This window comes from Meriones unguiculatus, chromosome 7 (assembly GCF_030254825.1).
Source record: "Meriones unguiculatus strain TT.TT164.6M chromosome 7, Bangor_MerUng_6.1, whole genome shotgun sequence".
Lineage (NCBI taxonomy): Eukaryota > Metazoa > Chordata > Mammalia > Rodentia > Muridae > Meriones > Meriones unguiculatus.
In genome coordinates, this window is record NC_083355.1 from 118,916,257 (window position 1) to 118,977,878 (window position 61,622).

The following is a 61,622-nucleotide window of genomic DNA, read 5'->3' on the forward strand; positions in this document are numbered from 1 at the left end:
TTACTGGAAATTTTAAAAACTCCTCAGTTGTGAGAATTTACAATCTTCTTTCATATACACAAAATTAATGTTTGCATTTTTAGTCAGGGGCATACCAAACTTACCCAAAGGACCACAAGTGAAATGCCTAAGAAACATTTGTACATAAATGGATATTTATACAGCATTTCCTACAAAAACTATAGACATAAACTCCATGTCTGCCAATAAATGACTGAGGAAAGAAAACATGATATATGAACACTATCCCAAAATTTTTTCATTTGCATGAAATAAGGAATTCTCATCAATGTGAGGAAATCAGACATAATTGGTGGTAACTTTATTGAGTGAAGTAAGAATTTCTCAGAAAGAGAGATACTGTATGAGTCTCATTAGTAGGCCTTAGATACTGAATAGTTAGAAATTATTATCTTTGCAAATACGAAATGAAACTGTCAACTGGGAAGAAATGGAAAGAGGAAGTGGCAGGTCAAGAAAACAGTATTAGCTAATAATGGGGAAATGCACACAGTGCATAATGAACTCATATATAAAACAGTAATCATACATAAAATGTTAGTTTTATTATTAAATAACATTTTTGCTTATTCCTTTTAACTTTCATTCATGACTTCAACATATTATAATCATCTCTACCCCCACTACCTTCCTCTGGCTCCCCTTTGGATCTACCAAAAGAACAAGCCTCTCAACATTTTGATCTCTTTTGATCCATTCACTGAGTCTAGTTATTGCTATCTATATGCATATGGGTGGGCGTCTTCCACTAGCTCACAGGCAAACTCCAAGTGGCCAAACCACAAACAGTAATTACCCTAACTTCCTCAGCAGTCATTCAGTCCTGAAAACACCTCGGATTGCCATGGACCTTGGGGAGTTCCTCCCCCGTCCATGTCACAGTCTTTCTTTTAAAAATACACTTTCTTCAGTGGTACAGACAGAGCACACATGTGCCAATGCCTGTGGGTAAGCCTTAGAGGACAACCTTTGTAGCTCAGTTATTTTCCTCCAACATGTGGCTCTCAGAAATTAAACTGATATTGTCAAGCTTTCCAGGAGACATCTTACCTGGCTCAGCCATTTCACAGGCTCTCCTGATATAGTTTTCACGGGTTTGATTTCCGTGGGCCTTGTGCAGGAGGAACAGTTCGCTCCCTGGAGACAGAATCTTATGTCATTCAAGTCCATTCCCTGTATCTTGCATTCTTTCTTTCCTTGTTTTGTGATGGTTCTTGATTTTTGTGAGGGAGAAGTTGATATCATTAAATCCTATGTGTCTGACTATTCGGTCAATCATTCTCAGTGCTTGACCAGCCATGATGTCTGCATCAGTTATGATCCACTGCACACAGAAGCCTCTGATCACGGCTGAGAATAGCACTAATCTACTGTATAAACATAAATATTTATAAGGCAGTTTGACAACATGACCATTAGCAATACAATTAGAGTCTACCAAGGTCCTTTGACTAACCCAGCCATGAACATGTTTACCTGGGATGAAGACTTTCCTATGGACCAGGCCACAGATGCAATTAGAAAGTAGTTAGTCATTAAACAACAATCAGGTCTACAGGGTCCATCTGGCCTAGATGGCTGAGATTATAGGCTGCAAGTTCTATGTGTGTGTGTGTGTGTGTGTGTGTGTGTGTGTAAGTTCAGTGAAGACTTTGCTCTCCCTGCAGGTTGACTAACAGTTCTTGCACTAGCAAACCTAGCAAACATGAAGAATTTCCTGTTATGGTCAAGGTCAGATTCTCCATGCTCTGCAACCAAATTTAGCTATGAAGAAAATGCAGATTAAAATGGCTTTAACCTTAGATTTCACTCCACTTAAAAGAACCACAATCCAGGAAATAAACAATAAACATCCAGGAAATAACAAAGGTGGGTGTGGATAAGGAGAAAGTGCAGTCTTTATTCTCTGTTGGTGGGTGTGTAAACTAGTGTAGTGACGTGGTAAATCAGTTTGGAGAAGACTTCAGGAAACGAGAAGCAGAATAAATCCCAGGTGTTTCACTTCCAAGCACATACTAAGTGATTCTACGTCTAATTACACAGACACTTGCACTTCTATGTTTATTTCTGCTTCATTCACAACAGCTGGTAAAATGGAATCAACCTAGATGTCCAACAACAGACAAACAGGTACTGAAAATGTGGGACGTGTAGACAATGGAATTTCACTCAGTGGAAAATTGTGAATTACAGAACGTACAGCTAAGTGGATGGAGCTGGAAAAGCTATGCTGAGGGAAGCCACCCAGATCTAGGAAGACAAAGGTCTCATGTTCTCTCTCTCATATGTGGTTCCAGCTACCAGAGGAAAAACAATTATTTGTCTTTACTGGACAGGAGGGAAGGAATAATGAGATTTTACAGAAAAATTCAGCAGCATCTCTGCCTCTGGGACTTCCTGTTGCACTACCCCAACATTCAGGACCCTCTGTAGAAGTCTCTCCCGCATGTAGTAAAAGGCTTCTGGCACTTCAAAACGACGTCTGCAGCAGGGGCCAGACAAGGCCTGAAACCAAGCTCTGATGGACACTCGGAAGATGTATTCCCAGTAACCTACATTATCCCATTCATTCCAGAGTCTGAAGTGGAAGATTCCCCCACCTTCTGCTCAGTCCCTGCTCTCCAGTTGGAGGAGACAGGATGGTGGTTTATGGTCACTGGTATTTGGAGTGATGTTTAAAATAGAAGACTACGTGCCTAATTTATAACAGAGAATTGCCCTAGGGTACTGATGACTGACACAGTGCGTTTCTCACGTGCTTGCACCTATTTGAAGCACATGACACTCATCTTCACACAGAGGGATGTCTAACAGAGGAATGCGCAGTATTAATGCTCTGAGACAAAGAGCCTTTTTACTAAATCAAACTCCTGAGATTACCAACTACCACAGGTTTCTCTGCTGGTTGTGATTCACCCTTATCCAAATGCAGACACTCTGCGGGACACAAGCGGCCACCAAGAAACAGATTGACAAAAAGAGCTGATGTTGTATAAGGCTAGGTGCATGTTCTGTAAGGCTCGAGACAGTAGGACGTGGTACTGAGATTGGGAAGGAGTAAATACGGGACCAGAGATTAAAACACGATCTCAGGACCTACCTCAACACACATGTACATACACTGAGTTGATAAATGAGTTCTGTGAAAACTAATGTGGTAATACGTCAATGTACAGGAATTACACGTATGTGAAAATACAATTCAATAAAAATATCGCACATTCGTAGAGGCAAGACCTGGGGTATCCAGATCGGGGCATGAGGAGAGACTCTAGGAACCCCGCTGAGAAAAGGGAGTCCACCATGATTGACAGCCCAGTCTGGCTATGCTGAGGTCAGACTTCACCTTATTCAGCAGAGTGCCACAAGCTCATTGCGCCCCCTGCTGGCGCTGGGCTCCCCTGCAGGTGGCTTGTCAGGGTTTACTCTGAAGTTGCAGTGTCTGGCTTACACTGTAACAAATCCCTGCACCTCCAGGTTCATAATATTCAGCGGCATAGATAAATGTTCCTCTTTTCTGAGGAGAATGGGGCCAGGGAGAGAGTGTGAGGGTGGGACCGGGAGGAGAGGAGGGAGGGACTGTGATCAGAATGTAAAATGAGTACATGAATAAACTTATTTAAAAATTTATTTTCAATAAAAGAATACTTCCAGGTAAGTATTCCCTCCTGTCTCATGACTCAAATTCAGTTTTTTAATGTATTTGGTTACCCCAAAATCAGTTTGTGTCTAGCAACCTGTTATCTTGAATGTTTGGTCCTGTTAACCTAGCCCAAAGCTCATGGCTGCAGGCCATAGGCCCTAGTTTAGTATGTACTGCTGAGATTCTGTTAAGCACATCTGTTAAATTCCCTTCTAAGCATTTACTTTTATATTCACAGCTTATCCCAGTTTATGTCACAGCAGCTTCTTCTCTCTAGAGGGCGACACTGCATGGAGAGATGCCCCACCAGCCAATGCACTGAGAATAGGTTACTCAGCAGTACTAAGTACTAAATGCAACGTCGACAGAACTTCAGGATTAAGGAACCTCATAGGTGATGAGGAGGAGGAGAGGTTGTAAGAGCCAGAATATGGAGATGAGTTATGTGAGGTGCTGCCTTTGGATATGACAAGGCCGCCCCAACCATGATTACACAGACACTGACTACTGCACATAAGAACGACATGAGGATAGGAATTGCACTGATTTAGAATGAGAGGGATCATCAGGAAAAAAGAGTGCAAGGACGGATGGATATGTTCACAATTCCAGTCACAGACAGATTTCTTGAAACTATAATAAGAGATATCCCAGTGTGTTCTGTGCCATTGTTCTGGTAACCTTTCCCTTGCAGCACACACATGAACTCCTTGACATGTTATTTGTACATGTCACCATGTGAGAGGATTTTAGCTCTTATCACCACAGACAGTACTCAATTTTGTAATATCTGTGTTCTCTATAAAGGGTACTTGCTCTCATCCTGCAGCTCTATTTAATATAAATATCCACAAACGAGAACACTACCACACATCTCTCCAGGAGTAAGGGTGCTGCCTGTTGTTCAGGGACCCTCTTGACCCACAGACCGTTAAGCACCATGGCTTTCCCACTGGTGTGACTGAAGCAGAACTGTCTGCAGGACAGGTCACATAGAGCAGAGCCACACAGGTCCAGTGTTTTCCTATTGAGAATGGCGTCAGCTGCTCTTTCCACGTGGAGCAAGGGGTTAATTACACTAGATGTGTACAGCTGAATGAAGTTTTCATTGTTCACATGGTCATGAATAAAACAAGTAACAGCACAGGAGCCCACCATAGAGGGCCTCTGAAAGACTCTACCTAGCAGCTTATAAAAGCAGATGCTGAGATTCATAATCAAACCTTCGGCAGAGTTCAGGGAATCATGTGAAAGAAGGGGGAGTTAGTATGAACTGGAGTGGACAGGAGCTCCACAAGGACTAAATATATCTGAGCACAGGGGTCTTTTATGTGACTGTATCTCCAACCAAGGACCATGTATGGATATAACCTAGAACCTCTGCTTGGCTGTAGCCAATGGTAGCTCAGTATCCAAGTGTGCACCCTAGTAAGGGGAACAAGGACTATTTCTGACATGAACTCAATGGCTGGCTCTTTGACCAACCCCCACCCCCGAGGGAGGAGCAGCCCTAATAGGCCACAGAGAAGGACTTTATATCCAGGCCTGTAGATACCTGATAAGATAGGGTCAGATGAAAGGGAAGGAGGTCCTCCCCTATCTGTGGACTTGGAAAGGGGCAGGGAGGAGATGAGGGAAAGAGAATGGGATTGGGAGGGAATGAGGGAGCAGGATACAGCTGGGATACAAAGTTAATAAAGTGTAACTAATATTTAAAAAAATAAATAAGTATAAAAAGACAAAAGAATGTAAATTTCTATTAATTATTTATTGACTTTCCATTCCTATCACAGCTTCTCCTCCCTATTCTCCTTGTTTCTCCCACCCCTTCCCTTCCCCTTCATCCACTCTTCTTCCCATTCTCCTGAGAGAAGGGGAGACCTCCATGGATATCAACCAACCCTGACATATCAAGTTGTGTAAGACAAGTCACATCTTCTCCTAATGAGGCTGGACAAAGCATCCCAGTTAGGGGAAAGGGTCCCAAAGGCAGGCAACAGAGTCAGAGAATGCACTGCTCTCATTGTTAGGAGTCCTATGAAGACCAAGCTACATATGTGCAGGAGGCCTAGGGCATTCCCATGCATGATTTCTGGTTGGTATTTCAGTTTCTGTAAGGCCCTATTGGCCCAGCTAAATTGTTTCTGTAGATTTTCTTGTGGTGAGCGTGAATTTTAAACATACATTTTGTGAGCTAAATTTGTCCTCACACAAAGCTTTGTTAAATGAAAATGCCTGTTTTCTACTGATAATGAAATGATGGATGGAAACAAAAAATTGCTTTCTCCGTTGCTAGGAGAATGTGGTGGGCTCTAGATAGAGAGCCACCCAGGGCAGGACATTCCTGAAGCAAGATTCAGTGCAGACAGGTAGTAATCAGGAAGAGGGACATCCTGGCTCATGGAGACCTGGGCACTGAGCCCTAGAGCTCACTGCTCAGCAGGGGGCCCATCTCTCAGTCTCCTCCACATGGCACCAGATGGTGTAACAGAACATGGTGAGTTCCTCACCCGCAGAATATTTTGATTTGCACACTGATGCCTTGATTAACTATGTCTTATTTCATGTTTCAAGAGTCCCTGACATGAGACCACTAAGCAATCAGGGAAATGCTGGGTGAACATTTGCCAACGATTTTCCCTAAATACCCCCAGAGTTACAGCCTTGGCATGATCTGCGTTTAAGGTAAGTGTCTCAAGCCTGTGTTTAAAACAAAAATCAGAAGTTTTTCTAGATGAACAAAGCGTAATGGGAAACATAATGTTGAAGAATGGAGTAACGGAATCAAGTGAAAGTGCAAATGGCTCAGATCTGGGCCTGTTATGCAGAGTCCTCAGGAATCCGAAAGAACAGTGGTCTGCTAGGGTGTATGGGTCACTGGGGGTGGTCCACACCTTTGTGGTCCCCCTAATCTCAAACACACTGTCCTAATCAGACTACCCCTGAGCCTGTCAGGAGAATCTCATGAGGGAGAAGCCGCACCAAGTCAGAGAACCTTCCATAGCATTTGAAAATGGTGACCTCAGCAGAGTCATTTCTGCAATAAGAGGTGGTTAATGCCTTATTCGTTATTCTCAAAGAAGCTTATTCTTAACTCTAGTGTAGGATTTTGTATATTGATGCAAAAATAAGTCTATTTTTCATACATTGTTAAATTTTAGTATAGTGATACAAATTCAAGGTTACGTCCAATACTTTTAAACTGCTGTAACAAAATGTTTAGGGTATTAGGTAATGCAAGTTAATTTCTAGTTATTTAACTCATAGTCATGTCAGACACTAATTTATCACAGATGTATACTATGTTATTATACTATATTATTCCTATATTGAAAATTCTGTGTTTAGTTTGTACTCCATTTTTAATTGAATAATTTGAGCTGTTGCTGTTTAAATTCCTGTGTTCCTTATATATTCTGGATATTAGTCCTCTGTCATACATATGATTGGGGAAGAACTTTCACAATCTGTAGGTGTTGTTTTGTTCAGACAACACTGTCCTTTGCTTAACAGAATCTTTTTAGTTTCATGAGGCCCCATTTATTGATTGTTGATCTTAGAGTCTGTGCTGTTGGTGTTCTGTTCAGATAGTTGTCTCCTGTGCCAATGAGCCAGCAGCTGGAAACAACAAGATGACCCTCAATTGAGGAATTGATACAAAAAAAGTAGTATATTTATACAATGGAATACTACTCAGCAATTAAAAAAAAGAAAGACATGAAATTTGCATGTAAATAGTAGAAACTAGAAAACATCATCCTGAGTGAGGTATCTCAGAAGCAGAAAGACACACATGGTATATATTCACTTATAAGTGGACATTAGACATATAATATAGGATCTCTACATATAAAGAAGCTAGTCAAGAAGGAGGAACCTTGGTAAGATGATCAATCTTCATTCAGAAAGGATAGACAAACAGGATGGACATCGGAAGAGGGAGAAAACAGGGAACAGGACAGGAGCCTACACAGAGAGACTGTGAAAGAATCTACTCTGCAGGATATCAAAGCAGAGGCTGAGACTCATAACCACAGTTTGGGCAGAGTGCAGGGAATCTTATGAAAGAAGGGGAATATAGAAAGGGCAGGAGGGGGCAGGAGCTCCACAAGGCAAGGAACTGAACCTGAAATTCTGGGTCCAGGGGTCTTTTCTGTGACTGATACTTTAACCCAGGACTATGCATGGAAATAACCTAGAACTTCTGCACAGATGTTGCCCATGGCAGTTGAGTCATCAAGTGTCCCTAGTAAGGGGAACAGGGACTGTCCCTGACATGAACTCAGTGGCTGGCTCTTTGTTCACCTCTCACTGAGGAGGGAACAGCATTATCAGTCCACAGAGGAAGACAATGAAGCCACTCCTGATGAGACTTGATAGCCTAGTGTCAGAGGGAGTGGGAGTAGGACCTCCCCTATCAGTGGACTTGGAGAGGGGCATCAGAAGAGATGAGGATGGGAGTGAGGGATTGGATGGGAATGAGAGAGGAGGCTACATCTGGGATACAGAGTGAATAAAGTGTAATAAATAAAAATATTTAAAATGTTTTTAAAAAGCTGAACAGGATAGATATCAGAAGTATGAAAAGACAATGAACAGGACTGGAGCCTTCCACAGAACACCTCTGAAAGATTCTACCCACCAGGGTATATCAGAAGACACTGAGACTCAAAGTGTAACTTTGGGCAGAGGGTAGGAAACCTTAAGGAAAAGAGGGAGATAGAAAAACCTGTAGGGCACAGGAGCTCCACAAGGGCACAGGGATCTTTTCTGAGACTGATACTCCAACCAAGGATTATACATGGAGATAAGCTAGAACTCCTGCGCAGATGTAGGCAATGGCAGCTCAGTGTCCAAGTGCTTTCCCTAGTAAAGGAAACAAGGAATGTCTCTGACATAAACTCAGTGACCTGCTCTTCAATCAGTTCCCACTGAGGGGGGTGCAGCTTTACCAGGCCACAGAGGAAAGCAATGTGACCACTCCTGATTAGACCTGATAGATTGGATCAGATGGAAGGGGAGGAGGACCTGCCCTATCAGTGGACTGGGGTAGGGGCATGGGTGGAGAAGTGGAAGAGAGGGTAGGATTTTGAGGGGATGAGGGAGGGGGATACGGTTGGGATACAAATAAACACAGCCTTTACTGTCTTTCCTGTCGTGTGACACAACGTTAAAGCCACAAAGCAAAGGAAGTATGGTCTCTAGGGAACAGCTGAAATGTTGCTGGAAAACACTCCTCGGCTACAGGAAGTGGGTGGTTCTTTCTATGTTTCTGGGCTGAGACCTAGGTTGAAAGACTAAGGGCACCACTGTGCTCTGAGGGAAGGTTTTTGTCTGGACTCCCAGACGAAAACACTCCTTGGCCACAGGAAGTGGGTGGTTCTGCCTATGTTTCTGGGCTGAGACCTAGGTTGAAAGACTAAGGGCACCACTGTGCTCTGAGGGAAGGTTTTTGTCTGGACTCCCACTGATGTCCCATCACTGTGTCTTTTGCACAGTAATACACAACCCCGTCCTCAGTGGTCACAGAGCTCAGCCTCAGGGAAAACTGGTTCTTTGCTGTCTCTACTGTTATAGTTATTCAGCTCTTGAGGGATGGGTTGTAGTTGGTATCTCCATCACTATAAATATCCCCCATCTACTCCAGCCCTTTCCCTGGCCGCTGACGAATCCAGCTCCACCAGTAACCACTGCTAATGGAGTAACCAGTGACAGCACAGGTGAGGGACAGTGGCTGGGAGGGCTTCAGCAGAGCAGGCCCTGATTCCTTCAGCTGCACCTGGGACAGGACACCTGAGGACAAAGAACAGCAGTGAGTCAGAAGCTCAGAAAGAGGGGATCCAGGTTGTCCTCTTCAGTCCTATGGAACGCACAGCTGGGAACCATCTGCAGAAAAGTGAAGACCCACAAGTGTGTCATGTTCTTCAGGAATTCAGTGCCTCCACAGAATGTTCTCCAGGGGATAGAAGGCTCTGAACTTGAGCAGGTGCTTGGCTTCTGGTAGCACTGCTATGAATTTGCATGTGGGATGTTCCTATAAGTGAATATATACTGGTGAGTTGTAGATCCCACTTTGACTTGTCGTGGGAGGAGACTGCAAGGCAGTTTCTCCAGGAGCTCAGTTCTCTATGATCAGTTAGTCTTCCAGGCTCTTGACATTCAAGGGTGTGATGAGCAAACTGGTTTGATCTGGAGCCAGAGGAAATATCTATACACTCAATAATAAATGTATCAAATTTTGCCCTTCACATAAGGTCTTCCAGACTGCCAGTGAGTGGCCATATTGGAAGCACCAGCTGAACTTTTAATATCATTATATCTCCTGGAACATGGAAACGAATGGAGGACTCAGCTCTGTGTATTCTACACGGGCAAAGATGTCACAGTTCTGCTCAGGACACAACTTACTCTCAGGCTACTGACATGAGCTGCCATTATACCCAGAGTCCTCCCTACAGCACTGACTGTTTATGCACAGTCCTCTAAGGCCCATGTTCTCCTGGCTACTACATGATCATACTGCAGCCTGGCTATCATTACTATACACTGAGCTGTAATAAAGGAGAGAGACAGCAGCAGTGAGTGCAGAATTATCAGATCAGCAATAGTAGAATGAAGTAGATCCACAACACAATTGAGAACAATAAAGTACTCACATATGAAAATGCTCAAAATTAAATGTGAATAAATAGATTTATGCTGATTAAAGCCAAGGAAGTAGCAGAGAAGGTGTTGGAAGAGGAGGGTAGGAGGAAGTGGATGAGGGGGATGATGGTAGAGAGGGGTTAGTGTTGTGAGGAGTAGGATGAGGAGGGTGGAAAGAGAGGAGATGGGGGGGGAGGATGAATGAGACACATTTGTAGTACAACATTCACAGCTAAGTACTGGGCATCCTAGTGAAAGTGTGCGTGGAGAGATTATGACACCCAGAGTAACAAGACGTTTTCTGTGAGATTATTCTTTCCTGGGAATACAGACCCTACACCCATAGGGTCTCACCAACAGGAATGTCTAATCAGGAGCTGAAGAAGCTTTATAGCTTCATAGCCATGGTATTGTACCTCAGCCATGCTGAAATTTGGACCCAGATAATTGCTTGTTGGGGCACCGTGCTGCACACTGAGGGGTGCTAGGAAGCATCAGAGGTCTCTACCAAACAAGAACCAACAGAACCCCACCGTGATGCCAAACATCCTAATCTACTTTTTACAGTGACTCATGTCCTTGTGAGCAGGGGCATGGCCTTGCTGCCCTAAGTGAAACCCCCTAACTGACAATTAGGTTCATCACCTACCCAGGGAGTATTTACAGATGAGGTTAAACCATGCTTACCAGGATGCCAGGAGAGTGAGACACATCTAAAGGTGGAAGGAGAGTGCAGTTAAGACTGAATTGTTTAGTATCACAGGCTGCCAGTTTGTAATAACCTCAACAGAAAACCAATTTTATTTAAAAACTTTTACACTGAAGTCTGTCTTGGGACCCTTAGGTAGAGGCAGAGAAAAGTGATGCTATGACCAGAGAGAGAACTGAGTTGCCAATCTCTATTCCTGAGGTCAGCAGGGAGAGGACAGCCAGGGGAGCAGAAAGTCCTCTATAGACTTTTATTAGTTTCCTTTCTGAGAATTGCATACAACAGCACTGCCTCAGCAGCGCTTCTGCCCCCTCTTCCTTCCTCCACCCCAATATTCATGATCGTTTAAAAATTATGTTGTATGTGCATATGTGCTTGTGCACACATGATCATATAACCCACTGAGCTTATTCAGCTTTTTCAGCGTTTGTCTGTCTGAGATTGGAGGGCTGACTACTTGAGATTGGAAACCCCATGAGGGAGTTTCTCCATGAGAGCAACTGATTCTCCAACCCTTGGGAAGGTTTCTACTGCACCAGTACTGGGGTTTCTGTTAGATGATTCATGACTCCTGCTGTGAACATTATCCCCAAAGACTGTAGCATCTTTAAAGTGTGTTTCTAGCGAATAGAGAAGCAATGAGCATGGCGGAGGAAGGGTCTATGAAGTCACATGTGGGAGTGCTTTGTGCCTATTCCAAGGAATGTTATGGCTGAGTCATACAATCCCTTTACTTGTAGCTTTGTCAGGCTTCTCCAGGCGAATTTCTAGAGAATCAATGATTTCCATTGCCTCAATCTTGAAACCTTTTGTCTTCAGATGTTTTCTAGATCTCACTCATTTGAACTTGGATAATATGAAATCCCAAATGATTCTTTTTTTAATTCTTAATTAATTAAACTTTATTCCCTTTGTATCCCCTCTGTGGTTCCCTCCCTCCTCCTGTCCAAATTCCTCCCTTCCTCCACCCTCTGCATGCATGCCCCTCCCCAAGTCCACTGATAGGGGAGGTCTACTTTTCCTTCCTTCTGATCCTAGTCAATTAGGTCTCATCAGGAGTGGCTGCATTGTCTTCCTCTGTGGCCTGGTAATGCTGCTTCCCCCTCAGGGGGAAGTAATTAAAGAGCAGGCCAATCAGTTCATGTCAGAGACAGTCCCTGTTCCTATTACAATGGGACACACTTGGATACCAAACTGCCATGGGCTACATCTGTGCAGGGGTCTTAGGTTATCTCCATGCATAGTCCTTGGTAGGAGTATCACTCTCAGGAAGGACCCTTGTGCTCAGATTTTTTGGTTCTATTGCTCTCCTTGTGGAGTTCCTGTCCTCTCCATATCTTACTGTTTCCCACTTCTTTGATAAGATTCCCTGCATTCTGCCCAAAGGTTGCCCATAAGTCTCATCATCTGCTTTGATAGTCGGCAGGGCAGAGCCTTTCAGAGGTCCTGTTTCAGGCTCCTGACTTGTTCCCTCTTTTCTCCTTCTTCTGATGTCCAGCCTCTTTGCCTTTCTGGATAAGAATTGAGCATTTTAGCAAGAGTCCTCCCTCTTGATTAGTTTCTTTAGGTGTACAGATTTTAGTAGGTTTATCCTATATTATATGTTTATATGAGTGAGTATATACAGTGTGTGTCGTTTCTAGGCATATACCCAAAAGAGGCTCAAGAACACAATAAGGACATTTACTCAACCATGTTTGTATCAGGCTTTTTTGTAATAGCCAGAAACTGGAAACATCCCAGATGCCCCTCAACTGAAGAATGGATGCAGAAATTGTGGTACATCTACACAATGGAATATTACTCAGCAATAAAAAACAAGGAAATCATGAAATTTGCAGGTGAATGGTGGGATCTGGAAAAGATCATCCTGAGTGAGCTATTCCAGAAGCAGAAAGTCTCAAATGATTCTTTCATCACACATACTCTGAAAATGACTTCCTATCCTTGATGTGTCCTGAGCGCCCCCTGATGGTCCTGAGTTGCCGTGCAGGGAGGTTCCCTTGAAGCCTGAGCTGCCTGTTGGCTACATCTGTGTAGGGGGTATAGGTACAGTCCGTGAATGATCCTCCATTAGAGTCTCCACAAGCCCCTCTGCACAAAGGTTAGTTGGCTCTGTTGGTCTTGTGGATCTCCAGTCCCCTCCAGTTTTTTTTTTTTTTAATCCTTCTCCGCATTCTTCCACAAGACTCCCTACGCTTAGCTCAGTATTTGGCTCTGAGTCTCAGCATCTGTTTCGATCCTTTGCTGAGTGTGGCCTCTCAGAGGACAGCTGTTCTAGGCTCCCGTCTGCAAGCATAGCAGAGTATCATTAAGAGTATCAGGGTTTGCCTAAATTTCTGGGGTGGGTCTCAGGTGCGCCAGGCAAGCTTAGACATTCCCCCAATCTCTGCTTTATTTTTGTCTCTGCACATCTTATAGGCAGGGTAAATTTGTAATCGAAATTTTTGTGGGTGGATTGGTGCCTCCCTTCCTTCCTTTGGAATCCTGTGTGTTTAGAGAGTGTCTTCTTCAGTCTCCACTAGCAGACTCAGGTAGAGTCACCCATTTCCTCCCAGAATCATACCCTGTCTCAGCTCTCCAGCTTGTCACAGAGATGCCCCCACCCATGGTTTCTCTTCTCTCTCTGGATCCTATGTCCTCCTGTCCCCTGCTCTCCCCAGGGCTGATCGCCACCCTCATTTCTCTCAGCACTGTCTCCTACCTCGTTCCTTCTCTTCAACTGCTTCTGCTGTCTGTTCTAGTTCCCCCTCTGAGTGAGATTTAATCATCGTCCCTTGGGTCCTCCTTGTTGTTTATCTTCTTTGTGTCTGTGAGTTAGAGTATGGTTATCCTGTACTGTATGGCTAAAATCTGCTTATAAGTGTGTACATACCTTCTACATCTTTCAGGGTCTGCAGTAGCTCACTTAGGGTAATCTTCTCTGGTTCCTTCCATTGTCTGCAAATTTCATGATTTCCTTCTTTTTAATAGCTAAGTAGCATTCTGTTGTATAAGTGTACCATAGTTTTATTATCCATTCTTTGACTGGGGGACATCTAGGTTATTTCCAGATTCTGGCTACTATGAATAAAGCTGCTATAAAGTAGTTGAGCAAGTGTCTTTGTTCTACTACGGCAGAGAACCTTTTGGGTGTATGCAAATTTTTATGGGAGGACAGTGGGTCAGAGAGAAGATCGTGTGGACACAATGATCACAGACCTGTCAGTTTTCCGTGTATTCCCAGATGAAGCACTAACACTGCTCTGGCCTAAGAAAGTCAGGGAAGTTCTTCAGTCGGTATGAGGTAACGTCCTTTGTACACTGGGAGCATCCTCAGGAACTGACCCTGGTTACTTCCACCTTCACAGGATTTCCTCAATAGTCCAACAGTCTGCACACTGGAAAGAAAGAGAATGTAGAAGGGGTGTGGGCCATGAAATTGGATCTCAACAGGCTCAGAGCAGCGCTGGAGGCCTGGAGCCTCCTGGAATGTCATGGTTCAGTCTTGTTGGAATGCTGGAGAAGGTGAAGTCGGACATCAAGGGTGGATGGGAGCATCAGGAGCAACAATAGATGGAGGAAACAAGGGCAGGCAGGTCACTCAGACAGCGACTCAGTTCACACATCTGATCGCCTGTGGGAAGGCCACCTTAAGGGCGGGTCTTCTCCTCTCAGCTAATTCTCTGGGGAAATATCTTTGTAGATGTTCCTTAGAGTGCCTTTCCTGTGTTGATATAAAATGTTTTCAATTGCAAATTGAAACCAACCATCACAAATCCAGGCCTTATTAATTCGACACAAACCATTCCCTCCTGTCACACTTACATTAGACTCTGACAGTGGAAAGTTCATGATTCTCCTCACATGACAGCCCTACACACACAGAAGTAAATTGCTCGAATGAATTCTTCCAAAATAATAGGAATGTTACCTGAAGTACACTTACTCTTTTTAGGTTCCACAAACTAATAAAATACTACAAATTTAAAACACTTAAGTATCAATATTAACTTGATTTTATAACACAGGATAAAGGACCAGAAGAGAAAAATGTATACAGAGATATCTGCCTAATAAGTGTGTATCCAAAGTGTAATCATTAATACAAAAAGCAAAAGATCATTATTGTCAGTTAGAATACTAGTTTCTATAAGGTACGATGTGACTATAGTTATGTTTATGAATACCTTCTTCTACTACCCATTCTCTATGTTTTTGACCAAAAGCAATCACCTCAGGTGTTCTTGAATCTTATCAGGAAGAGTAACCATAAATTCATTGTTACAGATTCTGAGCCATTTGCCTCCCTACCTAGATTAGGTTTATTGTAGTTTTACACTGACCTACTCAGAGAATCCCACTTAGGTCATGTTCTGAGTCTCAAGATGGAAAGGGGTACCCAGGTTTAGGAGATTCTTTGGCCTTTTAGCTTCCAGACAGAGTAATTTCTGCCCTCACCAGTGACTTCTGCATTTTTTGTGAATTGTATCATATTATTAAAAATACTTAACATCCATGATTATTCACTTTCATGATAACACAGGTTCCTACAACATTAAATATGAATCTGATCCCTAAGAAATCATCAGAAACAGAGGCATCCCAGAGAAACAGCTCAGTTCTGTATATACATGTTTTTGGGTTGATCTAGATGAAAAACGGTTCAACTTGTGTGCTGAGACATACCTACTGATCCTGAGTATCTTTCATCAAAGCTTGTGTCCTGGCCCCCATGATGTCCCATCACCATGCCTGAAATAGGACAATATGTCCTCAGATCTCGTGGTGTTCAGGATGAGGTAGGCACTGCTTTGGGATCATCTTTAGAAATGGGGAATCTTCCTTTCCCAGAGGAAGCATATTCTGAAGTGACACCACTAACTGGGTTTTTAATAAAGTCAAACAACTGATGATCCTTTCCTGAGGTGTCAAGACTCAGTTTATACAGTAATCACTGAAGGCAAGTCCAGAGGATGCAGGGGGAGAGTCTCAGGGAATTCAAGGCTGCACCAAGCATCAGTCAGACTCCACAAGCTGCACCTCACACCATACACTTCCAGTCCCAGAGAATCATGTTCAGAGTCAGTCACATGTGTCCACCCTCCCTCTTACTGATGTCCACTGTCAGTGCTGACCACTGACTGGGAAGACCTGGGGATCTAGGCCTGGGGTCCTCTGCCACAGCTGTGGCTCATGCCTGGGCTGCTTTTCATGAACACAGTGCAGCTTTCTCTGTGTGTCCTTCTGTCATGAGCAGGGAAGTAGATGCCTTGGAGAAAGTAATACCTAGGATAAGAAAGGTTTTGTTTTGTTTTGTTTTTTATTTCTGTAACATTATAAAAAATATGTTAATTAAGAGAGTAAATTACACATATTAGTCATGGTTGGGGGCAAATTCCGGCATTTTTACTTAAGAGAAAATGGGTTAAGTGTCAGCAATCAAATTTAATATATGAAAGTAGCAAATATAATTCTCAAAAATCTGAAAATTGATTTTCACATGAACCACACATACCACTCCTTGGCATACAGACAAATGACCACATATTGTACTTTATAACAAGGTAATTAGACATGTTTGATTCTGCATGGTGTTATGCACAACAGCTAAGAAATGGAACAAACTGCATGTACTCTGATGAATGATAATGAAGATACGGCACATGCACAGAATGAAATTATATTCATCTGTAAAGAAAGATAAAATAATGAAATTTGTAGTTAAATTGATGAAATTGGGAAATATCTTAGTGAATGGGGTAATCCAGGCCCAGAAATAAAACACCATAAATTCCTTCTTGTTTGTATATTTCATCTCCATTTTTTTTAACCTATAGGTTTCTGTCTGTAGCCTTGGATTTCCTGGACTCACATTATAGACCAGGCTGCCCTAGAACTCATGGATATCTGCCTGCCTCTGATTCTGCTAGTGCAGGGATTAAAGGCATGTGCCATTACACCCAGATCCATCTCCAAATCTTTATATTCCTATATATAACCTGAAGTAATCAAGGAAGACAAGAAATCTAAAATGGATTGTGATCTTTGCTGTCTTCCAGAACCTGAAGGTAAATTCTTATTTTTGAAGACACCAGGCACTGTGGACAAAGGACTTGGAAGAACATAGCTGGGACAGTCCTGGAATCCTCTTGCCGCGAGGACAAGCTCTCCTACCACCAGAAGATCTGTACAGACGGTTAGGGGAGAAAAGCGATCAATAGACACACGAAGCCCTGAAGCCTAGAAGCAAAACAGGATCTGGCCCTAAATCCAAAGTAACAGCACTTTTGTATTTGGAGTATCAAGAGTATCAGGAGTATCATGCCAAAGTCTAATTTCATTTCAGACCCATTAAATAGGAGGGAGATAGTGCTTGTTACAGTAAGACTAACCAAGTACTTGTAAGTGAAGAGTTACAGAACTCATTATTACAGTTATTCTGGGCAAAGATAATGTCTTTTTCTATTTTTAATGAAGATAGATTTATTCACGCCATATATTCTGGTTATGCAGAGAACAAGAGTGACCCTGGGATGTCCAAATACAGCTAAACCTGCTTCAGTGCAAGCCTACAGTTACGGCTCACAGAATTTCCTGGAAGAGGGGGCAGAGAGATCCCAAGATCCAGAGGACTAAGAAAGCACTGTGAGAAGGCATCTCCTCTGTAACACAGGAATGCTGCACACATGAACTCTCATATTGCTTCCTAATCTAGATGCAGAGTGCAGGGGGACGTCTCACAAGTCCCAGCCCCTAAATGAAGAGCTACAGGTAGCAATGGCTGCTGAGAGTGGGGAATCAGTGGTTTTCAAGGACAAGCTCCCTAGTAGTTCATTCAATCCCGAATGGACTTCTCTGAACACCTGTACATACGCAGAACAATGCCTGTGCTGAGTAGACTAAACACACAGGAGCACACTCACAGTAAACTATTAATTAAGGGCGAAGAAGACCTGAAATTGAGAAGTGACGGATGTATGTGAGAGTAAGTTGAGTGGAAACATTGGTGGATACAGTATTCACATAAAAAATTTCTCAAAAAAATGTATTTATGATTAAAAAAACAAAAAAAAAAGGAAATCTCAGCTCAATTCAACTGTCATGCTCAGAGGTATGAGTTCAGTGATATCACTGAATGGCAGGAGCCAACAATCCAAGGCTTCCTTCCTCTTTCAGAGGTACAAGGCTGTTTTTTTTGAGCAGAGGGAGGTCTTACTTGTATTTCTTATTTTTTTTTAATTTTATTTTTTTCTTATCGCTTACATTTTATTAACTCTGTATCCCAGCTGTGTCCCCATCCCTCATTCCCTCCCAGTCCCTCCCTCCCTCCCTCATCTCCACCGTGCCCCTTTCCAAGTCCACTGATAGGGGGGACCTCCTCCCCATTCATCTGATCCTGTTTTATCAGGTATCTTCAGGACTGGCTGCAAAGCCCTCCTCTGTGGCCTAACAGGACTGCTCCTCCCTTCGGGGGTGGGGAGGCCAAAGAGCCAGTCATTGAGTTCCTGTTAGAAATAGTCCTTATTCCCCTCACTTTGGGAAACCAATTGGTTACTGAGCTACCACAGGCTACATCTGAGTGGAGGTTCTAGGTTATATCCATACATGGACCTTGGTTGAATGTCAGTCTCAGAAAAGACCCTGTGCCCAGATATATTTGGTCCTTGTGGAGCTCCTATCCTTTCCCCATCAGACTAACCCCCCATCTTTCTTGTGATTCCCTGTACTCTGCCAAAGGTTTGGTGTATTTCTTATTGGTATATAATGAGCTCTGAATCGACACCTTGCACCTGGTGTTGTGCTCCCCCTACCGGTCCTGAGTGTTCCTGCAAGAAGGTTTTTGCCTGGGTTCACACTGAAGGTGCCTCACTGTGTCTCTTGCACAGTAATAAAAGGCGGTGTCCTCGGCTCTTAAGCTGTTCATCTGCAGGTAGAGGCTGCTTGTGGAATCGTCTCTAGAGATGGTGAACCTGCCTTTCACAGACTCAGCATATACTGTTCCATAATTATCAGGTTTGTATTTAATTAGAGCAACCCACTCCAGCCCCTTCCCTGGGGCCTGGCGGACCCAGTGCATCCAGTAGTCACTGAACTTGAATCCAGAGGCTGCACAGGAGAGTTTTAGGGAACTTCCGGGCCGCACCAAGCCTCCGCCAGACTCCACCAGCCGCACCTCACACTGGACACCTGCAAACACAGAATCCTCTTAGTAAACCGTCACAAGGTCCACGGTCCCTCTCACGTCCACTCACACACTCAGTATCTCTTATCATAAATTACCTTTTAAAAGAAGAACGAGGAAAACCCAGCTCAGTCCCAACTCCATGTCGGATGTTCTGTACTCAGGGCTGATCAATGAATATTAGCCACCGGCCTTTGTCAGAGCTGTGGCATCACAGCTGGTTTTTATGAGCAGAGGGGAACTTTATTTGCATATCTCTGTGCTATATCATGAGCTGAGGGGTGGGAGCCTTTGAGAACACAGTTAATGATGCAGATGTCTGTGATTAAATAAGGGTAAAGGTGGTGTTTATGACATCAAACTATCACTATTATCCTGAGTACTTAACTCAGCTGGTAGAAAAAAAAACTTTATTTTTTTCCTGCCTGAGCCATGTGTCTGCCTCCAGCACTGCATGGACAAAGAAGAGGTGGAAACAGGAGGGTCATATGTGTAGTTATGCTTGGGATACATGAAGTGTCTCAAAGAAGAATGAGAAGAAAAAATGAAAGGGAGAAAAATGAATCACTGCTTCATATGAATTTTATTTATAAATAGTAATATCAAATTTCAGCCTTAATTTGTCATGCTTTGACATGTCAACTCCTCTGATTTCTTAGCAGAAATTATCACACATTCTCATAGGAAAAAAAGATGAGGTACATAATTAAAACATTAAAAACAGGGTAGTGCAGAAACTTGGGCAGACAAAATTGAGTGTTGTTTCTGGTGTCTCAGATATTTTAGGGCTCATTGTATACAGTTCATTGAATCATGAACACATATATTAAATCGAATTAATCAAATATTGCTGAGGACATACCTCAACAGTGTAATATTCCATCCATAAATCTCAAAGTGTGAGCCTTACAAAAATAAATTAACTTAATTACACAAAGATAAATTCTGAGATTGTTCTTTGATTAATAATAAAAACACTTTGAGACTTCTGTTTACCACTTTAGTCATATAGCGCTGACCTCCCCTTACCTCCATGCAGGCCCAGGCCACCTCCTCCCCATCCCACCTCTTCTGTGTCTTCCCTAAGGTTCCTGGTAGGCCTGTTTCTCTCCATGTCATATCCTCCTGTCCCACAAACACTTAAAACTTACCCTTCTGTTAGCAACATCTACTTCTGTTCTTTCTCACACACACACACACACACATAAAAGATCCACATGGCCCTTCAGACACTTACCTTCTCTACACAACATTAAACATTCTATATTCAGGGCTGACCAATGAATGTGAGTCCAGAATGATGCTGGTCCATCTCCTAACAACTCCACAGCCTACTCTCTTTCTATGACCTCCCTCCCCTTCCCATCATGGTGTCTCTGCTCCTTCCCACATCTTAGGCAGCCATCTCCATGGCATTACTTCGCTGAACTTCTCAGTAGACACGGTTCTTGCTTATCAGGTAGGCTTCCCACTCTCCAAGTTCTTGCCTCCAAGTGCTGCTAGACTTCATGGCTTTTCCAGAATCTTTCATCCCTATACCTCCAACTGTAACTGTACCTTACAGGAGCAAGGATCTTAAAGGCCTGTGTCTCCTGACTCTAAAAGCCTCATGACTACACACCCTACAGAGCTTACCCAAAATAAAGCGACCAGACTTGGAGAGATGCACAAGAATTCAAGACAGAAGAAGACAATCAAGGGGTGTTCTGGTCCTTAGATAGTGTCTGTTCATATAAACTATCATCCTGGATACCAGTGGAACAAAAGAAAATAATGTGTCAACTCTCTCATAACTAATTCCTTCCTAAACATTGTCCACAACAACACCAAGAAAATAAAGATGATTTGAACAAAAGGAAAAAAAGACTCAACAAACCGTTTCAAATGTAGGAGTCTCAGATAAAAATGGAGTTTTTACAGCTGTAATTCAGAATATCACTAAAAATTATTGTGAAAACAAGAAGAGAGCAGAACATCAAAGGGACTATAGAATAGCAATTAGGAACAGGAAAGAAGTTTTTCATGATGTATTTTAGTTTAATAATAAAAAGAGAATAAGGAAATAATTTTGAAAATTATAATAGAGCTCAAGTCACCTATAAAGTTATATCCATCAGAATAGCACCTGAACCTTCAACAGAAAGACCTGCAGTCAGGCAGGCCTTGAAAGATGCACTCAAAGTTCTTGAAGAACAGCTGCCAACACAGACAATTTCATACAGCAAAACTGTATGTCAAAATTGAGGGAAAAATAAAGACTTTCCACATTTTAAAAAAAATGGGTAAAGAAACATATATTCTTTAACCCAGTTTCACCCAGAATCATAAATAACGGAATGCTCAACCTGAAGAGAATGAACATGGTAATGGTAAAAAGAAATGAATAAATAACTCCAGAAGAGTTGATCCAGAGTTCTAAGAAAACACCATGAACAACAAAATAACAGAAATTATAACATGCCTACCAAAAATAACAATGTTGGATTCTTTCACGATAAAAATATTCAGACTAGCAGAAAGGATGAAAAAATGGGATGATTCTTATAGATGTCTTGGGAAACAGATTTCATCACAGCACATGCCCCTTTTAGGTTAAAGGCTGTAAAAAAGTTACCCCACACAAATGTAATTAAAAAACAAACGAACACTGCAATTCTCACATGTGAGTGAATTCATATCATTCCAAAACTAGTTAGTTGAGATAAAAGAGGCATATTACATATGTATACATCTATGTGTATGTATAGTTTCATATATATGTATATATATGCATATATATATAATGTATACATATATGCTCTTATTTATATAAACTCTCATATATATGGCTGTCAGAATTATGAGCCTTGCAATTTTGTCTCCATGAAACAAGATTGTCAGGTCCTTGTTTTCCAGTTGAGGTATTCATTCTTCTATGCCTTTGTAGTGACTGAGAGGGCCTATGGACTGTATCATCTCTCTGTAGCTTCCCAGGAGAGCAACATGGATTTTAGGAACTAACTGCAGTGATCTCTGTCAGGTCTGGTGTCCTTCTTGACAAGGGTTCTGACTGACACAGGACATGGTCTCCTGGGGATTGTATGTGGTTAACTCAAAGGAAAAAACTCTGTGCAGTGTCAGGAAAGATCCTTGCCAGCCGAATGCTACACATGATTCTGAGGCTCTGCACAACTAATTTATTTTGTTTTTCCCTTTTGCTGCCTCATGGAAAAAATATTTATCAGTGCTGTTGATTATATGAACCTGATGTCATTGGAAAATGATAATACAGGGTAACCGACTTGTCCTTCCGTGTTTATCCCATGTAGAGGTTGGATGAAATGTTTATTGAGAGTATTAAAGTCTGTCAGTCCCTTATACGGTAGGAAGATTGGCCGAGCAATCATGTGTCACTGTGATACATCATGGCGGATGTAAGGTGGATTTTGTGGATAACAGAAGCTTTGTTTCTCCTTGAGAAATAGAGCTTGTACCATGTGATACCACCTTGCATGGGCCCAGCTTGCTCAAATCTAACAACAACCCAACATCACACCTGTCTCAGTATTTCTGTTGATGACCACCCCAAATTCACAGGTAAGAGAAACCCTCTTTTCTTTCTACCATGACTGAGTGGCTTATATTTTAAAAACAGAATTTATGTTGGTCTTGACAGTCTATATATTATAGAGGACAGAAGAAGAGCAGTGGGCCTTGGAGGACAAGAAATTTCTGTCCACCTTTACCTGGTGAAGGAGGCACTTAGTGTCATGTGCTGTGCAGGGAAACAGCAGGTATAAAAAGTCCTTGACCCAAGGTCTTACAACCACTTGGCTGATGCATCCCCAGTACATTGAAGAGTTTCTTTCAACACAGTGGACCGAAGGTGATGATCCCCTGCTTTCTGGCCAATCCCTACTTTCCAGTTGGTAGAGACAGGAGGGTGTTTTTAAAGGTCGCTGATATTTCAAACAGTCTGTAAATTCAACATAGGTTGAACTAACAACAACCCAACATCACACCTGTTTTAGTCTTTCTGTTGATGGTCACCTCAAATTCACAGGTAAGAGAAACCCTCTTTCCTTTCTACCCTGACTGTGTGGCTTATATTTTAAAAACTGAATTTACAATATGAACTGATTGGCCTGCTCTTTGATCACTTCCCCCTGAGGGGGGAGCAGCCTTACCAGGCCACAGAGGAAGACAGTGCAGCCACTCCCGATGAGCCCCAACAGACTAGGATAAGAAGGAAGAAAAAGAAACCCTCCCCTTCCAATGGACTTGGGGAGGGGAGTGTGTGGAGAAGGGGGAGGAAGGAAGGGGTTGGGAGGGGAAGAGGGAGGGAATTAGAGGGGGGATACAAAGTAAATAAAGTATAATTTAAAAAATGTCTTAAAGAACACAAAAAATTCCAACATATAAAAACAAATAATGATTGGGTAAATGGAAAAATTCGTATTTACGATGGTCTTGATATTCTGTATAGTATAGAGGACAGAAGAAGAGCAGTGGGCCTTGGAGGAAAAGAAATTTCTGTCCACTTTACCTGGTGAAGTAGGCACTTAGTATCATGTGCTCAGCAGGGATCCAGCAGAAATAAAAAGTCCTTGACCCAAGGTCTTACAGCCACTTGGCTGATGCATCCCCAGGACACTGTAGAGTCTCATTCAACACAGTGGCCTGAAGTGCATGATACCAAAACTTCCATTACACATCCTCCTCTTTCTTAACAGAATTGCTTTCCATATACAAAGACTAGGAAAGACAGTCCTGATGAGACCTGATAGGCTAGGGTCAGATGGAAGAGGAGGAGGTCCTCCACTATCAGTGGACAGGGGAAGCAGCATGGGAGGAGATGAGGGAAGGAGAGCAGATTGTAAAGGGAGGAGTGTGGGGCTGCAGCGGAGATATAAAGTGAATAAATTGTAATGAATAAAGTTTTATTAAAAATTTAAAATGTTTTTTCTCTAACATTAATAAACTAATGCAATAAGAATAATTACGATAATTATCAAGTAAGAATTACATTTACAATGTCCCATCTATTCATATGTGGCATCCTTGGAAAGAGTTTTCCATTACCTGTCCTATCCTGGTGAGTCCAAAGTTCTGTACCTAAATCACTTTCTTGAAACTTGAAAGAAGAATCAATTTCAACATTAAAACATCCTTTTAGACCTAAAACATTGTCTTTGTCCCTAAACAACTGAGCTTAATTGTGGTAGACTAAGACTGTCTAGTCTTCTACACCATCAGAGACCTTAGAAAAAAATATTACCTAAGTATGTAGGAAATGTAGAGGAAACAGCTTCCAGAAGTATAGACATGACAGACAGTTGACTTCCTGGACAGTCACCAGATATTTCTCTGTGTCCTTGGATCATCCAAGCTTCAGCCTACTGGCCCAGAATATCTGAAAGGCATTTTTGTTTCACAGGAGTTTTGAAGGCCTGACCACTTGGACAGTCAATTTCCCCGTGCCCTGCTTGTTCACTTTGCTCAGACAGACAGCTATCAGCAGTTGAAGGACAGGTTTTGCTCCAGTGGCTGTCTTGCCACATGTTTTCCTATGATGCCCATCATCTTCTTTGAAGTAGATTAGATGTGCTACCAGGAGCAGATGTTTCTCTCTGTCAGAAAAGCCTTTTATTATTAAAGTATGTTTAAGTGCAATGTTCTGTAGATCTCTGAACTGTTTGAAAAACTTCTATCTATCTATCTATCTATCTATCTATCTATCCATCCATCCATCTATCTAGAACAATGTTGGTTGTTTCTAGCTATGTACTATCTAACCTTGTAACCATTTAACATTGTGAACATATTCAAGAGACCAAATAAAGTTCATTTCTCGAAATAACTAAACTAGTATCTAACAAGACTACAAGTAAGATTATTTATAGGAGACTAAAGTACTAATTTTCACTTCCAATCATCCTGAACTATTTGCAATAGTTAGCCTTAATAAAACTAGAACTTTACACCACATTTTCAAATAAGTTTCATATGTACAATATATTAAGCAATGGTTGAAGAAAACAATCTTAAATCTATATCAATATCCATTAATCCATACCAATACATAATATTGGACACTAGTAGATTCAGTAATCTACCTTTTGTCCTATAACTGTACGTGCCTTCCTTTCTACCATTTCCTTTTTACCTCCTTTAGAGAAGATATGAATAAGTGAAAAAGAAGGATAGAGGGGAGAAAGAGATCCCTGATTCCAACCTTCAACTTGTTTTTTATTTCTTCTTATCATGTCCAATTCATAACCTACCAAATGACCAAAAGCATCCACCCCCCCCTCTTGGAAATTGGAGTGTCGTGTTCTTACTGTTTGTGGGAAAATAAAACAAAACAAAACAAACAAACAAAAAAAACACTGCTTTAAGTACCCTTAAAAAATTAGGATATTGAGCAGATGCTGGAAAAGCTAGCTGTATCATTTCCTGTTCTGTCTCTGAGGGATTTTTGTCTAGTCTCCCTGGGATCGATCATGTGAACTAGCTCTTTTGACTTTCATCTGTATGTATATTCTTAGGAAACAGTAAGTGAGGTAGTCTATGAGACTGAATCTCCAGGGATACTTGCTTTGTCTTCATTATTATCTGACCTTCTGCTCTGAAAATAAACCAACTCTTAAAGGTAGTATTATAGGTACATTTCTACACCATGAGGACCAGGTAGCCAATAAGATTAATTTGCCTTTCAGAATGAAGATTGTGCATCTTACCCAGGGTTCTCTGTCTTGCTTAGCTTCCTTAGGTGTACAGATTTTAGCATGATGATCCTATATTATATGTCTAATGTCCACTTATAAGTGAGTATATACCATATGTGTCTTTCTGCTTCTGGGATAACTCACTCAGGATGATCTTTTCTAGAACCCACCATTTGCCAGCAAATTTCATGATTTCTTTGTTTTTAATTCCTGAGTAGTATCCCATTGTGTAAATTTACCACAAATGAGGGGCATCTTGGTTGTTTCCAGCTTCTGGCTATTACAAATAAAGCTGCTACGAATATGGTTGAGCAAATGTCCTTGTTGTGTACTTGGGCATCTTTTGGATATATGCCTAGGAGAATTACAGCTGGGTCTTGAGGTAGTACTATTCCTGTTTGCCTGATAAAGTGCCAGACTGATTTCCAAAATGGTTGTACAAGTTTACATTCCCATCAGCAATGAGGTAGGGTTCCCCTTTCTCCATATCCTCTCCAGCACATGATGTCCCTTGAGTGTTTGATCTTAGCCATTCTGCTGGGTGTTAAGGTGAAATCTCAGGGTCCTTTTGATTTGCATCTCCCTGATGGCTAAGGACTTTGAGAATTTCTGTAAGTGTTTCTCTGCTATTCTGTATTCCTCTACTGAGAATTCTCTGTTTAGCTCTGTACCCTGTTTTTTAATCGGATTGCTTGATTTGAATCTTCTTAATTTCATTAGTTCTTTACATATTCTGGATATTAGTCCTATGTCACATATAGGGTTGGTGAAGATCCTTTCCCAGTCTGTAGGCTGTCATTTTGTTCTGACAGCATTGTCTTTTGCTTTACAGAAACTTTTCAGTTTCATGAGGCCCTTTTTGTTAATTGTTGATCTTAGTGCCTGTGCTGTTGTTCTGTTCAGGAAGTAGTCTCCTGTGCAAATGAGTTCAAGTCTCTTTCCCGCTTTTTTTTTCTAACAGGTTTAGTGTGTCGGTTTTTATATTGAGGTCTTTGATCCACTTGGAACTTCATTCACAAAGGCAAATGAGACAGACATTGGAAGAGAGACAAAACAGGGAACAGGACAGGAGCTTATCACAGGTGGCCTCTTCAAGACTTCACCCAGCAGGGTATCAAAACATATGCTGAGATGCATAGCCAAACTTTGAGCAGAGTAGAGGGAATCTTATAAAAGAAGACAGAAATAGAAACAACTGGAGGGAACAGGAGCTCCACAAAGGGAGCAACAGAACCAAAAAATCTGCACACAGGGAGGGGTCTTTTCTGAGACAGATACTCCAAACAAGGTCTATTCATGGAGATAACTTAGGACCCCTGCACCGAAGTAGCCAAGGCAGCTCAGTATACAAGAGGGTACCCAAAAATAGGGCCAGGGACCATCCCCGCCATGAACTCAGGGGTTGGCTCTTGGATCACCTCCACTTGAAGGGGGAGCAGCCTTACCAGGCTATGGAGTAAGACAAAGAAGCCAGTCCTCATGAGACCTGCTAGACTATGGTCAAGTGGATGGGGAGGAAGAACTCGCCTGTCATTGGACTGGGGGAAGGCCAAAGGAGAAGAAGAGGAAGGTAGGGTGGTATTGAGGGGATTGGGGATGGGGCTACACCTGAGATACAACGTGAATAAACTCTAATTAATTAAAAAAAGATTAGTTTGCTATGCAAAGACATTTATATCTCAGCTAGAAGGAGGTCTTCCCTGATCAATTCTAATCTTTTTAAGTTTTGATGGTAAACATATATTTCATTCCCTGTAGATACATAAACATAACCAAGTCAACATGTCAAAACTCTTGCAGGTTTCCATTCTGCTGTCAACACATCCTTTATGGTAAGTGGCCTGATTTAATGCTCCAGTTTTCTTTCTATAACCCAGTGTCTTTGAGCTACTGTTCTTCCTTTTTCACAAATGTTAAGAAAATTTAGAGTTAACAAAGCATTTTTTAGTCTGTCCCTGGGTGTCTTTACTCTCCATTTTTGTCTAATAAACATCTCTCTTGAATTACAATCAGCTCTTTCTCTAACAGTTGTCCTGTAGGCATGCCAGTAATGCGCTTTAATAAGCAAGTCAGCAACTTCTTTCTTAAACAGAGGATATTGATGAGCAAAGTTTATACAACATCATTTGGTGTATGTGAGAATGTGCTAGTCTGAGCTGTAAGCAGATCATGGAGTCAGTAATTAACAATTGAATGCATAACACCAGACCAAACCCCAACAAAATACTACCTCTAAGATACCTGCAAAATGTAAAATTCATTTTCAATGGTTCAGATTATGTCAACCTATAATTATTGACAAACACAATCCAATTTCAGTAAACAAGAGAATGAGCATGCATGGGTGCTAATGCCAGGATTAGTCCTCTTTTTAAAATTTGTTTATTTATTATGTAAACAATGTTCTGCCTGCATGTACACCTGCATGCTAGAAGAGGGCACCAGATCTCATTATATGGGGTTGTGAGCCGCTATGTGGTTGCTGGGAATTGAACTCAGGACCTTTGGAAGAGCACCCAGTACTCTTATACTCTAAGCCATCTCAGACCTCATCTTGCAATCCCACTGCTCTGGCCTCAATGCTGTCTGAGCAGGAGCTCAGCTTGTTGCCAAAGCACTAGACTCCAAATTCTGAGGACTCCACAGTATCCTAGGCAGCTCCATATCCAACCCTAAAACAATAAGAAATTTAATTACTGCTACCAAAAGCAATTAATAATCAGGTGGAACAATAAATAAAGAAATAAAATTAGATTGTATAGAAGAGGTAAAGTGTCTCTATGGGGGAGTGGATCTACGGAGGCCATTATCATCAAACTGCCTTTGATTGCTTTAGGAAAATCAAATTGAACTATGAAAGGGGCTTTTCTTTGCTAAAGTGTTGATGATTTGTTTTTACTGGTCAAATTCATATTGTTATTACTGGCTGAACTAATATTCTAGTTTATTTTATTCTTAGATACCCAAGCAAAAGTTCTAATCTCTTCGATTTAAAAGATATTTATATTGTAGGGTATTGTCACAGTTTTGTTTTATTAAGGAAACACGTCAATGAAGAGGGTGACTCATAAAACTGTAAAAAACTTTAGGAGAGTCCTGAATCAGCATCACTTCATTCTCATATAGTTTAGAAAAGCTGAAATAGACCCTATAAGACCCAGAAGTGACAGAAAAAGGGAAACTCTGATTATTTCTGAGCAAATAATCAAACTTCTCAGTCTCAGGGCAGCTTCCTGCTCCCCCAGGTTTCTGACACACTCAGGATGTGGGTGCAGCACTGTGTGCATCTCTCGCACAGTAATAGACCGCAGAGTCCTCAGCTGTCAGGCTGCGGAGCTCCATGTGGGCTGTGCTGGAGGATGTGTCTACAGTCAGTGTGGCCTTGCCCCGGAACTTCTGGTTATAGCCAGTATTACCACTTCCAGGATAAATCCATCCAATCCACTCCAGCCCCTGCCCAGGACTCTGCTTCACCCAGTGCACAGCATGATCAGTGAAGGTGAATCCAGAAGCCTTGCAGGACAGCCTCACTGAGGACCCAGGTCTCCCCACCTCTGACTCAGGCTGCTGCAGCTGGACCTGGGAGTGGACACCTGTGGAGAGAAAGGCAGAGTGGATGGCATTGTCACCTCAGTCCTTGTCTCCTCTTCAGATTTGGAACTGGTGAGTCCCTTACCTGCAGTTACTGACAGGAGGAAGAGGATGACCCAGCTCCATTCCATCCTGAGGGACAGTGTAGCCAGTGACTCTGCAGAGGACACTGAACATTTGATGTTTTGGGGACATGGACATCCCTCTATTTACTACCCAAACTCCCATGATTTGCATATTCATGAGCAGGCTCTTTCTTAGGTAAGGACCTAGTCCAGCAGGAGAAGAAGGAAGTAGGGAACACAGGGGTCAGGCAGCAGGATGCTGAGGTCCAAGTCCTAACCCTGTCTGAGGAAGTTCATCCCACACCCTTCCCATCCTTCAGTTATATACAATTAGTAATTTCTTTTCCAACAGCTTATGTACTGAAAAACTCACTCAAATGACTAAAAGTAAATATACTTCAGGAATATTTACACATCAGTGATTATTGCAGCACTATCTACAATAACTATATTACAGAAATAAACTATACATGTGTCAGCAAATGATTTTGTCAATAAGAAATTACTTTTAAAATATAATTTATGTATTAAATATTGATTAAATACAGCATTGTCATTTCAGTATATAATATAATATATAATATAACATAACATAACATAAAATACTCGTATATTATGCATAATAAAAATATAACACAACAGAAGCCTTGCAGGACAGCTTCACTGAAACCCCAGGTCTCCCCAGCTCAGCCCCAGACTGCTGCAGCTGGACCTGGGAGTGGACGCCTGTGGAGATAAAGGCACCAGAAAAGAATAAGAAACTTACATCACTTTAGGGGACATGGGTTCAACTAGAGAGATCTGTATTAATTAAGGCCATCTCAGAAACACAGACATTAAATGAATCTCTCGCTAGTAGTTCATAGAAACTCCTTAGTTATCCACTAGTATGTTTGCAAACACATGATAAAAATTGTCTAGTAGAATAAAGATAGACTAGGAGAAGTTATGAGGAAATATGAACAGTATATAAAATACATTTATGTGAAAATTCTAAACACATAAAATTGGTATTTCTGTATTTCATACAGATAAAAATTCTTCAGAATGTGTAATCATATGTAAAATGTGTTATGACCCGTCACCATTAGTACTATCACCCTGTGCATAACCACTATGGCTCTCTGGTTCCCTTAGGACCTCCCAGTAGGTCTCTCTCCAAACATCCTGACCTCTTTTGTTTCATGAACAAATAACACAATGAGTCTAATTAACACCATTTATACACACATAGGCAGGACTATCTCTAATAAATAGTGAAACCCTAGAAACCTTCCCAAAAAAGGAATTATATTTTGTCCATTAGTAACCAAATACCAATAGACACTGAGCTTGGGGTGGGCTCTCAGGAGTTCCTCCCCATCCGCTTGTAATATGATTTTAAATTATTGTACTCTTGTCAGTACACATGCCCCACGTCACAGATGTGTTACCCTCAGGGGTCAGCTTACAAAATTCAATTTGAAGGGAATTAATTCATATTGCTTACCTTGAAAGTAGATCTCTTTGCCTGGTCAGTCAGTTCACAGTCCCTCCTTGGTGATTTTCACTGGTTTGATTTGTGTGTGTCTTGTGCTGGTAAATACACCTACTGAGAGTTCTTGTGTGCAACAAAACATATCAATTCCGGGAGATAAAAATCTGATGTTTTTCAACTCCATTGTCTGTATTTGACATTCTTACTTTTCACTGTTTTGTGGTGGTCCTGCATTTTTGGGTGAGAGGTTGACTCATTTATGGCTGAGTGTTCTGTCATTATTTCTGAGCACTTTGAGCAGTCATGAATGTCAGCATCAATCATTACACACTGCACATAGCAGCTTCTGTAATCAAGGCTGAGAACAGCACCATCTGTTGTATAACCACACACACACACACACACACACACACACACACACACACAAATGTAATGACCACTAGCAGTACAACTAGGGTCCACTAGGGCCTGTCATCATTAGCCATGGGCTTTGGCCATGTTGACCTGGGACAAGGTCTTTCTGTGGATCAGGCCACAAATTCAGTTGGAAATAAGGTGGTGGCTATGTGACAGCCAGCACTAATGGGCACTGACTGCCGATACTGCCCACTATAAGGCCGTGCACTGCCTGAGGTCACTCATGTCTTTGCTCTTCCTTCAAGTGCACAGACTTTCCTATACTACAAAACATAGTCAACAAGGAGAATTTTCTGCTCAGGTTGGTTTCTCTGTGTACTACAACCAAAGTCCTTAGCTTACAGTAGATGAAAAAGGATTAAAGTTTCCCCCTCAGAGGGAGGTGATCACAGAGCAGGCCAATCAGTTCATGGCAGAGACAGTCCCTGTTCCCACTTGGGAACCCACTTGGACACTGAACTGCCATGAGCTATATATGTGCAGGGTTCTAGGTTATCTCCATGAATGGTCCTTGGTTGGAGAATCAGTCTCAGAAAAGACCCCTGTGCCCAGATTTTTTGGTTCTGTTGCTCTCCTTGTGGAGCTCCTGTCCTCACTGCAGCCACTCCTGATGAGACCTGATAGACTAGGATCAGAAGGAAGGAGAGGGGGACCTCCCCTATCAGTGGACTGGGGGAGGGGCATGGGTGGAAAAGTGGAAGCTGGGAAAAATTGGGAGGGAAGAAGAGTAGGAGCCACAGGAGAGATATAAAGTGATTAAACTGTAATTAATAAAAAGAAAAAAGAAAAAGATTCGAGTTCTAATTTGACCTCAGTCAGATGAAATAAGAAAGAATACACATGAGAGCGTGGGTGTGGTGAACATGTGTGCTCATCAGTGATGAAAGTGTAAACTGGGTAGTAACTGTGGAGACGTGTTCAGACGATTCATCAAAAAAGAAGAAAAGAAGCTCTTCTGTGTCCCAGCTACATCCCTCCAGAGCATCTACCCAAATGACTCTACATCTCATTTCACAGACACTTGCACTTCCATGTTTACTCACAGCATGTCCTTCATGCTCTGTTCACGGCAGCTAGAGAATGGAGTCATCCTAGATTTCCAACAAAGGACAAGTAGATGGCTGTGTTGGACATTGTGTCTGCATCCAGGGTGGCTCTGTCCTGAAATTTCTCTATATAGTTTGTTCTGCTGATGCTTAGGAGGATCCATCAATCCACTCAAGCCCATGGCCAGGCTTCCCGGTGGCTCGCCCAGTGTCTTAAGGTAGTCAGTGCTATGGTGAGGTCCAGGAGCTGAGGAAATCCATTTCCTGCTTCATCCTGGCACCTGTGCAGACAGCTCTTCCTTCCCACTGAGTTAGTCACCATATCCATGTTCCTTAATGTGAATCACACCAAGGGTTCAAGGGCCACCTGACTCTCCTTAGGGTCAACCATATGCTGAGATGGCACATTGACCATCCTACACCATCAAACATTTACACAGCTTTGGAGCTGCTGTTTGTCCCAATCCAAGGATCAGCAGGACTATGAACACTTCTTCTATTAGCTGGAGATTCTAGGACACATTTCCCCATTTTGCTCAGGATCCTGAGGCTCAAATATCTTTATCCTGTATTTGTAAGTCTTTCATGAATCTAGTATTCTATCCAGTCACAATAGGAAACTGATTTGGATCTTGGTGACTTCACGATGGATGTTATTAACTAATAACCTCTCAAGGATTGTCGCATGGAAATGGTACATGTCAAACTGCACCATGATCTCTGAATGTCATGGTGTTGGGAATGAAGTCCACAGCTGTTTGAATTTCTCAGTAAATATTTTTATTCTTCAGCTGCCCTTCTTAGAGAAATGGTGGATCTACAGTACCCCCTGCTGGTTCTGGGAACTCTCTTGTGAAAGTTCTCAAACACAGACCACACACTTTTTTCTCTTTGTAATGTACTTGGTGATGCTGAGAAGACATTTCTAGGATGGATAGTGAACTGTGCTTCTTCTAGGAAGGATACCAAACTGTGCCCCAAATATTGTCTCCATGAACCACCATCCTTTCTCTAGGGGATGTTAAATCTAGCTATAGCAGGGACCACTGATGAAGAAGTGAGTTACCAGAGACAGAACAAGAGGTGGACAGGATCCACAAGGCAATTTCCCCCACTGCTGCAGCTGTGCTTGGGACAGAAAACTCACAACACCGAGAAGAGGAACAAATGTGGTACTTACAGATCAGTTTCTACCTACAGAAAATATTTTCACATTTATGAACAAACCACAGTTTTTGAAAATGTAGACTGTGATTCATTCCGTTTGCTATTCAGCATCTGTATCATGGGTGGACTGCATGTTCGTGTGTAAAGACTTAAAAGAAATGGGGTGATCCCTTTGCTGTGGGTCTTCCTACATGAAAATCCCCGAAGTTCCCCAGGGAAGTCTGTTCTCTCTTTGATCTAGCTTCCCCAAGCTCAGAGGCCGCATATTCATGGAGGGTCAGATTAATGATTTTCAGAGACTTGGATGTACTTACTCTAAGTTTAGTGAGTGACAGCTGTGGAGCTGAATAACCCACTGCCAGCTGGAAGGAGTTAGTGCAGCCAGGACCACTGTATACGGCACACGTGTGTGTCCCTGCACGTGAATACATGCGACTTGAAGGCACCATCCTAGCCCTGATAATATGCTGCATAACAAATGCATATGGAGATGCATTTGTTTTGATGGAAACAGCATGAACAGGAGTCCAAGCCGTTTTACTCCCATACAGGCTTGTCCTGGATGGCAAAGTTTCAAGTGTCTCATAGAACTCGGTTTTACATTTCTGTCTGTGTAAAGTGCTTTGACTACCCACATATACTCAAGGCTTGTTACAAAGAGGGATTGTTGAAGTCAATCTTGTATCCACACTACATGTTGTACAATGCAGATGCTTTTGTTTGCATGGGGGCTCTTCCTAGCATTGCTAAAATGGGCTCCTACTGTTGATTCTTTTTAGAGAAAGCAGAACATTTACAATACAAACAAGCTCTGTAGATTCTCCCTCTGTTGAATAATTGTGGAGAACATGAACCATTTTCTGGGGGAAAATGGCTGTTTAGAGTTCTTTGATACAGTGACAAGATGCAATTAGCTGTGGATATCAGCTACAATTATTTATGTCACAATGTTCACAATTCTTGCTCACCACTGGTATGTTTTAAAGTAAGTTAACATTATTACTACATTAGAAGAAAAACCCAAATGATTACTAGCAATCATGTTGCATAGTGAAGGTTTTACACAAACAATGACATCACTACTGGCATAGGGTTTCCAGTTTAAGAACTATGTTCCCTACATAACTGACGTGATATTACACATACTGAGGGAGAGCAATCTATCACAACATTTCCACAGATTGCAATGTAGAAATGGAAGGGATTTGAAACAGGGAAATTATTGCTTCTAGTACAAGATTCTGGACTACTTTGAAAGCTTTGGTTGTGAGCCTAGCCTTTAATGGCTTATCCATGTGTGTAGCCAAAAACCTCTCTACACAAATAAGATGATTTTGAGACAATTGAAAAGCAGACAAATAATTGACGAGTCTATTCTTTGTAATTCATTAATAGGAGACCTTAATCGCCTACCCCCCAAAAATAGTTTATCTGGAGACTGAAAAAATACTTTAAGTGTGAACATTAGAGTGAAAATCATGCAAAACACTGAGACAGTCATAAAAAGATGAAGATATTTTCATCAAAATGTGGACAAGGATCTTGATCAAATGTCTAAAGTCATGGTTTGTAAATGGTTTCTGTCAAGGAATGTGGGGTTGGAAGTTGTAGCAATGGGAGTTGTCATGATGCCCAGAGGATAATCATGACCTGAAGGAACATGTGGGGCTCAGAAAACACAGAAGCATTTTTTTCTGGAATTCTCCTTGGGTCTCAGTACTGATGTGCTTCATAAAGCAAGGTTGATGCCTCCTCTTCATTCCCAGAGCATCATTCCATTCTACAATTATTTCTGAACTGTCATGATGTGAGATGATGCTTTCAACAGAGCCAACACTTGCATAGGTCCTCTTCCATCAAAATCCTGGTTACCTGTGCCTCCTTCTTTTATAAAGCAAAATCTCAGGGATATTTACCCAAAACAAAACTGATAAATATGCCGACTTTACACATACATGTCTTATCAAGAGATAGAATGAAGCTTAACTTGAAAGAAATGCAGACAGACAGATAAGCATGAAGCTTGAGTCTACTTTGTTTCTTAACTTCTGGTCATATGCATTTTTTCAGGTATGTGGACTAGTTGATGATTTGAATTCAAATAGTGAATAAAAGGGCAATGTCTGAGCATGAATACATATTTTATTCTTATATAGACTTGTCCTGGACCTGGAGTGCAAAGTTTCAAATGAATCATAGTACTTGGCTTTATGTTTCTGTATGTAAAGGGCTTTGACTCTCTTACATATTCAAGTCTTGTTACAAAGAGGAATTGTTGAAGTCAATCTCACATGCACACTATATGTTTACATTGCAGATGCTTTTTTTTTTTTTTTTTTTTTTTTTTTTTTTTTTTTTTTTTTTTTTTTGGCATGGAGGCTCTTTCTACCACTGCTGAAAAAGGCTCCTGTTGTTGATTCTTCACAAAGAAAACTGAACATTTACAGTGCAACCAAGGCTTGAAGACTCTCTGCACCTTTTTCTGGAAAAAGAAATGGCTGCTTAGAGGAATTTGGTGCAGCAGCATGGTGCAATTAAAAGTGAGTATCACGAGGTAGGATCCAAGGTGGAGGCTCTGATCATAAACTATATCTGATAAGCAGGGCAGCAGTGACTGCACTGTTCCTGCAGATCTGCAGGCTCCAGCCCCTAGACCCCCGCCTCTGGGCTGTGATCACATTCCCAGACTGAATGTGGGCCCCAAAACCCAACAGACTGGGTCTCCCAGTCCAGAGGAAGCACCATGGTGAGAGAAACAATTAGTTAATACGTCAGGTCACCCAGGTAAAGTTTCGTGGTTTCAGCAGGCATGGGGTCTCCAGAATCTAGTCACAGACCTGCATGCTATGCTTACTGGTCAATGAATACCTTATGAGCACCAGGGCATGCAGCTCCAACCTCAGGCCTCCTGAAACCTGGGAGATGTGGGAACAGCCCCAGACACTGCTCCAAAGCTCAACCTGTCTAACTAGGGAGACAAGACAAACCTCTGGGCGTGCTGGTTCTCCAATGTGGCTGACACTGCAAACACAGTGTCTGAGCATAGTCTCTGAGAAGCTGCAGCTCATTAACCTCAAAGAAAGAAAGCCAGTGGCAGTGCAGCTGTCTCTGGGACTCTCTGCTGAAAGAAGAGCCCCTGGGGTCGTGAGGAGTCCAGTTAGTCCACGGGATCATACACCTAAGGAGAGCCACCCACCTTATGCACCAAACTGAGAAGTGCTCTTCCCTAAACACCCAGCTTCCTGCCCAGGGCTCTTCCCAACACTTCCTCAGCACAGGACATCATTGGGCACCAGAGACTACCAGCCATTGCCAGAGACAACCATTTGGCTAAAGGCCACAATAAAAACACAATCAACAAAAGCCAAAGCAATATGGTATCTCCAGAACCCAGTTATCCAAAAGAAAGTGGCTCTAGTCACCCTAACACAACTGATACATAAGAAAATGACTTTAAATGTATGCTTATGAAGAGGATAATAGAGGAAATGAATAACACCTATAAAGGAAAACAGGAGGATGCAATCAAACATATCAAGGCCGTTAGGGTGGCCTGTAGAGAGGAAATTAACAAACCACTCCAATAATCGAGGAAAATGCAAACAATCAGGTGAAGGAAATCAGTAACATGGTACAAAATCTGAAGAAAGAAATGAGAACAATAAACAAACCCCAAAATGAGACAATCCTGGAGAAGAAAACAGGAACTACAGGGAGAAGCATCACCAACATAATATAAGAGATGGAGAAAAGAATTTCAGGTGTATACAATGGAAGAAAGTGATGCATCCATCAAAGAAAAAGTTAAATCTAAAAATTTCCAGACATAAAATATACAAAAAAATTAAACACATCATGAAAAAATGAAATATAAGAAAAATAGGAATAAAGCAAAAATAAGATTGTCTTCTATATGGCCCGGAAAATATTTTCAAAAAAATCATAGAAGAAAATTTCCACAATTTAAAAAAAGATACTTATAATCATAGAAGAGGCGTACACAATATCTTATAGAGTAGACCAAAAAAGAAAATACTCCTACCCTATAATAACCAAAACACTGTATGTTCAGAACAAAGAAAAATGGTTAAAGCTGCAAGAGAAAAAGGTCAAGAAACATATAATGGCAAACACATCAGAGACTATGAAACATAACACAGATAATGAAAGCCAGAAGGGCCTGCAGAGATGTTAGGCAGACCCCAAAAACAACAGATGACAACCCAGGTTACTATACACAGCAAAACTCTCAATCATCATAGATGGAGAAAACAAGATATTCAACAATAAAAAAAAAAAGTTTAAACAGTACCTTTCCACAACCAAGATCTACAGAAGATACTAGAAAGAAAAAATCCCATAGAAGGTTAACTATATCTAGGAAAACAAACTAAAAAAAATAACTTCATTACTGCAAATCTTAAGGTAGCCACACACACAAACACACTAGCATAACCAATATCAAAATAAAAGTTCTAACACTCACTGGTCATTAATCTCTTTCAACAACAATAGACTCAACACTCCAATAAAAACACACAGACTGAAAAACATAGTAACATAAACAGGCATCAACATTCTGCTGCATACAAGAAACAAACCTCACCCACAAAGATAGACATTACCTGAGAGTAAAGGGCTGGAAGATGGTTTTCCAAGCAAATTGATGCAAGCTGGTGTAGCCATTCTAATGTCTATAAAATAGATGTTCAACCAAAAATTAATCAAAAGAGATGAGGAAGGTCACTTCATACACATGAAAAAAAGATTCCACCAAGAAGACATCTCAGTTCTGAACATCTATGCCCCAAATACAAGGGCACTCACATTTGTAAAAGAAACATTATTAAAAATTAAACCAAACATGGATATTCACATATTAATAGTGGAAGACTTCAACACCCCACTCTCACAAAAGACAGGTCAAAGAAACAGAAACTAAACAAAGAAACAATGACACTAAACAGATGTCATGAATCAAATAGACCTAACACATCTACAGAACTTTTCACCCAAACACAAAAGAATTTACCTTGTTCTCAGCACTTCTTTTAACTTTCTGCAAAATGGATCATTTACTTGGTCACAAAGCAAGCCCTACCAGATACAAGAAGGTTGAAATAATCCCTTGTATCCTATCAGCCTAAAGTTGGACCTCAACAACAACAGAAATAGAAAAACCCTACACATACATGAAAACTCAACAACTCTCTACTCAAGGTGAGCTGGGTCAGAGAAGAAAAAAAGAAATTAAAACTTCCTAGAATTCAATGTAAAAGAAGGCAAAACATGCCCAAACTTATAGGACACAATGAAAGAAATACTAATAGGAAAGTTCATAGAACTAAGTGCCTTCAAAAATAAATTTAAACAGGCAACTTAAAGACTCACTTGAAAACTCAAAAAAAGAAGAAGAAGACATCTCCAAGGGAAGTAGAAGGCTGGAAATAATCAAATTCAGGGTTGAAATCAATACACTAGAAAGAAAGAGAACAATTCAAAGAATCAATGAAACTAAGAGCTGGTTGTTTGAGAAAATCATTAAGATAGAAAAACCTTTGCCAAACTAACTAAAAGGCAAATAAACAATATCAGATATGAAAAGGGGTACCTAACAACAGACACTGAGTAAATCCAAACAATCCAAGGTCTTACTTCAAAAGCCTAGATGCTGGACCTCAGTGACAAAAATAGCAAAAGGTCTACACACACATGGAAAGCGAACAACTTGCTACTAAATGACAGCTGGGTCAGGGAAGAAATAAAGAAAGAAATTAAAGTCTTCCTAGAATTCAATGAAAAGGAAGGCACAACATACCCAAACTTTTGGGACACAATGAAAGCAGTGCTAAGAGGAAAGGTCATAGCACTAAGTACCTTCAGAAGAAATTTGAAACATCTCATGCAAGCAACTTAATGGCTCACTTAAAAGCCCTTGAAAAAGAAGAAGCAGACACACCAAAGAGGAATAGACGGCTGGAAATAATCAAACCCATGGCGGAAATCAATCAATTAGAAACAAATAAAACAATTCAAAGAATCAGTGAAACCAAGAGCTGCTTTTTTGAGAAAATCAACAAGATAGACAAACCTTTAGCCAAACTAACTAAAAAGCAGAGAGAAACTATCCAAATCAGAAAAAAAAAGGGGGGACATAACCACAGACACTGAAGAAATCCAAACAATAATTAGGTCTTACTTCCAAAGTCTATATGGCACAAAAGTTGAAAATCTAAATGAAATGGACAATTTTCTTGACGGATTCTACATGTCAAAGTTGAATCAAGGCCAGGTAAACCAATTAAATAGTCCTATATCCCCCAAGGAAATAGAAGCTGTCATCAAAAGTCTACCATGAAAAAAAAAAAAAAAAAGCCCAGGGCCAGATGGTTTCAGCTCAGAATTTTACCAGACCTTCAAAGAAGAGCTACCATCAATACTTCTCAAACTATTCCGCAAAATAGAAACAGAAGAAACACTACCAACCTCATTCTATGTAGCCACAGTCACCTTGGTACCAAAACCTCACAAAGACCCAACAAAGAAAGAGAATTTCAGGCCAATCTCCCTCATGAACATCGATGCAAAAATACTCAAAAAAATACTTGCAAACCAAATCCAAGAACACATCAAAGATATCATCCACTATGACCAAAGGCTTCATCCCAGGCATTTAGGGGTGGTTCAATATATGGAAATCCATCAATGTGATCCACCATATTAACAAACTGAAGGAGAAGGACCACATGATCATCTCCTTAGATGCTGAAAAGGCATTTGACAAAATCCAACATCCATTCATGGTTAAATTCTTGGAAGATCAGGGATACATGGCACATACCTAAACATAGTAAAGGCAATATACAGCAAGCCTATAGCCAATATCAAACTCAATGGAGAGAAACTAAAATCATTCCCACTGAAATCAGGGACAAGGCAAGGGTGCCCACTCTCTCCACATCTCTTCAACATTGTTCTTGAAGTCCTTGCTAGGGCAATAAGACAATTGAAGGAGATCAAGGGGATAGAAATTGGAAAGGAAGAAGTCAAAGTATCACTATTTGCAGATAATATGATAGCATAACTGAGTGACCCCAAAAATTCTACCAGGGAACTACTACAGCTGATTAACACCTTCAGCAAAGTGGCTGGATACAAAATTAACTCAAAAAAAATCAGTAGCCCTCTTGTATACAAAAGACAAAAGGGCTGAGAAAGACATTAAGGAAACAACACCCTTCACAATAGCCACAAAGGACATAAAGTACCTTGGTGTGAACCTAACCAAGCAAGTCAAAGATTTGTATGAAAAAAAAATTCCAGTCTCTGAAGAAAGAATTAGAAGAAGATATCAGAAGATGTAAAAATCTCCCATGCTCATGGCTTGGCAGGATTAATATAGTAAAAATGGCCATCTTACCAAAAGCAATCTACAGATTCAATGCAATTCCCTTCAAATTACCAACACAATTCTTTACAGACCTTGAAAGGAAAATTCTCACCTTTATATGGAACAACAAGAAACCCAGAATTGCTAAAACAATTCTCTACAGTAAAAGATCTTCAGGAGGTATCTCCATCCCTGATCTCAAGCTGTACCATAGAGCACGCATACTAAAAACTGCATGGTACTGGCATAGAAAGAGACTGATGGATCAATGGAATCGAATAGAAGACCCTGACATAAATCCACACACTTATGGACACCTGATTTTTGACAAAGTTGCCAAAACGATTCAATGGAAAAAAGACAGCATCTTCAACAAATGGTGCTGGTCTAACTGGATGTCTACATGTGGAAAAATGCAAATAGATCCAGACTTATCACCCTGCACAAAACTAAAGTCTAAGTGGATCAAAGACCTCAACATGAAACCAGACACACTAAACCGCTTAGAAGAAAAAGTGGGGAAGAGCCTTGATCTCATTGGCACAGGAGACAACTTCCTGAACAGAACACCAGCAGCACAGGCTCTAAGAGCAACAATCAATAAATGGGACCTCATGAAACTGAAAAGCTTCTATAAAGCAAAGGACACTATCATCAGAACAAAATGACAGCCTACAGGCTAGGAAAGGATCTTCACCAACCCTTTATCTGACAGAGGACTAATATCCAGTAGATATAAAAAAAACTAAAGAAGTTAAACAGCAACAAATCTAGTAATCCAATTAAAAAATGTAGTACAGAGCTAAACAGAGAATTCTCAATAGAGGAATATCGAATGGCAGAGAAACACTTAAAGACTTGCTCAACCTCATTAGCCATCAGGGAACTGCAAATCAAAACTACCCTAAGGTTTCACCTTACACCCATCAGAATGTCTAAGGTCACTAACTCAATTGACAACACATGCTGGAGAGTTGGCAGAGAAAGGGGAACCCTCCTCCACTGCTGGTGGGAATGTAAACTTGTACAACCACTCTGGAAAGCAATCTGGCACTTTCTCAGACAACTAGGAATAGTGCTTCCTCAAGATCCAGCTATACCACTCCTAGGCATATACCCAAAAGAGGCTCAAGTACACAATAAGGACATTTGCTCAACCATATTTGTAGCAGCCTTATTTGTAATAGCCAGAAGCTGGAAACAGCCCAGATGCCCCTCAGTGGAGGAAAGGATGCACAAATTGTGGTATATCTACACAATGGAATATTACTCAGCAATAAAAAGCAAGGAAATCATGAAATTTGCAGGTAAATGGTGGGATCTGGAAAAGATCATACTGAGTGAGCTATCCCAGCAGCAGAGGGATGCACACGGTATATACTCATTCATATAGACATGTAATATAGGATAAACCTAATAAATATGTAAACCTAAAGAAACTAATCAAGAGGGAGGACTCTTGCTAAAATGCTCAATTCCTAACCAGAAAGGCAAAGAGGCTGGACATCAGAAAATGGAGAAAAGAGGGAACAAGTCAGGAGCATGACACAGAGGACCTCTAAAAGGCTCTGGCCTTCAGACTATCAAAGCAGATGCTGAGACTTATGGGTAACCTTTGGGCAGAGTGCAGGGAATCTTATGAAAGAAGTGGGAAACAGTAAGATCTGAGGAGGACAGGAACTCCACAAGGAGAGCAACAGAACCAAAAAATCTGAGCAGAGGGGTCTTTCCTGAGACTGATATTCCAACCAAGGACTATGCATATAGATAACCTAAGACACCTGCACAGATGTAACCCATGGCATTTCAGTATCCAAGTGGTTCCATTGTAATAGGAACAGGGACTGTCTCTGACATGAACTGATTGGCCTGTTCTTTAATTACCTCCCGCTGAGGGGGAAGCAGCATTACCAGGCCACAGAAGAAGACAATGCAGCCACTCCTGATGAGACCTAATTGACTAGGATCAGAAGGAAAGAAAATAAGACCTCCCCTATCAGTGGACTTGGGGAGGAGCATAAATGCAGAGAGTGGAGGAAGGGAGGAATTGGGAAGGGAGGAGGGAGGAAACCACAGGAGAGATACAATGTGAATAAAGTGTAATTATTAAAAAAAAATTTAAAAAAAATGGGAACAGAGCTAAACAGAGAATTCTCAATAGAGGAATATCGAATGGCAGAGAAACACTTGCTCAAAATCATTAGCCATCAGGAAAATGCAAATAAAACGACCCCGAGATTTTCCCTTATGCCCATCAGAATGGCCAAGATCAAAAACTCAAGTGACAACACATGCTGGAGAGGTGGCAAAGAAAGGGAAACCCTCCTCCACTGCTGGTGGGAATGTAAACTTGTACAACCACTCTGGAAATCAATCTGGCACTTTCTCAGACAACTAGGAATAGTGCTTCCTCAAGATCCAGCTATACCACTCTTAGGCATATATACAAAAGAGGCTCAAGTACACAATAAGGACATTTGCTCAACCATGTTTGTAGCAGCTTTATTTGTAATAGTCAGAGGCTGGAAACAATCAAGATGCCCCTCAACTGAAGCTTTGATACAGAAATTGTGGTACTCTACACAACAGAGTATTACTCTGCAATGAAAAATAAGAAAATCATGAAATTTGCAGATAAATGGTGGGACCTAGAAAGGTCCTGAGTGAGCTGTTCCAGAAGCACAAAGACACACAACGTATATAACCACTCATATAGACATATAATATAGGATAAACCTACTAAAATCTGTACACCTAAAGAAAATAATCAAGAGGGAGGACTCTGGCTAAAATGCTCAATCTCCATCGTGAAAGGCAAAGAGGATGGACATCAGAAGAAGAATAAACAAGAAACAAGTTAGGAACCTGCCACAGAGGGCCTCTGAAAGGATCTGGACCGAAGACTATCAAAGCAGATGCTGAGATTTTTGGCCAACCTTTGGGCAGAGTGCAAGGAATCTTATGAAAGAAGTGGGAAAGAGTAAGATCTGGAGAGGACAGTAGCCCCACAAGGAGAGCAACAGAACCAAAAAATTTGAGCTCAAGGGTCTTTCCTGAGACTGATACTCTAACCAAGTACTATGCATGGAGCTAACCTAGAACCCCTGCACAGATATAGCCCATGGCTTTTCAGTGTCCAAGTGGGTTCCATAATAATGGGAACAGGGACTGCCTCTGACATGAACTGATTATCCTTCTCTTTGATCACCTCCTCACCCTGAGGGGTGAGTCGCCTTACCAGGACACAGAGAAAGACGATGCAACCAGTCCTGATGAGACCTGATAGGCTAGGAACAGAAGGAAGGAAAAGAAGACCACCCCTATCAGTGGACTTTGGGAGGGGCATGCTTGGAGGGGGGAAGTGAACTATTAGGAGGTGAGGGGGTAGGGAGCTACAGGGGGGATACAAAGTTATTAAAGTGTAATTAATAAAAAAAATCTACATTTTCCAAAGAAAAAAGCTCAGTGAAGAATTCTATCAGACCTTTAAAGAAGAGCTAATACCAATACCCTTAAAACTAATCCATAAAATAGAAACAGACCGAACATTACCAAACTCATTCTATAAGCCACGGTCACCTTGATACATAAACCTCACAAAGACCCAACAAAGAAAGCAATTTTTAGAGAAATTTCCCTTATGAACTCTGACACAAATATACTCAATAAAATACTAGCAATTGAAATCCAGGAAAACATCAAAGATATTATCCAGTATGACCAAGTAGGCTTCATCCCAGGCATGCAGGTGCTGTTCAATCAAGGTGTTGACCTTGATTTTTAACAAACCTATTTTATTTAGACATATTAAATGCTTCTATCTCCCTTCCAAGCCCCCAGCACTGGGTAGGAGGAAAAGGAGTTTAGTTAGGACTGGGAGCAGTTTTCTGTGATAGTTCCCGCTGGTTAGAGTCATAGGATTCTTTGTAGAGCAGTTTCCAATATCAGTCATCCAAAATTCCAGAAGTTCAGGTAACCAGAAAATCAGCAAACAGCAAATACAGCATCAGGATGAAGCAGCAGCAAGCATTTTCCTCTGAGCAGCTGCACCTTCTTCCTATCACCTGTCATATTGTACCCCTCAAGTTCTCAGAATTCAACTAATTCCACCTGGGAAAGACCAAGTTCAGCAACAGACACTAATATCTGCAACTTGGAATTTTAGCAAAATCATGTTTACATGTCACAAAACAGAATCCATCATTGTAATTCCCCATATAAACAAAGTAAAAGAAAGCAAACAACAACAACAAGAAAAAAACAACAACAACACAGGATCATCTCAATAGATGCCAAAAACACATTTGATAAAATGCAACACCAATTCATGTTTAATGTCCCGGAGAGTCCAGAGATACAAGGCACTTAACTAACCATAGTAAAAGCAATATACAGCAACCTTATAGCCAACATCAAACTAAATGGAAAGAAACTTAAATCGATTCTACTGAAATCAGGGACAAGGCAAGTATGTCCACTCACTCCATATCTCTTCAACATAGTACTTGAAGTCCTAGGTAGACCAATAAGTCAACTAAAGGAGATTAAGGAGATTCAAATCAGAAAAGAAGTCAAAGTCTCACTATTTGCAGATGATAAGATAGTATACAAGAGTGACCCCAAAAATTCTACCAGGGAACTCCTACAGCTAATAAACACCTTCAGTAAAGTGGCTGGATACAATATTAACTAAAAAAAATCATTAGCCCTTCTGTATACAAAAGACGAATGGGCTGAGAAAGAAAATAGGGAAACAAAACCCTTCACAATAGACACAAAAACCATATCTTGGTATAATTCTTACAAAGCAACTGAAAGACTTGTATGAAAAAACTTCAGGTCTTTGAAGAAAGAAACTGAAGAAGTTATCAGAGAATGGAAAGATGTCCCATGTTCATGGCTTGGTAGGATTAACATAGGAAAAATGGCCATCTTACCAAAAGAAATCTACAGATTCAATGCAATTCCCATAAAAACATTAACACAATTCTTTGCAGACCTTGAAAGAAAAATTCTCAACTTCATACAGAAAAACAAACACACAAACCAAAGCCCAGAATAGCTAAAACAATCCTCTAAAACAAAAGATCTTCGGGAGGTTTCTCCATCCCTGATTTTAAGCTGTACTAAAGAACAACAGTAATACAACCTGCAAGGTACTAGCACAGAAACAGAATGGTGGATCAATGGGATCGAATCCAAGACACTAAAATGCACCCACACACCTTCAGACACCTGATGTTACAAAGATGCCAAAATCATACAATGAAAAAAGATAGCATCTTCAACTAATAGCACTGGTCTAGCTGGATGTCCAGATGTAACAACGCAAATAGACCCATGTCTATCAACCTAAACAAAATGAAGGTCCAAGTGGATCAAAGACCTCAACGTAAAACCGCACACACTAAATATATTAGAAGAAAACGTGGAGAAGACAATTCCTTGGCACAGGAGACAACTTCCTAAAGAGAACACCAACAAAACAGGTTCCAAGACCAACAATTACTAAGTGGAACCTCATGAAAGTAAAAAGCTTCTGTAAAGCAAAGGACACTGTCAGCAGAACAAAATGAGAGCTTACAGACTGGGAAAAGATCTTCATCAACCTTACATTCGACAGAGGGCTAATAACCACAATATATAAATAACTCAAGAAATTAGACATGCAACAATAAAATAACCCAATTAATAATGCGGTACAGAGCTAAACAGGGAATTCTGAACAGAATATTGGATTGTGGAGAAACACTTAAAGAAATTCTCAACTGTGGGGAGAGTGTGTGGAGTCTTATGGAAAAAGAGGGGGCTAGGAGGACCAGGAGGAAACAGGAGCTCCTAAAGGAGACCAAACAACACAAATCAAAACCATTTTGAGATTCCATCATACACCCATAGGATGGCCAAGATCAAAAAATGTCAACACATCCTAGAGAGGATGTTGAGAAAGGGGAACCCTCCTCCATTGCTGGTGGGAATGCAAACTTGACAACTACTTTGGAAATCAATCTGGTGCTTTCTCAGAAAATTAGGAATAGCACTTCTTCAAGATCCAGTCCTAATCCTATTAGAGACAAGACAGGAAGGATATTTCTGTGATGAGCAGCAAGACAGTGAAGCCAGAGTCTTAAGTCTGTCTGAAGAAATGCATTCCCTGCTTCATCCTGGCGCTTTTGCAGACAAGGCTTGCTTTTACAGCACTTTAATATTACTCACAAAACCAGGAAATAATTGGTTTTTGTAATTATTTTTTTATTTTTATATTAATTGCAGTTTATTACTTTGTATCCCAGCTGTAGCCTTCTTCCTCAACCCCTTCCAATCCCTCCCTCACTCCCTCCCTCATTTCTTCCCCACCTCTCTCTAAGTCCACTGATAGTGGAGGTCCTCTACTTCCATCTAACCCTGGCTTATCAGGTCTCATCAAGACTGGCTCACTGCCCTCCTCTGTGGCCTAGGAAGGCTGCTCCTCCCTCATGGGGGAGGGCGGTAAAAGAGCCAGCCACTGAGTTCATCTCAGAGAACGCCCCTGTTCCCCTTACTAGGATACCCACTTGGATACTGAGCTTCCATGGACTCTATCTGAGCAGGGGTTCTAGGTTATATCCATACATGGTCCCTGGTTGGAGAATCAGTCTCAAAAAAGACCCCTGTGCCCAGATATATTTGGTCCTTGTGGAGCTCCTGTCCTCTCCAGGTCTTACTAACTCCCCTTCATTCATATGATTCCCTGCACTCTGCCCAAGGTTTCTCAGCATCTGCTTTGATACACGACTAAGTAGAGTCTTTCAGAGGTCCTCTATGGTAGGCTCCTGTCCTGTTTTTTGTTTTCTCCTATTTCCAATCTCCATTCCATTTCTCTTTCTAAATGAAGATTGTTCATCTTATCCCGGTTCTCCTTCTTGTTTAGCTTCTTTAGGTTTACAGATTTTAGTATGTTTGTCCTATCTTGTAGGTCTAATATCCACTTATGAGTGAGTATATACAGTGTGTGTCTTTCTGCTTCTGGGATACCTAACTCGAGATGATCTTTTCTAGATCCCACATTTGCCTACAAATTTCGTGATTTCCTTGTTTTTAATTGCTGAGTAGTATTCCATTGTGTAAATGTACCACAATTTCTGTATCCATTCCTCCCTGGAGGGACAGCTGGGATGTTTCCAGGTTCCGGCTATTATGAATAAAAGTAAATAATTGTTACATGAGAGTTATATGAAACAAAAAGTCTTCAGATACCCTTGTGTTAGTTTTCTGCTGGTCCTGGATATGGGGACTACCCTAAAATGTGGATAATATAGCCAGTGGAAATCCATTGAAGAAAACTAATTTTTCCTTGGCAAGTGGTGTCAATTGCAGATAGCTTCTTAGTAGAGGTAAGAGCCCATGTCCACTCACCACTTCTAGCACTGAGACCCCATTTGGCTTGAACCTGTGCATGTTTTGTGTTTGTTTCCACATTAAATATGAGTTCATAAGTGCACCAGTCCTGTTGTGTCTGGAGGAGCCTGTTTCTTTGAAGTCATCTATGAGTCTTTCTTACTCCTCTTCTGCACCAGTCCCTGAGTCCTGAGGGGGAAGGTTTGATGAAGACAACCCATGTAGGGTTGCTCCAATATCTCACTCTTTGCACGTCCTCTGTCCTGTTGTGGTTCTCTATGTCAGGTACAACATACTGCAAGAAGCCTTTCTAATAATGGCTGTATGAGGCACTGATTTATTGTATTTGTGGGTATGTCATTAGGAATCATTTTATTACTATGTTCCTCTATCAGAAAAATTGGGTTTCCCCCAGAACCATGGCTATGCAGTCTCAGGTTCTAAGACACCTTAGCAGGTTCAGGGTTCCATCTCATGGAGTAGACCATAAATCCAATCAGAATAGTTAATCACCCCCACAATCTTTCTGGCACAATTGCACCAGAATATCTTACAAGTCATCATTATAGGTGACAGTGTTTGCAGCTAGGTTGGTTATTAAATTTCTCCTCTGAACCATGCAAAGTATCATCCAGTAATATGAATGCTAATCAGTAGGAGGAAAACCACAATTTAGGCACCAGCTTGACCCTCTCCATATTCAGTGAGATATGTAAGTGTGCAATAGGGTGTTACCATCATTTGGGGAGAACAACCAGTGGCCTTGGAAATCTCCTGAGATATGTGGGAGTTTCCCTGGCTCCTTTTGTCCACTGACTCACTGTGAGAATGCTTATCCAGTAACACCATTCTTCTAATGCATTCATTTGTTACAGATGGTCATTAAAATAATGTAGAATATGATGCGGTGGGGATTTGAGACAAAAGCCCGATAGAACCATAGCACTGAACCCCCTGGTTTAGGTAACAGACACCTTCCATCTTTATAAAAGTAAACATAGATGGTGCTTATTTGTGAACAACTTATAAGGACCTCAGCTGTAAGCAGGAAGCCAGGGCTCTGAAGCTCAGAGAAAACCCTGGAGGCCAGCAGGAAACCTGTGCCCCCTCCACACTTCCTGCATTGTAGGAGGAGACACAGAGCTGAGGACCAGCCTGAGATACTGTACAGCTGCAAACGGAGGCTGTGTCAGTGTGTTCTCTGAGCACAGTAGTACGTGGCAGAGTCCGCAGTGTCCACACTGGCAAGCTTGAGGAGCACCCGGTTGTTGGAGCTGTCCTTGGAGATGGTGAGCCGGCTCTTCAGGGATGGGTTGTAGCGCTTGCCATCATCCCACCAAATGTTTGCCAGCCACTCCAGACCCTTCCCTGGAGGCTGATGAATCCAGCCCACACCCATATAAGTAGTGCTCAGTGAAAACCCAGAGAAAGTGCAGGTCAGACTGAGGGTCTCAGAGGGCTGCAAGAGCCCAGGGCCAGACTCCTTCAAGGTGACCTGGGACAGGACATCTGTGAAGAAAGAAACAGAAGGTGAGGTTGAAACAGGGTGAGGATAGGAAGGTTGATCCCTTGGGTGGCCTTGCTACTCACATGCAGGGACAAGCAGCAGCAGCAAGGAGGAGGCAAGCCTGTCCATGGCTGCACACCAGTGAGCACCCAGGCCCAGCTTTGGCTTTTCAACCCAGGGATGGGTGAAGCCAGGGGAGATTTGCATTCCTCAGCAGGTGCTGGCCCTGAGGGTGGACTTAAGGTTCAGGACCAGGAGGAGCCTGTCTGTGATGGGAAGCACAGGAGCCCTCAGGGAGCTCACCTCTGCTCCCATAGAGAGTGGCTAATGGAGACCAGAGTCCTCAGAATGAAACACTTATGGTGAGTGCTGTGTAGGAGCAAGACTGAGAGAGACCCTCACTGGAACAGGAAGGGTCCTGACCTGTCCTGGTCACTCATCCAGGGATCATTACCCTGTGATTTCGCATGGAGGACTCATGAAGAGCTCAGAGCATTGCTTTTCTCCTGACTTCATGATGCTCTGTGCCTGGGGCCAGAGATGGCTCCTGTGTGAGTCCTGTCAGGACATATTTTCTTTCACAAAAATAGGTCTGGAGATTGCACACTTCTTGTATAGTGTAAGAGAACGTGGCATCGGCAGCCTGGCAGTTATCAACTCTGTAATGTCATGGATGAGAGTGAGGTTTCATTGACTTTACTTTTCTGTCAATCCCTGCCTCATGTTTTCCAGACTTCTGTTTAATAAATAGTCAGTGCCTTCATTTTCATACTGCCTCTTTTGTGACAGTTTTAAAAACAGCCTCAGAAAACAAACTGTGGGCAGAGGCACATGGTTTGTTTGCTCAGTTTTCTCAGATGCTGAGCATCCTGGAGAAGGACACAGTGGCCAGAGAATGCAGGAAGTCACACACTGACCTGGATGTTTTCTTCCCTGCTTCAGAGATGCTAAATTACAATGCATTCTACTTCGTTCATGTTACTTCTTATGTTTTAGAACTTAGGAAGACTATTTGATGGAGGGGCTTACCAGTGAGTATACATCTGAAGATAAGAGCCTGTTTACCCAGCATCTATCAGAATTCACAAGTTCCTCAGGAAGGGGGTAGGGCACCATGAGCCCTCCACAGTCCAAGACTGCCTAATGATAGGCCTGGTCCTGTTCAGATCCAGTGTAAGCATCTGTAGCTGCTGTTAAATTTATGATTGCTTTAGCTTTCTCACAACCAAGCCTTAGTATTTATAGCCCTCCTCCCCATCTCCCAGCTCTTACACTTCACAGTATCCTGTGAGCCTTAGAGGGATAATAGGATTATAAGGGCTGTGGACATACCATTCTTCATTTTCTGATAAGAAATGAGGTATTTTCTCACTCTCTTTTCCATTGTTGAGCGTTAACTTGTATCTGTGATATTACACCTGTTGGGTCTAATCTTCTCTATCAGTCTATTCTGTTAGTCCAGTTCACCCATAGTACATTTTAGTTCTGAATTTTCTTTAACTGTTTTTATTTAGAAAGCCCTATCTAAATCTGACAGTGGAGTTTTGAAGTCCCTAATTATTATTGTGTGAGGACAAATGTGGATTTTTGTGTTTTAATGTTTTGTGAAATTAGGGGCTCAAAATTTTGTGCATAAAGGTTTCTAATCATCTTATCTCCTTGATGAATTGTTCATTTTACTAATATGAAGTTGCCCCTTTTAATCTCTTCTAATTAATTTTAGTTGCATGTTTACTTTGACTGATATGAGGATAACTACACCAACATTTTATGTTTTCCAATTGTTTGACAGTTTGCTTTTATTCTACGATAGTAAGTTTTTTAGTATGTTTAATAGTTAAGTGTGTATCCTGAAAACAGGATATAGTTGGTTCTTTTGTCTTTTTTTGTTTTGTTTTGTTTTTAATTTTTCATTAATTACACTTTATTCATTCTGCATCCCCCCATAAGCCCCTCCCTCCTCCCCTCCCAATCCCACCCTCCCTCCTCCCTCTGCTTACATGCCACTCCCCAAGTCCACTAATAGGGGAGGTTCTCCTCTCCTTTCTGATCTTAGTCTGTCAGTTCACATCAAAAGTGGCTGCATTGTCCTCTACTACTGGGAAATAGTAAGAGCTGGAGAGGACAGGATCTCCACAAGGAGAGCAACAGAACAAGAAAATTTGAACACAGGGAACTTCCCAGAGACTCATACTCCAACCAAGGACTACTCATGGAGATAACCCAGAACCCCTGCACAGATGTAGCCCAGGGCAGTTCAGAGTCCAATTGGGTTACATAGTAATGTGAAGAGGGACTGCCTCTGACATAATCTGATTGGCCTGCTCTTTTGTCTTTTTTTAATCTACTCCATTTGTTGTATCTTTTTGGTGATGCAGCCAGGCCGTTTACATTTAAGATTAGTGTATAAGGTTTGATATTTTCTATATACAGATTACTATATTTTCTGGATGGTGTTCTACTTTCCTAGAATATTTGTTATTTCTTTTCTTGATTCTATATTAGTTTTGAGAGTTAGACGATCTGCTGTGTTGGACCTGTTTGTTTCTTCCTCTTGTCTGGATTGCTTATCTGAGGTTAGTCTACTTTTCATCTTCCTTCCTATAAAGCATTCCGCTAAAAGATTTCTTCACTGCTGACTTGGTAGTCATGAATTGCTCTAATTTGCATTTATCCTGAAATAACTTAAATTTTCCATTAATACTGAAAGATAGTTGTGCAGGCTGTAGCATTCTTGGTTCACAGTTATTTACATTCAGAGACTGAAACAGCCCATTTGATGTTCTTCCAGTCTTCATATTTTTTAACTTAGTTATTCAATTTGCATCTCAGTTGTAGCCTCCTCCCTTCTCTCCTCTAGGTCCCTCCCCTATACCCCTCCCTCATCCCCCTCTCCCCCCTGTCCTGACCCTCAGAGAAGGAGAGAACCAACACACACCCACAAACCTGCCCCAGCACATCCAGTCTCATTAGGACTGTGGCCTTCCTCTTTCCCAGTGTCCTGGCAACACTGTGATCAAAAGGCATGCAACAGACACAGATGATATGATAGTGTACAAAAGTGACCCCCATAATTCTACCGTGAACTCACACACTTATGGACACTTGATTTTTTACAAAGGAGCCAAAACTATACAATGGAAAATGAAAGCATCTTCAACAAATGGTGCTGGTCTAACTGGATGTCTACATGTAGGATAATGTAAATAGATCCATATTTATCTCCCTGCAAAAATCTCAAGTTCAGATGGATCAAGACCTCAACATATTTTCTGATGAAAGATCTGGGGTGTTTCTGGTGTTTCTGTCTTTGTATGTGAGTTGTCGGGATTTTTCCCCGTGCTTTTGTTATGATTAAATCTTTGTTTTGTATATTTAACCTCTGTATTGTAATGTGTCGTGGATATGTCTATTTGAAGTTTTAAGCAGATTTTGCATTATACCATATGAGAACCAACCACTCCAGCACTTTCCCTGGACTCTGACAGAACCATATCATCCAGTAATCATGAAAAATGAGGCCAAAATCTACACAAGAAAGTCTTATGGAGCCCCAGGCCGCCCCAAGTGTTGACAGGACTTCACACTGATAACTTCCAACAAAGTGATTTCTGTCAGGAAACTGTGATACATGCACAGCACCCCCACCTCTCATGTGTCCACACACACACTCAGCATCTCTGCTCTATAAATTGCCTTTTGTCTTGGATTTTGGTTTGTTTTGTTCACTTTCTGAGACAGGATTTCTCTGTGTAGTCTTGGCTGTCCTGGACTTAACCTTTTAGACCAGGCTGGCCTTAAGCTCACAGAGATCCACCTGTGTCAGCCTCCCAAAATGCCCGGTTCATAAATTGCCTTTTGAAAGAGCAACACTGAAAAACCTCATCAGCCCCAAATCTGTGGAGACTGTTCAGTGTTCAGTGCCAATCCATGAACAATGTGCTCACATTACCATCACTGTGGGGAGGCTGGGGTCTTTACTGTCAATTAAAACCAGAGACAGAATGACCAGGAAACTTCTGAATGAAGTAAGCATGGATTGACAACAGAACGCAGCCAGATGAGAAGCCGAGAATCCATAGGACAACAAGGTCACAGGAAGGATAGTGCCACAACACAGCAAGTTATCACTTAGCTGCAGGTGAGCGACTGAGCTCCAAATTTACTGCTCAGTGGTCAGAACTGTTTCTAACTGAACAGAGAAACAGTAGACAGGAGGGTGAAGGGCAGCAATGGACAGATTGTGTGAAAACTTTAATTCTGTGTTCTGAGTCACATGCACATTCCTCAGGGAGACGGTAGTGAACAGAGAAACAGTAGACAGGAGGGTGAAGAGCAGCAATGGACAGATTGTGTGAAAACTTTAATTCTGTGTTCTGAGTCACGTGCACATTCCTCAGGGAGATGGTAGTGAACAGCTCGCAGTGCTCTCCTCAGGTTCAGCCTGGCCCCTCACTTGTTCCCTCCGAACTGCTAACCCTGTTCCCACCAAGGGTCTGACTCTCAGTGTGATGGACAAGTCGAACCACGGTTCCTGAGCTTCCCCAGAAGCTCGTCCTGGACTCATCGCTGCTTTCTGCCTCTCATTCAGGTAGAACTAGGTGACATATTTCTTTTTAAATATGTCGCTTCAAACAGGATTCATTATTTTTGGAGACATGATCAATTTCTAAAGTCTATGATTGTAAAGGCAACCCCCCAGACAGCCATCAGATGGAGAGGGAGCCCAGATACCACAGGAAAATATCATGTCTGCCTCTACATCGCAGCTGACCCGGGCTCTGCATATGCTGAGAGCCCGCTGCCGGTCATGGGTGCCTGGCCTGGAGGTTCTTGTCTAGGCTCCCATGGAAGACTCCTCACAGCGTTGCCTGTACAGTAATACAAGGAAAACCACTCCCTTCACAACAGCCACAAATAATACAAAGTATCTAGAGATAACTCTAACCAATGAAGTTAAAGACCCATAGAACAAGAACTTCAAGTCTATGAAGAAAGAAATTGAAAAAGAGAATCAGAATACGGAAAGATATCTTGTGCTCATGGATCAGTAGGTTTAACATTTAAAAATGGCCATTTTATACCAAAGGCAATGTACAGATTCAATGCAATTCTGATCAAAATACCAACACAATTTTTCACAGACCTTGAAAGAACAATCTCAACTTCATATGGAAAATCTAAAAACCCAGAAAATCTAAAACAATTCTATACAATAAAAGAACTTCTGGAGGCATCTCCATCCCTGACTTGAAGCTGTATTACAGATCAATAATAGTAAAAACTGCATGGAACTGACATAGAAACAAACTGATGGATCAATGAAATCTAATCAAAACCCAGATTGAACCCACACTCCTACAGACATCTGATATTTGACATAGAATCCAAAACCATACAAGGAAAAAAAAAAGACAGCATCTTCAACAACTGGTACTGGTCTAACTGGATGTCTACATGTAGAAAATGCAAATAGACCCATATTTGCACTCTGAAAAAGCTCAAGTCCAGGATAAAACCAGACACACTAAGTCTGTTAGAAGAGAAAGTGGGAATAAGCTTTATTCATAATAGCCAGAAACTGGGAACAACCTAGATGTACCTCAGCTGAAGAATGGATAAAGAAACTTGGGTTCATGTACACAGTAGAATGCTACTCAGCTATTAAAAACAAGGAAGTCATGAAATTTGCAGGCATATGGAAGGAGTTAGAAAAGGTCATCCTGAGTGAGGGAACCCAGACACCGGAATATGCACACCCACTTTTAAGTGATTTTACTCATGTAGTAGAGGATAAGCATTCTACAAGGTACAGACTCAAGAAGATAAGTAACAGAGAGGACACAGAGGAAGGTGCATATATCTCAGTGGAAGAGTGGAAGAGCTCTTTCTGAACAGATGCCAGGATATTCATTTCTTCAGACAGATTTAGAACTCAGAACTCACAATCCCACTAACACAGAAAACCATTACCTATTCTGTCTCAAATGGGTTCCTATCTTGACCTAATGACCTGCCCTCATTCATATGTAAATCACAGAAACTATGTTAGTAAACACAGGGATGTCCACACACTCCACAGTACCATATTAATACCTTCTTGTCCACTGTCCCCTGAGAATGTGGGTTTTCACCGTGGACTGAGGGTGAATGATCCTCTACCTGTGGTCAGCAGCCACAGGTAAGTGCATTCCTAGCTCCAGGAAGGAGGGGTCCCAGAGACTGAAGTGACAATGGCCTTCTCCCCACAGGGGTCCACTCTCTGGTCAGCTGCAGCAGTCTGGACATGAACTAAGGAGTCCTGGGCTTCAGCAATGTGTCCTTTAAGAAGTTTTCCTTGTTAGATTCCAGACATGAAGCCTCATCAGTTGAGTAGTCCAGGCTTGAAGACCTCACACACCAACCAGGCAGCACTGCTAGTGGAGGGAGGGGAACACCAAGCCACCCACAAAACTTTGACCCAAACGTTAGCCTGTCTACAAGATGTGCAGAGATAAAGGTAGAGCAGAAGAGGAGGGAATGTAGAACCAATGCCTGGCCCAACCTGAAACCCACCCCATGGGAAAAAGCCAATCCATGACGCTATTAATGATGCTCTGCTGTGCTTGCAGATAGGAGCCTAGCAGAACTGTCTTCTGGGAGAGTCTGCCCAGCATTGTTCAAAACAAATGGTCTAACTGGACATCTGCATGTAGAGGAATCCAAATTAATCCATGTTTATCCCCCTCCACTAAACTCAAGTCCGAGTAGATCAAAGACCTCAACATAAAACCAGATACACTAAATTTAATCAAAGGGAAAAGGAGGACTAACATTCAACTCCTTGCAATAGGAGACAACTTCCTGAGCAAAACAAAACCAACAGCTGATAAATGGAACTTCATGAAACGGAAAAGCTTCTATAGGGAAAGGGCATTGTCAGTAGAACAAAATAGCAGCCTACAGATTGGGGAAAGATCTTCACCAACCCTGCATCAGACATGGCTAATATCTAAAATACATAAAGAATTGAAGAAATTAAATACCAACAAACCAAATAATCCAATTAAAAATAGGGTAGTGAGCTAAACTGAGAACTCGCTACAGAGGGGTCTCTAAAGAGATGCTCAAAGAAGACCAACAGTGTAAACTAAACCAGGCCTGTGGGGGCTTACAGAGACTGAAGCACAAACCAAATAGCATGGGTGGACTGACCCATGACACATATGGAACTAGTGGGAAGTTCCGTCCTTATGTCAGTCCCGTATCAACAGGGGAACATGGGTAGTATCTGACATGGGCTTGGCTGCCTGCTTTTGGCCCATTTTCCCCTAGCTGGGTTGCTATTGGACATCAGTAGAAGAGGATGTACTAAGCCCTTGATAGGTTGGGTGTGTTTGTAGGGGGGAGCAGCCTTCTCTGAGGAGGAGTGGTGGGAGGGGGGAAGAGGGGAGGATGGGACCAGGAGGAGAGGAGAGAGGGGGCTGGAATCAGGATGTAAAAATGAATAAATGCATAAATTTGTTGTACAAATAGACACAAAAAAGAAAAGAAAAAGAAAATTTGACAAATAGCCAGTAAGACTGTAAAGGGACAGACATCAGGACACTCAGAATGGTTACTCTGAGCAAACAATTAGGCTGATCTCCTCAGTCCTCTCAGTCTCAGGGCAGCTTCCTGCTCCCCCAGGGTTTCTGACACACTCAGGATGTGGGTGCAGCACTGTGTGCATCTCTCGCACAGTAATAGACCGCAGAGTCCTCAGCTGTCAGGCTGCGGAGCTCCATGTGGGCTGTGCTGGAGGATGTGTCTGCAGTCAGTGTGGCCTTGCCCCGGAACTTCTGGTTATACTTAGTACCAACACTTCCAGGATAAATCCATCCAATCCACTCCAGCCCCTGCCCAGGCCTCTGCTTAACCCATTGTATAATATAGCTGGTGAAGGTGAATCCAGAAGCCTTGCAGGACAGCTTCATTGAGGACCCAGGTCTCCCCAGCTCAGCCCCAGACTGCTGCAGCTGGACCTGGGAGTGGACACCTGTGGACAGAAAGGCAGAGTGGGTGGCAGTGTCATCTCATTCCCTGTCTGTTCTTCATGGTAGGAACTGGGGATACCCTTACCTGCAGCTGCTGCCACCAGGAAGAGGACAACCCAGCTCCATCCCATGATGAGGTCCTGTGTGCTCAGTGACTGTGGGGAGGACAGTGGCATATGTTGTTTGGGTGTGCACACCTCTGTATTTACCACCACAGACCCACACAATTTGCATATTCATAAGCAGGGTTGTTCTTAGATAAGGACATCTCACAGCTGGAGAAGGACACCTGGGTCAGGCAGCAGGATGCTGAGGTCCAAGTCCTAATCCTCTCTGAGGAAATGCATCCCATGCCCTTCCCTCAGCCTGTGCAGATGCTGTGGATGTAACATCAGGGCCTAAGCTCTCAACTGATTTCTGGCCTGAGGCAGTTGCTCCACTCCTGACAGGTTCAGACTGGTTTACAGATGGTGGTTGTGAAGGTTGTGGTAGAAATGGGAAACTTCAATAACAACTAAGTTATGGGGATTTACAGCCTCTTCTTGACACATACAATTAACTTATCTTTCCACCAGGTTATATACTAAAAACTCACCCAAATGACCAAAAGTAAATATCTTTCAGAAATATTTGAGCAAAATGGTTATTGTACCACCATCAAAATAACAAAGTTGTTGAAATAAACTATGTATCTGTCAGGAGTCAAGGAGACATGGTTACATATACAACACAGCAGAAAGGAACAAGGAACTTTAGTCACTCTTAGGAAAACGGTTGCAACTAGAGATAACTATATTAATTCAGACCATCTGAGAAACACACATCAAATGGGACTCTCATTAGTGTTCTTCGATATTGCACTGTTATATAGAATTATTTACACAAGCACATAATGTTGTATAAATGAAACTGTCTAGCATAATAAAGTGGAGCATAGGAGGGGCAAGAATAGGAAGGGTAGCGGTTATGGGAAAATATTCACAGTAAAAAATACACTTGTATGAAAAATCTAAAGATACATAAAATTGTTGTAATGACTTTTATTCTTTGAAATTTTTATTTATAAATGAAATGCATTATGGTCATTTCTACCCCACCATGTCTGTCTGGCTCCTCTGGGAACCCTCACATAAATCTCTCTCCTAGCGCCCTGACCCATTAGTGCTATTTAGATAAACATGTACTACTACGTAAGGAACCTACAGAAACACCTCAAAAATAGTGTGTGGCAGGATATTTGATCACACTGTGAACCCTGTGAGGTTGGGTGCTGGAAAAATCTGTTTCTAGCTGTTGTATGGCTCAGCGGTAGCACACTCCTTTAATCAAAGGACTTTCTGTAAAGGATTAAATAAAGTCACCCATAGGTCAAGAGGTGGAGCAAGCAACCAGTTGACAGGGAGTGAACACAGGAAAATGCTTCACCTGCTCTTTACTTCTTAGAGAACTGGTGGATTGACAGTGCCCCCTGCTGGTTCTGAGGACATGTTTGTGAAAGTTCTCACAAGTAGACCACCCACTTGTTTCTCCTCTTTGTAATGTACCTGGTGAGTTGAGAAGACATTTCTAGGATAGACAGTGAACTGTGACCCAAATGTTGTCTCCATGAACCACCTTCCTTTCTGTAGGGGCTGCTACATCTAGCTATACGGGACCACTAATGAAGAAGTTACCAGAGACAGAAGAGATGGACAGAATCCAGAAGATCTCTACTCGGCAATTTCCCCACTGTTGCAGCTGCATTTGGGACAGAAAATTCAACCAAGAAAAAGGAGTGCAGATCACTTCCACCTACAGAAAATGTTTCACATCTGAGAGTAACAAGGATTTAGAGAAATTTGAACTGTAATTTACTCTGTTTGCATATTCAGCATGTGCTGCTGGGTGGTATGATTATGTGTAAAGCCTTAAAGGGGCATGGTCCCTTTGCTGTGGGTCTGTCTGGATGACAAACCCTGGCTGTGTCCTAGGGAAGTCTCTTCTCTCTTTAGATTAAGCTTCCCCAACTTCCTCCATATTCACGGAGGGTCCTAACTAATGCTTTTCAGAGGCTTAGATGTATTTGCTGTAAGTTTACTGAGTGACAGCTGTGGAGCTGAATAACACACTATCAGCTCCAAGGAATGAGTGCAGCCAGTATCAATATACACATAGAACATGTGTGAGTCCCTGCACATGAATACGTGTACCTTGTGGGCACACATGTTAACTCCTAAAATATGCTGCATAGAAGGGTGTAGATGCATTTGCTTTGCTGTAAGCAGCATGACCATGAGTCTGATGAATTTCACCCCCATAGAAGTTTGCCCTGGAAGGCAGCAATGCTGACCAGTAGGCTGCACTGCTCAAATAGGCTCCTACTCTTATTCTTCCTAAAGAAAGCCAAGCATTTACAATACAAACAAGCTCCCCTTGAAGAACATGAACCAGTTTCTGGGGGGAAATGGCTGAGTAGAGACCCTTGGTGCATGGACCAGTGCTTGGGAAATGAACATCATTATGGCCCTCGTGGTGATTACAGTGGAAGTTATAGTGACACCAAGAAGGCAGTGATGAGTTAAAGGAACAGGCTGTGCTCACAGACTGGTGCACTTACTGTAGACTGCTACTTAGGTCTCAGTGCTGACATATTTCAAGAGCAAGCTTGAGGCCGTCCTTTATTTCCAGAGTGTAGAACTTCATCATCTACCCACTTGTGGTGTATCACCATGTACTGTGATGTCTCCAACGAGCCAACATCAGTGTGGATCCTTGATCCTCAAAATCTTGGTGATACAAACAACACAATTTTTTAATAAAGCATAGTCTCAGATATTTGTATCCAAAAGAAAACAGATAAATATACCAGCTTCACTGACACAGGAGAGAGTGAGGCTTTAGTTGAGGTCGGTGCTGCCAGGCGACAGGCATGATGCTTGCATTTACTTTGTTCTTAACTTTTGGTCCTGTGTGTGTGTGTAAACATCCATATGTATGCATGCCTATCTGTATGTGTGTATATTCCAGAAACTGGAAATCTTTGATGATTCAAAGTCAAATAACTAAAAAATGAGACATTGTTTCTGTATGAATCCAGAAAGCCTCAGGGATGTTTCATATGCCTTTGAAATCAAACAGTGGTGACATCTGATGGCCCATCAGTGTGATCCAATTTTCTGTCAGAGTGATTTGACATAGAAATTATTGTCAACATAGGAACAGACAATTTAAGGTGATTAAAACAAGCCATGTGATCAGGTTTTTCATTTTAAAGTGTACATCATTTGAAGTGTCTAGAGAAAAAACAGAAAGTGGAAGGATGGTTTTAAAAAACGCTTTTCAGCAATTACTTTATATTCCAGCTCTTCATATAAGAACTGTTTGATTACTTGGATGTCAATCCTCTTCTTCAACTGCACACAACTTGTGAACTTAAGAATAATCCAGTTCTCCCTGGGACACATGTAAGTTATAATTTTCTCTGAATCAGGGTATATCCAGCACTAGGGCAACTGTAATCATATGCCAAGAATAATTCACAAGGAAGCTTTACCCTGTTATTGCAATCATGTCTCATTTGAGAGGAATTGCGTAATACGCTCTTTTGAATAAAACAAAGAACTATAAACAATGATTTTTTTTTTCCTGTGTTCTGAGGCCACGTACATATTTATGCATGAGTTAAAAAAGAACTCCTTAGGA

At 41.7% G+C, this 61,622-nt stretch overlaps 4 gene segments (V, D, J or C); all 4 read right to left on the reverse strand.

Moving 5' to 3' along the window:
* Window positions 1-14,277: 14,277 nt before the first annotated feature.
* LOC132655366 (immunoglobulin heavy variable 3-74-like) lies at window positions 14,278-19,372 on the reverse strand. The segment is given in 3 exon segments: window positions 14,278-14,398; window positions 18,812-19,187; window positions 19,281-19,372. Coding segments are annotated over 3 exon segments (543 nt in total).
* A 9,775-nt stretch (window positions 19,373-29,147) lies between these two features.
* LOC110558259 (Ig heavy chain V region 108A-like) lies at window positions 29,148-29,645 on the reverse strand. The segment is given in 2 exon segments: window positions 29,148-29,482; window positions 29,566-29,645. Coding segments are annotated over 2 exon segments (381 nt in total).
* A 19,963-nt stretch (window positions 29,646-49,608) lies between these two features.
* LOC110543405 (immunoglobulin heavy variable 2-5-like) lies at window positions 49,609-50,122 on the reverse strand. The segment is given in 2 exon segments: window positions 49,609-49,928; window positions 50,010-50,122. Coding segments are annotated over 2 exon segments (366 nt in total).
* A 7,486-nt stretch (window positions 50,123-57,608) lies between these two features.
* LOC110558258 (Ig heavy chain V region VH558 A1/A4-like) lies at window positions 57,609-58,107 on the reverse strand. The segment is given in 2 exon segments: window positions 57,609-57,943; window positions 58,027-58,107. Coding segments are annotated over 2 exon segments (381 nt in total).
* Between the last annotated feature and the right edge of the window lie 3,515 nt (window positions 58,108-61,622).